We start from the raw sequence: 72089 nt of genomic DNA, 5'->3' as shown, positions 1-72089 counted from the left end.
CAACCAATAACAATGATCGTACCATCAGTATTATTGTCACCAATAACACTGATAGTACCATCAGTATTATTGCCACCAATAATACTGATGGTATCATCAGTATTATTCCGACCATTGAAACTGATGGTACAATCAGTATTATTGCCATCAATAACACTGATGGTACCATCAATATTATTTCCACCATTAACGCTGATGGTATTATTAACACCAATAACACTGATGGTACTATCAGTATTATTCCCACCATTAACACTAATGGTTCCATCATTATTATTCCCATCAATAACACTGATGGTACCATCAGTATTATTCCCACAAACACCACAGATGGTACCATCTGTATTATTCCCACCAATAACGCTGATGGTACCATCAGTATTATTCCCACAATTAACACTGATGGTTCCATTAGTATTATTCCCACCAATAACATTGATGGTCGCATAAGTATTATTGCCACCAATAACACTGATGGTACCATCAGTATTATTCCCTTAATTAACACTGATGGTTTCATCAGTATTATTCCCACGAATAACACTGATGGTACCATCAGTATTATTGCCACCAATAACACTGATGGTCCCATCAGTATTATTCCCACCAATAACACACATGGTACCATCAATATTATTCCCACAAATAACAATGATGGTACCATCAATATTATTCCCACCAATAACATTGATGGTACAATCAGTATTTTTCCCACCAAGAACACTGTTGGTAGCATCAATATTTTTCCCACAAATAACACTGATGGTACCACCAATATTATTCCAACAAATAACACTGATTCTACCATTAGTATTATTCCCACTAATAAAACTCATTGTACCATAAGTATTATTGCCACCAATAGCATTGATTGTACCATCAATTTTATTTCAACAATTAACCTTGATTGTACCATCAGTATTATTCCCACAAATAACAATAATGGTACCATGAGTATTATTCGCACCATTAACAGTGATGGGTCTATCAGTATTATTCCCACCAATAAAACTGATGGTACCATCAGAATTATTGCCACCAATAACACTGATGGTAACATTAGTATTATTCCCACCATTAACAATGATGGTTCCATCAGTATTATTCCCATAAACAACACTGATGGTATCATCAGTATTACTCCCACCATTAAAACTGATGGTACAATCAGTATTATTGCCATCAATAACACTGATGGTACCATCAATATTATTTCCACCATTAACGCTGATGGTATTATCGCCACCAATAACACTGATGGTACCATCAGTATTATTCCCACCACTAACACTAATAGTTCCATCATTATTATTCCCACCAATAACAGTCACGGTACCATCAGTATTATTTCCAACAATAACACTGATGGTACCATCAGTATTATTGCCACCAATAACACTGATGGTACCATCAGTATTATTCCCAACAATAACACTGATGGTACCATCAGTATTATTCCCAACAATAACACTGATGGTACCATCAGTATTATTCCCAACAATAATACTGATGGTACCATTAGTATTATTCCCAACATTAACACTGATTATACCATCAGTATTATTACCACCAATAACACTGATGGTAGCATCAGTATTATTGCCACCAAAACCACTGATGGTTCCATCAGTATTTTTAAAACCATTATCACTCATGGGACCATCAGTATTATTGCCACGAATAACACTGGTGCTACCTTCAGTATTATTATTCCCACCAATAACATTGATGGTACCATCAGTATTATTCCTACTAATAACACTAATAGTACCATCAATATTATTCCCACCATTAACACTGATGGTACAATGAGTATTATTGCGACCAATAACACTGATGGTTCCATTAGTATTATCGCCACCAATAACACTAATGGTACAATCAGTATTATTGCCACCAATAACACTGATGGTACCATCAGTATTATTGCCACCAATAATACTGATAGTACCATCAGTATTATTGCCACCAATAATACTGATGGTACCATCAGTATTATTCCCACAAATAACATTGATGGTATTATCAGTATTATTCCGACAATTAAAACTTATGGTACAATCAGTATTATTGCAATAAATAACACTGATGGTACCATCAATATTATTTCCACCATTAACGCTGATGGTATTATTGCCACCAATAACACTGATGGTACCATCAGTATTATTCCCACCATTAACACTAATAGTTCCATCATTATTATTCCCACCAATAACATTGATGGTACCATCAGTATTATTGCCACCAATAACATTGATGGTACCATCAGTATTATTCCTACTAATAACACTAATAGTACCATCAATATTATTCCCACCATTAACACTGATGGTACAATCAGTATTATTGCAACCAATAACACTGATGGTTCCATTAGTATTATTGCCACCAATAACACTAATGGTACAATCAATATTATTGCCACCAATAACGCTGATGGTACCATCAGAATTATTGCAACCAATAACAATGATCGTACCATAAGTATTATTGTCACCAATAACACTGATAGTACCATCAGTATTATTGCCACCAATAATGCTGATGGTACCATCAGTATTGTTCCCACAAATAACATTGATGGTACCATTAGTATTATTCCCACCACTAACACTGATGGTATTATCAGTATTATTCCGACAATTAAAACTTATGGTACAATCAGTATTATTGCCATAAATAACACTGATGGTACCATCAATATTATTTCCACCATTAACGCTGATGGTATTATTGCCACCAATAACACTGATGGTACCATCAGTATTATTCCCACCATTAACACTAATAGTTCCATCATTATTATTCCCACCAATAACACTGATGGTACCATCAGTATTATTGCCACCAATAACACTGATGGTTCCATCATTAGTATTCCCACCAATAACACTGATGGTACCATCAGTATTATTCCCACAAATACCACAGATGGTACCATTAGTATTATTGCCACGAATAACGCTGATGGTACCATCAGTATTATTCCACCATTAACACTGATGGTTCCATCAGTATTATTCCCACCAATAACATTGATGGTAGCATCAGTATTATTGCCACCAATAATACTGATGGTACCATCAGTATTATTTTCCCACAATTAACACTGATGGTTTCATCAGTATTATTCCCACGAATAACACAGATGGTACCATCAGTATTATTGCCACATATAACACTGATGGTTCCATCAGTATTATTCCCACAAATAACAATGATGGTACCATCAGTATTATTCCCACCAATAACATTGATGGTACAATTAGTATTTTTCCCTCCAAGAACACTGCTGGTAGCATCAATATTTTTCCCACAAATAACACTGATGGTACCATCAATATTATTCCAACAAATAACACTGATGGTATCATTAGTATTATTCCCAACAATAACACTGATGGTACCATTAGTATTATTCCCAACATTAACACTGATGATACCATCAGTATTATTACCACCAACAACACTGATGGTTCCATCAGTATTTTTCCATCCATTATCACTGATGGGACCATCAGTATTATTGCCACGAATAACACTGATGATACCGTCAGTATTATTCCCACCTATAACATTGATGGTACCATCAGTATTATTCCTACTAATAACACTAATAGTACCATCAATACTATTACCACTATTAACACTGATGGTACAATCAGTATTATTGCGACCAATAACACTGATGGTACCATGAGTATTATTGCCACCAATAACACTAATGGTACAGTCAGTATTATTGCCACCAATAACGCTGATGGTACCATCAGAATTATTGCAACCAATAACAATGATCGTACCATCAGTATTATTGTCACCAATAGCACTGATAGTACCATCAGTATTATTGCCACCAATTATACTGATGGCATCATCAGTATTATTCCCACAAATAACATTGATGGTACCATTAGTTTTATTCCCACCATTAACACTGATGGTATCATCAGTATTATTCCGATCATTAAAACTGATGGTAAAATCAGTATTATTGCCATCAATAACACTGATGGTACCATCAATATTATTTCCATCATTAACGCTGATGGTATTATTGGCACCAATAACACGGATGGTACCATCAGTATTATTCCCACCATTAACACTAATGGTTCCATCATTATTATTTCCACCAATAACACTAATGGTACCATCAGTATTATTCCCACATATACCACAGATGGTACCATCAATATTATTGCCACCAATAAAATTGATGGTACCATCAGTATTATTCCCACCATTAACACTGTTGGTTCCATCAGTATTATTCCCACCAATAACATTGATGGTAGCATCAATATTATTGCCACCAATAACACTGATGGTACCATCAGTATTATTCCCACAATTAACACTGATGGTTTCATCAGTATTATTCCCATGAATAACCTTGAATGTACCATCAGTATTATTGCCACATATAACACTGATTGTTCCATCAGTATTATTCCCACCAATAACACACATGGTACCATCAAAATTATTCCCACCAATAACAATGATGGTACCATCAGTATTATTCCCACCAATAACATTGATGGTACAATCAGTATTTTTCTCACCAAGAACACTGCTGGTAGCATCAATATTTTTCCCACAAATAACACTGATGGTACGATCAATATTATTCCAACAAATAACACTGATTCCTACCATTAGTATTATTCCCACCAATAACGCTGATTGTACAATCAGTATTATTGCCACCAATAGTGATGTGATTCCAATAGCCACATAGAACAAGATTCTTGACACTTTGAGGAATCACCTTGAGCTGGAAAATGTAGAGGCACTTTCTTAGAAGTTGGATCATGGTTCTAAGTCAAGAACTCACCAATACAAGTACCAATTCCCAAATTCATTTGGATGAACCAAATATTGTCAAATTGAATCAACAAAGGAATTGTAAAAGAGAAGACCGAACAGAATTAAACCACAAACAAATGTGCTGAACAGAATTTAGAAAACCAAAACATAGGTGCTGGAAAATTAAGGACAGCCGAACCAAAAAATTGCTCAAGAACACAAGACAACAAGAGTAATTGAAAGAGAAGAAAGGAAGGAGAAGAGAATGCTCATGAAGATGGAAGATAGGTTGGATGATCACGCCACTAGAAGTATGGATGCTCCTAGATGAGTGTGGAAGCCGCCACTTGAGGAAACCATGGTCCTTCAAGATAAGACTAGAGTAGAAGCTCAAAAGCTCTCCAAATGCTCACTCCAATTTTGAGTATAGTTTCTTTAGATGAATTCAAATCTGAATTTTACAAAGAGAGCACCTCTATTTATAGCCTAAGGTGCTGAAATGTAAGCTACACAAATTCAAAAAAACTCCCTCCCAAAAAGCTTCTAGAATTTGCGCCTAAAACAAGGCATGAGGAAGGTGTGATCCTTTCTCTCACTTTGGCGCCTCCTTATTTACTCCTACACCTATCTACTAATACACCCCCCTAAGACTCTTAACTAAAGACTAAAAGATGCTTTAACAATAGAGGTTTCTAATGTTTCCCTCTAAGCACCTTTCTAAACAATATTTATTTAAAACTTGGCCTTGCCCTTCATGGGATGGTCTTTGGGCTTTTGTGGGCTTTAACCTTCTTGGGCTTGGGCTTGGGCTTTATCTTTTGCAAAGATTAACAAGAAAAACTTTAAATGTGAAGGCGAATGATCTTGTTCTTCATTATAAAAAGCCACCTTTAGTTGATTCTCATCAAATAGCATTGATGGTACCATCAGTATTATTTCAACCAATAACATTGATTGTACCATCAGTATTATTCCTAAAAATAACAATAATGTTACCATCAGTATTATTCGCACCATTAACTGTGATGGGTCCATCAGTATTTTCCCCACCAATAAAACTGATGGTACCATCAGTATTATTGCCACCAATAATACTGATGGTACCATCAGTATTATTCCCACAAATAACATTGATGGTACCATCAGTATTATTCCCACCATTAACACTAATGGTTCCATCATTATTATTCCCACCAATAACATTGATGGTAGCATCAGTATTATTGCCACCAATAACACTGATGGTACCATCAGTATTATTCCCACAATTAACACTGATGGTTTCATCAGTATTATTCCCACGAATAACACTGATGGTACCATCAGTATTATTCCCACCAATAACATTGATGGTACAATCAGTATTTTTCCCACCAAGAACACTGCTGGTAGCATCAATATTTTTCCTACAAATAACACTGATGGTACCATCAATATTATTCCAACAAATAACACTGATTCCTACCATTAGTATTATTCCCACCAATAACACTGATTGTGCCATCAGTATTATTGCCACAAGTAGCATTGATGGTACCATCAGTATTATTTCAACCAATAACATTGATTGTACCATCAGTATTATTCCCACAAATAACAATAATGGTACCATCAGTATTATTCGCACCATTAACAGTGATGGGTCCATTAGTATTATTCACACCATTAACAGTGATGGGTTATCAGTATTATTCCCACAAATAACATTGATGGTACCATTAGTATTATTCCCACAATTAACATTGATGGTATCATCAGTATTATTCCCACCATTAAAACTGATGGTACGATCAGTATTATTGCCATCAATAACCTTGATGGTACCATCAATATTATTTCCACCATTAACGCTGATGGTATTATTGCCACCAATAACACTGATGGTACCATCAGTATTATTGTCACCAACAACACTGATGGTTCCATCAGTATTTTTCCAACCATTATCACTGATGGGACCATCAGTATTATTGCCACGAATAACACTGATGGTACCTTCAGTATTATTCCCACCAATAACATTGATGGTACCATCAGTATTATTCCTACTAATAACACTCATAGTACCATCAATATTATTCCCACCATTAACACTGCTGGTACAATCAGTATTATTGCGACCAATAACACTGATGGTACCATTAGTATTATTGCCACCAATAACACTAATAGTACAATCAGTATTATTGCCACCAATAACGCTGATGGTACCATCAGAATTATTGCAACCAATAACAATGATCGTACCATCAGTATTATTGTCACCAATAACACTGATAGTACCATGAGTATTATTGCCGCTAATAATACTGATGGTGCCATCAGTATTAATCCCACAAATAACATTGATGGTACCATTAGTATTATTCCCACCATTAACACTGATGGTATCATCAGTATTATTCCCACCATTAAAACTGATGGTACAATCAGTATTATTGCCATCAATAACACTGATGGTACCATCAATATTATTTCCACCATTAACGCTGATGGTATTATTGCCACCAATAACACTGATGGTACCATCAGTATTATTCCCACCATTAACACTCATGGTTCCATCATTATTATTCCCACCAATAACACTGATGGTACCATCAATATTATTGCCACCAATAACACTGATGGTACCATCAATATTATTCCCACAAATACGACAGATGGTACCATCAGTATTATTCCCACCAATAACGCTGATGGTACCATCAATATTATTCCCACCATTAACACTGATGGTTCCAGCAGTATTATTCCCACCAATAACATTGATGGTAGCATCAGTATTATTGCCACCAATAACACTGATGGTACCATCAGTATTATTCCCACAATTAACACTGATGGTTTCATCAGTATTATTCCCACGAATAACACTGATGGTACCATCAGTATTATTGCCACATATAACACTGATGGTTCCATCAGTATTATTCCCACCAATAACACACATGGTACCATCTATATTATTCCCACAAATAACAATGATGGTACCATCAGTATTATTCCCACCAATAACATTGATGGTACAATAAGTATTTTTCCCACCAAGAACACTACTGGTAGCATCATTATTTTTCCCAAAAATAACACTGAAGGTACCATCAATATTATTCCAACAAATAACTCTGATTCTACCATTAGTTTTATTCCCACCAATAACACTGATTGTACCATCAGTATTTGATCCTGCCTGTTGACCGGAGCGCTGGAGAATGCCTCGTCAAAGGATCGACGTGCGCACCGCTTATCACCTTCGTTCCTCCCCTGGATCTACTTCAAGAACCTGCAAAGAAACGACACGGCGCCGCTGCGGCCGATCGCACTCCGACGCTCGAGTTAGTGACGGTATCACCAAATACTAAGTACTAGAACCGTGCAAATCCTCTCACAAACAGCTCTGTCACTCGCAAGCGTAAAGTGTATGAACTGAACGTGCGTACCTCAGAAAGTCTGTTAAGAACTCTTATATACCTGGTGGCTTTCTCTCTCCTGGCAGTTACAGATTTGGACACGTGGCTTGCATCCAAGTGTACACGTGCCATCATCTGGAGGCTCCCTGACTTGGCGCTGCTTCTGCTCTCATTTTGGCTAAGTTACTTATCCATGGTACTGCCCAGTGCATAGCTAACTTAGGAGTGCGATCTCTACTGGAACTGGCGAGTTAGGGCCTTCATACACCTTCCCTGTGGTCTCGCCGGCCGCCTTCATAATCTGCTTCTCCTTCATCTTCGGCGATGTGCTTGTTCTGGCGATCTCCGACTGCTTGGTCGCCTGGGTCTGCATCTGGCGACTTCATCTTCAACCTGGCGATCGCCTATTCTGGTAAGCTGGAAATCGGAACACGCCAACTTAACAACTGGCGACTACACGTGCCTCCCAACTTCCTTCCCATCCGCCAACCTGGCGCCTTGTCAACACGCCCACACTGTAGCAGGATGCCACGTCATCACACCCGACCACCAGGGCGGTACACAAGCCCCCCAGTCTTAAGCGAAGACTTGTCTAGCGAAAAGACTGAAAGAGCCTTCGTTAACACCGATCTACGTGGCACTGACGCAGAATTCCAAGCGATTGTACTTTCTGCTGCTCTGACGCTCCACCAACCCCTTCACTCATCGTTCGACACGTGGCTTTCATCAACGACTACCTTCATCTGCCGTTAGCGCTTCTCAAAACTATTTCGAAAACCCTTAAACCCATTACGTTCCACTGTTTCATCACTTTCCTTCGCGCTTGCAAACGCTCCAACTTCCCTCTGCGAAAACTCTCAACGCTCTTCAACGCTCCAGATCACCATCTTCCTCCATCGTCTTCCTAATCATCGAAAGGTAATTACTTTCCTTCGTCTACTGGGTTTCCTTGCATTTTCACCGATTTGCATCATCCTGTAACTGCCTGGTGCATACGCTGTGGGTCGTTTTTTCCATTTCTCTTCTGCGTAACTTAGGGCTTTGTCGATCGTCGCAACGAACTCACATTCGTTCGTCGTTTCACCTTCCTTCTGTGACCGAGTCAGCCTTCGTAACCCTCCTGATTATTTTTCCTTTCTTCTTCCTTTGCAGCTGCCATCATGACTCGCACCAAGATTACCCGGAACCCCCCTCCATCAGCACGAAACCCTCCTTCGCAAGCACACGACTCAACGCAAGTTCGTGGCGCTTCCTCTTCGCAGGCTGAGAGGCCTGCATCCTCCCAATCTGCTCTGGCCCAGGCGACTCCACCTAATGCTGGAGGAGCTCCCGTCCCTCTGCCAGACTTCAAAACTCTATACCCCTGGGCTAACCCAACCCTTCTGAAGGAGACCTCGTCGGTGAACACTGCGGGAGCAGTTCTGCGGTTGACAAAGGGGGACGAGGCCTATCAATCGTTTCACAAGGAGCACGACGAGAGGATGATGGTGCTGCCTTGCCCCGCCGCTCTGCCAGTGTGTGCTGATGACAAAGTAAGCGCCGACGGGCCCTTCTGCTTTGTCTACACAACTTTCTTCAAGAAGGTCAAACTCAGGTTCCCTCTCACCCGATTCGAGAGGGAACTCTTGACCGAGCTCAACATCGCTGCCGCCCAGCTTCACCCCAACAGCTGGGCGTTTGTTCAAGCCTTTCAAATAACGTGCGACCACCTGGGGTTGCCCGCGTCGGTGGACGTGTTTTTGTTCCTTTTTGAGGCCAAGCACCCAGGAGACCGCCTGTGGGTTAGCCTGAATGCAATTGCTGGGAGATCCATTTTTACCATCTTCCAGCAATCGTACAAAGACTGGAAGGGGAAGTTCATCCAAGTACGCGCAAACGATAAAGACACTTCTCTTCTTGATGGCTTCCCCTTGTACTGGGTGGACAAGGGGAAAAAGGAGTCCAAGAGCTGCTTCAGGTGGCCCAGAAGTCCTGATAGCATGGGAGCTTTGGACCGAGACCTCTGTCTATTCTGGAAGAGGGTGGCAGATGCCAACATAACATTCCTGACCCCCACCCTGATCTCCTTCGAATTCTTTGAGGACCAGCTAGAATTTCAAATAGGTTAGGACGCTACACCTTTGCTTTGACATTACTTCTGATACTGCTTCTGATACTGTTTCTGGTACTGCTTCTGGGCGTCTCGTGCGACACGCACAAGACTTTTGGTTTTACCTTTTCTGCATATACCTGTCTTGCTGTTTCATTGCCTCATACACTTATCTTTTTCTTCTCTGAGCTAACTCATGCATTTTCGTTTCATGCAGACACCATGTTGGGAAAGAACATGCTCGCCGACTTAAAGGCGCTCGCCCGAAACCACGGGTTGGCGACCGGTTCCCAAACGGTGCCCAACTCGGCGGTCGAGAAGGCCATCGTTCATGGGCGATCACCGCCCAAGGAACCCACCCAACGCAAGAAACTGGTCCTTAAGAGGCCTAAGCGAAAAGCCCCCCAAGTCGTCCAAGAGGAGGAAGAAGAGGACGACAAGGTCACAGAGGATGGCCTTGTCACGAAAAGGAAGAGGGTGGCACCATCTTCTCCACCTGCTCCACCCCCTCTTCCAACCTCATCACCACCATCAACGCCTGCTCCTCCTCCCTCATCGCCAACACCACAAGCCCCTTCATCACCAGTCCAAGCAACTCCACTGGCCACTGCGCCACCAGCAGCTGAGGCTCAAGAGCCAAATTTTCTGGAGGACCCCCCAAGTGCCTCTACGCCACACATCTCAGCTGGAGGGGGCCCCCCTTCAAACACTTCAGCTGCAGAGAACGTTCCAATCGGGGATGAGGTTGCTCACACCTCTCCAATTCTAATTACCGAATCCCCGATTGCGTCGCCACGCCAGGAAGCAAACACTGAAAATCCTGCTAAGGAAGGTGGCGGCGAGAACCCTCAACAAGCCCCCCTGGCGCCTCTCCAAGCATCCAACCTTTCCCTTGAAGTCACAAGGATGTGGGAACCTCTGACTGCCAAACTCAAAACCATAGCAGAGGATATCCCATCGATCATAACGAGGGCTGTGGAGAGCTCCACTAGGAGGCTTCAAGACGATCTCTACAACCTCAAGACCGAAAATAGCACTATGAAGGTTGAGGTGGAGAAGGTGTCATTCAGCCTGACGCTCGCGGAAATGGAACACTCCCGAGTGGAGGATGCCCTGAGTACCGAGCTCAGGTTGGCGCGCAAGGAAGCTGCTGACCTTCGCCGCAAAATTCATGATCTTGCCCAAGAGAAAGTCGAGCTAGAAAGCAAGATCGTGCCTCTCCGCACCAAGGCGAGCGACCTGGAGGCTCACATTCAAGCTGACGCCGCCAAGTTGCAGAAACTGGAGCAGAGGTCGATCGACCGCGAGAAGCTACTTGAGCAAGTAGAGAAAGCGAGGGACGACGCCATGGCTGATCTCACCGAGGCAAACAAGGAAAAATGGAAGATGGCTGCCGAGTTGACCCAAGCTCAAACAGAATCCAGAAAGGTTGCTGACGACCTTCTTCATGCTCAAGAGACCAACGAACAACTCCGAAAACAGGTCGAAGAGCTGGAGCAGCAGAACAAGGAGCTCAAAAAACAGGTTGAAGAACTTCAAGGGCAAATTGAAGAACTTAAGCTAAGCTCTGCTCAGATTCTGGTTGCTGGATTCGAAGCCGCTCGGGAACAATTCGCATGCCTATTCCCCGATCTCGACCCCAGCATGGTGTCGTTAAACAACGAAGTAGTAGATGGAAAGGTCGTTCCCGCCGAAGGCTCAACCAACTCCACCCCGTCTGCTACTTTATAAATTCGCTTGTATATACCTTGTAATAAGAACTCGTGCATATGTGTTTTGAACAGATACTTATTTCAATCGCTGAACTTGGATATTCTCTCCCTTGACTTCTTTTAAGCGCTTTAGCCCTCTTTGCATGTTTAACTTTGTCGGATTTAACTTAGTGATTTTGCTAACGCGACTTTTGACGTAATTGCCTCGAGCCAATTCAAACTTAAGCAATAATCACTTTAAACAACTTGTATTCTTAAGGCAACTAACCTTATCGCAAGAATACCCTTCGAACAACGAATTGTAACTCAATGATTGGCTCAAACAACGTCCCACTCGTCCTGCTTTATCAAACAAGCCTTTCAACCTTCTTGTTGTCGTTTGAACTTTCCCCGATCGCCAAGACCTCTTGGTAACACCAGCTTTTCCTAGCCTCATGCTTTGGCAATCGTTTCTTTATCTGGGGTAGAAGCGCCCTTTGGAATCTTCCTTTGCCCTCTTGAACTTCAGAGCAAAAGACCGGCTGGCTAGGCGTTCTCTTCGAACCTACCTTAGCCACCTTTCAAGCTTCTTCCACCCTCTTCACCATACCTGAACTCGTTCGAGACGAGAAGGATTTTATCTTGCCTATGCTCGCACGTAAGCGAGAAGGTCTTTCAACTCGCCTGAACTCGCTCATCGGCGAGAAGGACTTTTTACTCGCCTGAACTCGCTCAACGACGAGAAGGACTTTATCTGGCGCCTCAACTTGCCCAGGGTGTACATCTCCTCCCCCCTGGATGCACTGAGGACCTTTTCTTTCTCTCGCCTGCACTCGCTCGGCGGCGAGGAGGTCTTTAACTGGCCTTAGCTCGCACAACGGCGATAAGGACTTTATCTGGTGCCTCAACTTGCCCAGGGTGTACATCTCCTCCCCCCTGGATGCACTGAGGACCTTTCTCTTCCTCGCCTGCACCCGCTCGACGGCGAGGAGGTCTTTAACTTGCCTCTACATTGCCCCAGGAGTTACATCTTCTCGCTCCCAGAAACACGGAGGACTTTTTCTCTTTCTCGCCTGCACTCGCTCGACGGCGAGGAGGTCTTTTAACTTGCCTCTACATTGTCCCAGGAGTTACATCTTCTCGCTCCCAGAAACACGGAGGACTTTTACTCTTTCTCGCCTGCACTCGCTCAACGGCGAGGAGGTCTTTTACTTGCCTCAGGACGCGCGAGGGCGTTGAGGTCTTTCATCTGGTGCCTCCGATCGCCGAAAGACGATGAGGACTTAAAACTTAACTGGTGCCTCCAATCGCCGAAAAACGATGAGGACTTAAAACTTAACTGGTGCCTCTAATCGCCGAAAAACGATGAGGACTTAAAACTTAACTGGTGCCTCTAATCGCCGAAAAACGATGAGGACTTAAAACTTAACTGGTGCCTCCAATCGCCGAAAAACGATGAGGACTTAAAACTTTTTAGAAAGCACGCGATATATCTTTTCTTGCCTTAAATCATGTACAAATGACAAGGTCTTTCTTCAAAACTTTTGAAAATAGCACACATGCAATCTGAAAACACCTTATTCTTCGAAAACTCTTCTTTTATTGGGTGGCCTCATTAAAAACCCTCCTTAGGGAAAAAAGAGTGTCCCCTTGAAACTGTTTTAACAGAGACATTGTAATATAACATTTGTGTTTGTCTTTACTTACAAGCTCTTAACTATAGTACAACTTCAGGTGTGTGGCGTTCCAGGTACGAGGGATCGCCCCTCCTTCCAGCGTTTCTAAGCGGTAGGCCCCGTTCCCGAGCGCCTCGGTTATTCTGAACGGTCCAGTCCACTTGGGTGATAGTTTATTCTCCATTTCGTACTGGTGGGCCTTCCTCATCACCAGATCGCCTTCTCTAAACTGCCTTGGCATCACCTTTGAGTTGTATCTTCGCTCGATCCTCCTTTTCACCGCCTCAGCCTTCAGCCTCGCCTCTTCCCTGACTTCATCCAGCAGATCCAGGTTCAGCCTTCTCTCTTCATTCGAGTCTTCCTCTACAAAGTTCTGGAATCTCGGCGAGCTCTCCTGGATCTCCACCGGAATCATGGCGTCACACCCATAGACCAAGCTAAACGGGGTCTCATGGGTTCCTGACTGCTCGGTGGTGTGGTACGCCCAGACTATACGGGGCACCTCCTCAGCCCAACTTCCCTTGGCTTTCTCAAGCCTTCTCTTCAAACCTCTCAACAACACCCGATTAGCTGATTCCACCTGGCCATTTGTTTGAGGGTGCTCGACGGATGCAAACACTTGTTGAATTCCCACCCCTTCGCAAAGCTTCTTCAACAGGTGGCTTGCAAACTGCGTCCCATTATCTGACACCAGGCGCTTAGGCACTCCAAACCGGCACACGATGTTCTTCCATACAAAACCTTCGATCTTGTGTGCGGTGATCTGGGCCACTGGTTCTGCTTCAATCCACTTGGTGAAGTACTCAATCGCCACCACCAAGTACTTCATTTGCCTGATCGCCAGCGGGAAAGGTCCCAGGATGTCGATTCCCCAAGTATGAAACGGCCAAGGGCTATAGATCGACTTCAACTCCTCGGGAGGTGCCTTATGCCAATCGGCGTGCTGCTGGCACTGTTTACAGCATTGGGCATACTTCTTGCAATCTTCTCTCATAGATGGCCAATAGTAGCCTGCACGGAGAGTCCTCGCGGCCAGAGCTCGACCCCCGACGTGGCTTCCACATATACCTTCGTGGAGCTCTGCCATAATTCTCGTGCACTTCTCGCTGTGTATACATTCCAGGAGCGGGTGAGTGAACCCAAACCTGTACAGATCGCCATCAATCAATGTATACTTGCTGGAATTTTTCTTTACCTTCCTAGCTTCTGTTGGATCTAGCGGGAGGAGGCCATCTGCCAAGCACCGCTTGTACTGTGTTATCCAAGTGTCTGGCTCATGGGCGGCGTAGACCTGCATCACGTCCACCTTCTCTCCTCGACATGCTCTAATTCTCGGCGATCTCAGAGTTTCTTGCGTCAAAGACTTATGGCTTCTCGCTGCTCTCTCCGTCGACCTGCTTATCTGAAGGACCAGGTGATCTGCTACAAATGCCCTCGGCGTCTTCAGAGTTTCTTGAATCACCGTCCTCTGCCTTCCCCCCTTGCCTGAGCTGGCGAGCTTAGCAAGCAAGTCAGCTCGGGCATTCTGCTCTCGGGGCACATGCACTACTTCAAAAGAGGCAAAGGAACTCTTCAATTCCTGCACATACGCCAAGTAAGCCGCCATTTGTGGATCTTTAGCCTGGAACTCGCCTGTTACTTGCCCTGTGACTAGCAGTGAGTCACTCTTAGCCATTAACACCCTGGCTCCCATCTCTTTGGCCAGCAAAATCCCGGCGATCAGCGCCTCATACTCTGCTTGATTGTTGCTGGCTTTGAAGGCAAATCTCAACGATTGTTCGATCAGCACGCCGTTGGGTCCTTCCAATATGACTCCAGCACCGCTACCCTGCTGGTTCGACGATCCATCCACCGAGAGTACCCAACGGAAAGCATCTCCTTCAACCCGCGTCGCCTCTGATGAGAGCTCGACCACAAAATCTGCAAAGATTTGCCCCTTGATCGGGCCTCGGGGCTCATATTTAATGTCAAATTCTGACAACTCCACCGCCCACTTCACCATTCTTCCCGCAACGTCAGGTTTCTTCAAGACCTTCTGGATGGGCAGGTCAGTCATCACCAGTATTGTGAAGCTGTGGAAGTAGTGGCGCAACCTCCTCGCCGGAAACACCACAGCTAGCGCAGCCTTCTCCAGGGCCTGATATTATTGCCACCAATAGCAATGATGGTACCATCAGTATTATTTCAACCAATAACATTGGTTGTACCATCAGTATTATTCCCACAAATAACAATAATGGTACCATCAGTATTATTCGCACCATTAACAGTGATGGGTCCATCAGTATTATTACCACCAATAAAACTAATGGTACCATCAGTATTATTGCCACCAATAACACTGATGGTAACATTAGTATTATTCCCACCATTAACAATGATGGTTCCATCAGTATTATTCCCATAAACAACACTGATGGTACCATCGGTATTATTCCCACCAATAACACTGATGGTACCATTAGTATTATTCCTAACATTAACACTGATGATACTATAAGTATTATTACCACCAATAACACTGATTGTACGATCAGTATTATTAACACCAATAACATTGATGGTTCCATCAGTATTTTTCCAACCATTATCACTGATGGGATCATCAGTATATTGCCACGAATAACACTGATGGTGATGGCAAATTCATGGATCTCTTCTCGGAATCATGTGAAAAATGGTGCGGAAGCCATGGATGTAAATGTGCAAGATCCTCCTAGGAGCTGTGGTGATCTTGAAGGTGCATGATGGGTATGGAATTAGGGAGGTTCGGCTAGCCCTATGGTAGGTGATGAAGGTGAAGATTAGATCCTAGAAACTATGGAAAAGCAAAGTATGACACAATGTTGGCAGCATTACTTTACTCTCATTAATCTTGGAAAATACAAGAGATGGTTTCTCCTTTTATAGCCATGGAGGCCGTAAATCCTAAGCTAATTACACATGAAATGTGAGCAAAATGAAATGAAAATGAGAAGGCACATGGCACATGGACCACATGGCCGGTCATGTGTGCTAAGGTTCTAGAATGTGCATAAAATCTAGGGTAAATCACATATAAGACAAGTTTGTGCTTTCTAACACTACACTAATTACTAAGCCACCCCTAATGGGCCTCCATGTAACATATACAAGGTCTTCTCTCTTCCATCCGTGGCTAGATCCATTTGGGCGTGAATGTGCTTAGCCATTGACCTTGTAATAGGGCCTAGACGGTCTAGGCCTCCTCCTAGACGCTCCATGTGTAGCCTCCCCTCATCATATCCTAGACGCTCCCTCCTTGAGTCTAGACGCTCATCACGGTCTAGTCTTGGGTCTTGGCTTCCATGGTGAGGTGTGTTTGGCCCTCCTCCATCATCCCCTCCCCCTTGGAAAGGATTTGTCCTCAAATCCAGCTCGTCCTCATCGTCATTGGTACCTACAAATGGAGAGAGATCAATTACATTAAAAGTGTCATGTACTCCATATTCAAGAGGTAGGTCCAATTTATATGCATTGTTATTGACTCACTTGAGGACTTGAAAGGGTCCATCACCTCGGGGACTTAGTTTGGACTTCCTTTGAGTTGGAAATCTATCTTTGCGAAGGTGAAGCCAAACTAAGTCTCCTTCCTCAAAAATTATTTCTTTCTTCCCTTTATTGTTGTATTTTGTGTACTTCTCATTTTGTTGTTGTATTTGGAGTTTAATCTTCTCATGAATTTTCTTCACAAAGTCGGCTTTGATTACTCCTTCCTTATGCACAAATTCTTGTGGATTAGGAAGAGGTAACAAATCCATGGGTGTGAGAGGATTAAAACCATATACTACTTCAAAAGGAGAAGCATTAGTAGTCTTGTGAACTACTCGATTGTAAGCAAATTCAATGTGGGGAAGATACTCATCCCAAGATTTATGGTTGCCCTTCATGATAGCCCTAAGCATAGTCCCAAGAGATCTATTGACTACTTCGGTTTGGCCATCCGTTTGAGGATGACAAGAAGTTGAAAATTGTAGTCTTGTTCCAAGTTTGCCCCAAAGAGTTTTCCAAAAGTGGCTTATAAACTTGGGATCTCTATCGGATACTATACTTCTAGGGAGACCATGAAGTCTCACCACTTCTCTAAAGAAGAGTCTAGAAATATTTTGAGCATCATCTACCTTGTGGGAAAGAATAAAATGGGACATTTTTCTAAAACGGTCCACTACCACAAAGATAGAGTCATGGCCTCTTGCAGTCCTAGGAACCCCTAAAATGAAATCCATGCTAATGTCTTCCCAAGGAGCATTTGCAATCGGCAAAGGGGTGTAGAGTCCATGAGGCATTGTTCTAGACTTTGCTTTTAAACATGAGATGCATCTAGAACAATGTCTTTGGACGTCTTTCCTCATATGTGGCCAACAAAATTTTGCTTTTAAAAGGTCTAGAGTCTTATCAACTCCAAAATGGCCCATGAGTCCCCCCTCATGTGATTCTTTGACAAGGAGTTTCCTATGTGTGCCTTGGGGAATGCAAAGTTTTCCTTCTTTAAAAAGATATCCCTCGGACACATAGTAACCTCCTTGCGCTCTATGTTGACATTGGGCATAGATGGATGCGAGTTCTTGATCTTCTTGATAAAGCTCTCTTATGTGATCAAATCCAAGAATTTGGGCACCCAATTTTGAAAAGAGTGTATGCCGCCTTGAAAGAGCATCGGCCACTATATTGGTGCTTCCTTTCTTGTATTTGATTACATAAGGAAATTGTTCAAGAAATTCCATCCATTTAGCATGTCTCTTGTTGAGCTTGTGTTGTCCCTTTAAATATTTTAAAGACTCGTGATCACTATGGATTACAAATTCTTTGGACACAAGGTAGTGTTCCCAAGTCTTTAGGGCTCGCACAAGAGCATAGAGCTCTTTGTCATAGGTGGGATAGTTGAGGGTGGCACCATGGAGTTTTTCACTAAAATATGCAATGGGGTGTCCACCTTGCAACAATACCGCACCTATGCCCACCCCCGATGCATCACATTCTATCTCAAAAGTTTTGGAAAAAATTTGGAAGAGATAGAATTGGTGCATTGGTGAGTTGAGCTTTTAGCCTTTGGAAGGCTTGCTCATGCTTTTCATTCCAACAAAATGCAACATCTTTTTTAACAAGTTCATTCAAAGGAGAAGCTAGACTAGAAAAATTAGGCACAAACCTTCTATAGAAGCTAGCTAACCCATGAAAACTCCTTACATCACTTACATTTTGTGGAGTGGGCCACTCTCGGATGGCTTTGATTTTCTCGGGGTCTACATGCACCCCCCTTTTGTTGACAATGAAACCTAAGAAAACTACACTATCTACACAAAAGGTACACTTATCCCTATTGGCAAAAAGACTATTTTTCCTAAGCACTAGAAGAACTTCCCTAAGGTGACTTAGATGGTCTTCTAGGGTTTTACTATACACTAGGATATCATCAAAATAAACTACTACATATTTACCTATGCAATCTCTCAAGGTGTGATTCATGAGCCTCATGAATGTACTTGGGGCATTAGTGAGCCCAAAGGGTATCACCAACCACTCATATAATCCAAATTTGGTCTTAAAAGCGGTTTTCCACTCATCACCCTCCTTGATTCGAATTTGGTGATATCCACTTTTAAGGTCAATCTTGGAGAATAGAGTTGACCCATGCAATTCATCAAGCATATCATCAAGCCTCGGGATTGGATGCCTATACTTGATGGTGATGTTGTTGATTGCTCGACAATCACAACACATGCGCCATTTTTCATCCTTTTTGGGCACCAACAAGACAGGTACAGCACAAGGGCTTAGGCTCTTTTGAACCCAACCCTTCTCCAACAAGTCTTGAACTTGTGATTCTATCTCCTTGGTTTCTGTTCCGTCCGGTTGACCGGGACGTCTTCGCGCGCGACCTCAACCGTCAGCTAGGGACTCCTTCCCACTGGTTGCCTGTGGATTCCTGCAAAAAAGAGGACAAAGGGGCGCCCTAGCGGCCGTGTGCACTCCAACGCTCAAGTCAGCCAGGAAGAAACACCAAAACTGTCCACCTACGTGTCTGAGCACCGCGTATGGAACTCTGAAGGTGGTAAAAGAACTGTGTATATGTGTGTGTGCTGTCTCCTTCAGGCAAAAATATTCTCCAGTCACTTGTGCGTAACCTTGAAGCACGAGCAAGCAACTAGAGAGTTCTCTGGTAAATTTGCCGAAAGTTCCAACCCTCTTTCCAACATTCTCCGCGCTATTTAAACTACCCAAGCATTTAAAGCGCCTTAAAGCGCTTTTAATCACAAACGTAACGCACTCATTAAAGCGTTTTAATTAGAAAACGTAGCGCATTTAAGTCATTGAAACGCTTGGGAGCCATTATAGTACCTGAATGCTCGAAAGGGAAACTGTATTGAATGACTCTTAATTACCTGGCACCTGACTAAAGGGTGTTTCCATTCTGACATGGCTGTTGTACACGTGGAGGGCCTCACGACGCCGTGACCCCATCTGGGGGCGTTTCTGCCCATCTGGGGACGTTTCTACGTGTGAGTCCTCCTGCTTGGGAGTGCTAATGCGCTAGGGGTGACTTTTTGGGTGCCAACTCATGCCCCCAAGTATCTAGCCACTTACTTTGAGAGCGTATCTGCCTTCTTTTCGTACCCTGCACCCGCTTACCCTGGGCATGACCTTCCTCTTGGGTCGTATCTGTCCCGAAGGCGTCTCTGAGGTGGCAGGGGTACTTCACGAGTCAGGCTGCCCTACCTTGATGTTATCACTATGGCCTTGAAGCCACCTTTTCTTTCTCTTTATCACTTTCCCGAGATATCGGGACCTGAGGCCTTCCCACGGTGCCGCTCCCTCCATGGTCTTTCCTACCCATGGGACTGTTGTTATTCTCGTTGTTACTGCATTTCTCCGCTTCTTCTTCCTCCTCTGATTTTTCTCGTGTGGGTGACGCTTCCTGGGATTCTTTCCCCTTCTTGCCATGGCTAAACTTGCTAAACCCTTTTTCCTCTCTTCTTTCTCTAGCTATCTATTTTTACCATGACGCGCGCGCACGCGGAGCCTGATTCTTCTCCCACGACCCCCAAGTCCAACTACAAAGCCTTCTACCCCTGGGCCCCCGACGAGCTCCTGAGTGAATGCACCAGCCTGACTTCCTTCCAGGACCTGGAAGCTCACCGGGGGGATCCCCATTTGTACAACTTTAACGCCTTCTGCCGCACCCACGACGCCCACATATCCGTCCGTCCCGGCAGGCCTGGGGAACCTGTTTGTTTGGACGACAGACCTAGAAAGGGGAAACCCTTCTTCTTCATGTACCAGACCGTGTTCAAACGTGTAGGAGTGCGTCTCCCGTTCACTTCCTTCAAACGGGAGCTTCTTACTGAAATCAACACTGCCCCCGCCCAGCTCCATCCTAACAGCTGGGCCTTCGTGAGGGGCTTTCAAATTCTTTGTGGATAACTGGGCATTCCTCCTTCTGTAGATGTCTTTCTGCATTTCTTTGAGGTGAAAAAGCAGGGGAAAAGCTTCTGGGTAAGCTTTTCCGGGATCGCAGGCAGGATCCTCTTCTCCCTCTTCCAGAATTCTTATAAGAACTGGAAAGGGAAGTTCTTCAGGGTGTGCAGCGCCAAGCACGTCCCACAGCTTTGGATGGCTTCCCCCTTTACTGGACGGAGCGTCCTAAATTGCTTAGGGCCAAAACCCTGGAAGAGCTATCTCCCGCCGATAGGGAGGTAAGCAAAGCCTTGGCAGGGTTGGGGATCGTCTTTGATACCTTGAAGCTGGTCGCTAGCGAGTACAATGCTCACGCCCTGACCACCTATTTTGGTAAGGGGCTCTCCCCTCATCTTTCTTGCTGTGAACAGCCTGCTATCGAGTGTTTGTTTCCCCATACTATTATGCTCATTTTACGCTGTACAATGTTACTTGCATTTCACGTCTCTTCATGTATTGTGAATTCGCATAGCTGCTTTAGTACTAACCCTTGCCGTTTGGCCTGTCTTGAGGTAGGATCGGTGATGGGCGCTTCCAAGAGAATGATGTTGGCGAAGGCAATGAAGGAGGCACGCGCCGCCAGGGCGGGCGCCTCCTCCACCCCTGCTGCCGATCCTGTTCCCCCACCGACCCTGTCACCGCCACCTCCCATCACTGCTGAAGCTCCCTCTAACCCGTCTCCGTCATCTCCACCTGGCCCTGAAGCGCTTCCAACTCCCAACTCTCCTCCGCCTATCGTCGCCGTTCCCCTAGCTGCAGCCTCGTCACCGGCTCCAACCCCTCTTGACAAGGGAAAAAGGGTTTTGGAGATTCTATCAGATGATGAGGACTCAGAAGGCGTGGCACCCTTCAGAAGAAGAAAATCCGCGCGGGTTCCTCTTCTGGTAGAGACGTCGCCGCAGGGAGGGAACCCCTTCATGGACAACCCTCCGAGTGCAACCTCACTCCCTCCCCTGACACTCCAAGAGGAAAGGGGCGAAGGCGCCGAGTCTGCCCCGCCTCCGCCGCCGCCAGAAACCACTGCTTCCCCGGCTCCCGACGCTGCCGCCCCCGATTTCATCGCCATCCCTCCTCCAATCATGCATCTGATGAGGGGTTTCAGTGGCGGGACTATGCTAGAGGGTACCGAAAGGAGGGAAGGCATGCCTTTCTACTTGGGGGCCTTCTTGGCGGTGGCTCTTGAATGGCGCTCCCAGGCCAGAAACGCGGTCTTGCAAGCTCAAACTCTCCAGGCCTTGGAAACAAAGGCAACTACCCTGGAAGAGGAAATGAGGACCCTGGGACGCCAGAACGAAGCCTATCAAACTTCTCTGAAACAAATACAAGAGTCCAAAGCAGAAACAGAGAGGCAACTGGCAGAGGCATTGGAGCTCCAGGCTGGCTTCTACACTCGGGAAGTTGCTCTCCAAGTACAGGTAACGGGTCTTCAGGAATTGGTCAAAGCGGATGCAGAAACTCAAAAGGACCTGAAGGACCGTTGCTGCGAACAGGCTGCCAAGATGGAGCGGATGGAGGGGGAAATGGCCACCCAGACCAAAGCTATGGACCTTCTCCGAGCTGACTACGACAAACTACAGGTCGAGGTTAGCCGGCTTCGCGTGGAGAAAGAGGCTCTGGAAAAGCAGGTGACCTCTGGAGATGCCGCCATTGAGGAGCTGGAGAAGGAGAAAAAGTCCCTTGTCCAGGAGATGGCGGGTACTTTCGAGGAGGGGTTCCAAGAGGCCCTGACCCATGCGTCCTGCGAGAATCCTGGCATCAACCTTTCGAACTGCGACCCCACACACCACGTCGTCGACGGGAAGGTCGTGCCCATGGACTTGGATGACTAAACCGCTGCCTCTCACCCGCCACCTTCCCCTTCGAGCTTAACTCCTTTATTCTTTACCTTCGTTTTTTGATTTTATCTGTTAAAACTTGTAATTCTTTGAACTATCCGTACTCTTGTTACTGATTTGGGATGTTCGTATGATTGCCTTTATGTTCTTGCCACATACGATTCTGCTTATGTGATCTCATTCTCATCTTTTCCCTTCACGCGCTTCAATTATTTTATCTTTGTTCTGCCCATTTCTTTCACTTCGTTGGGCGGTTTTGTATGATCGGGAAAGGTTGCACGTCAACCCTCACGCCCATGGAGAGGCTCACTTAGTGACGCCGCATCGTCCACGGGACGTCTCTGATACCGAAAGGTCCTTTCTTTGATCCTTAACGCTCGGCGCCCACGCCTAAGGAGAGGCCTGCTACAGCAGCACCGTATCGTCCCCGGGTGTCTAAAACGCTGAATGCTATGGGGGGGTCTGTTCCCTCCATGGTCTTTCCTTCCAATAGGTATCGGGGAACGCCCTGCCAATGATTCGCTGGCGTTTGGCGGTCTTATCTCCCTCCACAGTCTTTCCTACCTGTGGGTATCGGGGAGGCGACGCCAGTGACTAACTATGCTTTCTTTGATTTCGTCTCCCTCCGCAGTCTTTCCTACCTGTGGGTATCGGGGAGGCGACGCCTGTTGGTATTTGGGTTGGCGACGCCCGTGACGTCTCGCGCTGTCGTCGCCCTTTACGTCCTTCCGGGCGACGCCTCAGGCGTTACCTTTACTTCGACATTGACTTTAACTCTTGCCTTGGTCAACGCCTGATAACAGCGAAGAGCTCAAGGTTTTGTCTGTGCCATCCGCGTGGCACCTCCTGTATGGCTGATGGGACGTCCTGTCATTCGACTTGATCCACGTGGCGCTGCTTGTATGGTTGATGGGGCATCTAGTCATTCCATTTTCTGACTCCTGCTGTACCCCTGACTCGCTCTCAACGGCGCATCGTACCACTGGATATTCTGCTGATACGACGTTTTCTGATTTAATCCAGTGGTGCCAGCGTCATCCTTTCATCTTCTGCCACGTGTATCAATCGTGCGGTGCATCCATTCACGTCGTTTGGCGCTCTAACCGCTTTATTTAACTCTTCAAACTCTGGAACCATCCTCATCATTTCTCACTCTTCATAACCTACTTGCATTCTTTCTCTGGCGGAAACAAACCTCGAGAGCGCCGCCATCCGCCCTGTCAACTGTTGCACCTCCTTTACCGATGTCGGGCTCCGCATGGCGATAATAGCCGCACATTTGTCGGGGTTCGCCTCTATCCCCCTCTCGGTGAGCAAAAAACCCAAGAACTTACCGGCCTCTACCCCGAAAACACACTTCTCGGGGTTCAACTTGAGGCGGTACTTGGATATTGTGTGGAACAGCTCCTCCAGGTCTGCCATGTGTTGCACCCTATTTTGCGACGCCACCACCATGTCGTCTACATAAGCGTACACATTCCTCCCAAGCATTGGCGCCAGGACCTGTTCCATTAGCCTCTGGTACGTGGCGCCCGCATTTTTCAGCCCGAAGGGCATCACCTTATAGCAATAACTGCATGTCTCGGTCATGAATGCAGTCTTGCTCTCGTCTCTTGGGTGCATCTTGATTTGGTTGTACCCTGAAAAGGCGTCCAGGAAACTTAGTACCTTGCTGCCGGACGCACTGTCCACTAAGGCGTCGATGTTGGGCAGCGGATACGAGTCCTTTGGGCATGCCTTATTCAGGTCGGTGAAGTCAACACACATCCTCCACTTTCCGTTCGCCTTTTTCACCAAGACGACGTTGGCGAGCCACTCAGGGTACTGAATCTCCCTGATGTGGCCAGCGCTCAGCAGCTTCTGCGTTTCATCTTTCACCACCTGTTGTCGTTCCTCATTGAACTTTCTCCTTCTCTGACGCACGGGGCGGACCGTGGCGTCCATGCTGAGGTGGTGACACAGGAAATCGGGGTCAATGCCTGGCATATCCGAGGCGGACCATGCGAAGGCATCCAGGTGGCGTGAAATCACTCCTGCCACCCCTTCCTGTTCTTCGGGGCTTAGCGAACTTCCTAACTTGAAAGTTTTGCCGCCAATCTCCCTTTCTATGGCGTTAGCTGCAGGCTGCTCCCTGCTATCATCTTCGACGGGCGCCGCCTCTTCTACAGGCGCCGCGTCGTCAGGGCCTTTCTCCATCGGCACATCTGCTTCGGGCATCGCCCTCTCCGCCATGGCCTCTTCAGGCGTCGACCCAGCGGGCATCGCCTCAATCATCGTCGCGTCCGCACTCGGCGAACGTTCATACACCATGAATACGCCTCTCTTCGTTTTCAGGCTGTTTTCATAGCATTTCCTCGCCTCCTCCTGGTCTGACCTGATGACTATCACCCGGCCACTGAGGTCCGGCAGCTTCATCTTCATGTGACGGGTGGAGGACACCGCGCTCAGACGGTTTAACGCCGGTCTGCCCAGCAAAATATTGTAGGCAGAATTAGCGTTCACGACGAGGTACCGGATGCTCTCAGTGCGGGAGGCCTCTCCGTCTGTGAACGTAGTTCTCAACTCCAGGTACCCCCGGACTTCTACCTGGTTATCTCCGAACCCATACAGGCACCCAGTATAGGGACTCAACAGATCAGGGGACAGCCGTAACTTATTAAAGGTCGACAGAAACATGACGTCTGCCGAGCTCCCTTGATCAACGAGCACTCTGTGGACCTTCCTTCCAGCTGTGACGACTGAGATGAACACAATATCTGACTCCCAAGGCTCCCCCGAGAGCCTCTCTTCGACTGAATTCACCCCCCTCGCATATTTCTTCCGCTGGGAGGCGGTGGGTCCTCCGTCGGAAAAACCTCCAGCAATGGTGTGGACCTTGCCAAGCACAGACATCTCGTGTGCTGGCTCATCTGCCGGCGGCGGCAAGGTGGCGGTCGTTGTGGAATCTGCGACATAATCTTTCAAAAACCCAGTCCTCACCAGCTCGTCTAGCTGGTAGCCCAACGACAGGCAATTATCAATTTGGTGCCCGAAAGCCTCGTGGAATTCGCACCAAAAGTCTTTACGGGGCCCTAACACTTTGTCGGTCTTCGCCGGTCGCCTCAGCCTCTCAGCTATGTTGGGCACGGCGATCAAATCCTTCAACTCAACCACGAAGTTGTACCTCGCCGGTCTTGCTCTTTCTCTGGCGGGGCGTTCGCCTCCCGCTGGGCCCCGGGGCTGGGGCTTTCTGGCCTCGTAGGGGCGTCTCGCCTCTAGCTTCTTCCTCCCCGTCGTGGTCTCATTGACTCTGACGGGTTGAACTCGCGCCGGTCCCCTCGGGCGTGAGGGCACGGCGCTGGTGCGCTTCACACATACCTCCCCTTCCGAAGCAATATGCTCTACCACCCTGCGCCGTAATTCGGCGAAAGTCCTAGGGCGATTGCGGATAATGGATTCTCCGAAGGGGCCGGGGCACACGCCTTTCACAAATGCGTACATGATCATAGGCTCCTCTGTTGTGCCAACCTTCACGACCTGGGCCCCGAAGCGATTGATATACTCCTTCAGGGTCTCCCCCTGGTACTGCTTCACATCGAACAGGTCGTAGGAGACCGGCGGCGGGGCCTTGTTGGCTAACTACTGTTCTCGGAACAATCGCGACAATTGGCGAAAAGATGTGATATGACCTTCTGGGAGGCTAATGAACCAATCCATAGCCATCCCGGTCAGGGTGCTCATGAAGAGCTTGCACTTGGCAGCATCAGAACCGCCTATCAGGACCATCTGCGTGTGAAATGCAGCCAGGTGCGTCTCTGGGTCCTCCATCCCGGTGAAGATCACCTTGGGTCCCGCGAATGTGTTCGGGATCGCTGCGTCTAGGATCTCCTGTGAGAAAGGAGTGGAAAACTCCCTTGGTGGGGAATGATTCTCCATCTCGTCATGCCCAGGCCGCCTCCTATCGTTTCTCAGGCCCTGGCGCAACTCCTCATTCACCCGGTGGAGCTCTTCGTTTCGCTCATATTATTCCCACCAATAACACTGATTATACCATCAGTATTATAGCCACCAATAACACTAGTTGTACCATCAGTATTATTTCTACCAATAACAATGATAGTACCATCAATATTATTCCCAGCAATAATAGTGAATGTACCATCATTATTATTCCCACCAATAACACTGATGGTACCATAAGTATTATTCCCACCATTAACACTGATGGTTCCATCAGTATTAATCCTACCAATAACACTGATTGTACCATCAGTATTATTCCCACCAATAACACTGATCGTACAATCAGTATTATTGCCACCAATAACACTGATGGTACCATCAGAATTATTGCCACCAATAACACTGATGGTACCATCAGAATGATTGCCACCAATAACATTGATGCTACCATCAGTATTATTGTCACCAATAATATTGATGGTACAATCAGTATTATTGCCACCAATAACACTGATGGTACCATCAGTATTATTCCCACAAATAACATTGATGGTAACATCAGTAATATTCCCACCATTAACAGTGTTGGTATCATCAGTATTATTCCCAACATTAACAATGATGGTAGCATCAGTATTATTGCCACCAATAACACTGATGGTACCATCAGTATTATTCCCACAAATAACATTGATGGTAACATCAGTAATATTCCCACCATTAACAGTGTTGGTATCATCAGTATTATTCCCAACATTAACAATGATGGTAGCATCAGTATTATTGCCACCAATAACACTTTATCAATATTATTACCATCAATAACATAGATGGTACCATCAATATTATTCCCACCATTAACACTGATGGTATTATTACCACCAATAACTTTGATGGTACCATTTGTATTATTGCAACCAATAACACTGATTGTACCATCAGTATTATTCCCACCATTAACACTGATGGTTCCATCAGTATTATTCCCACCAATAACACTGATGGTACCATCAATATTATTGCCAGCAATAACACTGATGGTACCATCTGTATTATTCCCACAAATAAACTGATCGTACCATCAGTATTATTCCCACAAATAACACTGATGGTACCATCAGTATTTTTCCCACAAATAAAACTGATAGTACCATCAGTATTATTCCAACCAATAACGCTGATTGTACCATCAGTATTATTCCCACCGTTAACACTGATGGTTCCATAAGTATTATTCCAACCAGTAACACTGATGGTACCATCACTATTATTGCCACCAATAACGCTGATGGTACCATCATTATTATTTCCACCATTAACACTGATGGTTCCAGCAGTATTATTCCCACCAGTAACAATGATGGTACAAACAGTATTATTCCCACCAGTAACACTGATCGTAATATGAGTATTATTGCCACCAATAACGCTGATGGTACCATCATTATTATTGCCACCATTAACACTGATGGTTCCATCAGTTTTATTCCCACAAATAACACTGATGGTACATTCAGTATGATTCCCACCAATAACACTGATGGTACCATCAATATTATTCCCACCAATAACACTGATAGTACCATCAGTATTATTCTCAGCAATAATAGTGAATGTACCATCAGTATTATTCCCACCAATAACACTGATGGTACCATCAGTATTATTCCCACCATTAACATTGATGGTTCCATCAGTATTATGCCCACCAATAACACTGATGGTACCATCAGTATTATTGCCACCAATAACACTGATGGTACAATCAGTCTTATTGCCACCAATAACACTTATGGTACCATCAGTATTATTCCCACAAATAACATTGATGTTACCATCAGTATTATTCCCACCATTAACACTGATAGTACCATCAATATTATTCCTACCAATAACTCTGATGGTACCATCAGAATTATTGCCACCAATAACACTAATGCACTAGTGCATAAATGATAATCAGGAGGACAAGCTTTTATGAAGCAAGAAGCTACTATCCGAGATCAAGTCTGAAGATCTGAGGATGTGTCTTCTCAAGAAAGAGGAGATGATGGACACCATCCAGCCACAACCATTCCCTTAGGAAGCAAAAGCATTGGATTTGAGGACAAATCCTTTTCAAGAAGGAGGGGATGATGGAAGAGGGCCAAGCACACCCTTCTGATCCTGCCGGCAACTCGAACGTGGAGGAATCGCTTTGTAGCGCTCTCTGTCCCGTCTACGCGACTGCGTTCTCTGCAAAGTCACCCTCAGAACCTTCTCTTGATGCTCCAAACTTGACCTGCAAAACACACAGACGGCGCCTCTAGCGGCCGTTTGCACTCCGACGATCAAGTTAGACCACAGAACCACCAAATGAGAAAACTAGCAGTGTGTGTGAAAAACTCTTGCTCTCTAATTTTTCGTTCCTCCCTTAATCTCTCCCTGATTCTCTTTTTATGTCTCTCTCTCTGCTTCTGGGCATAATAAAATTCTGTTATGCTTTTCTGGCATGTGTCAGAACCCTGTTATGCTTTTCTGAGACAATGTACCTTCAGAATCAGTAGAGTGTGGGTGTCTGTGCGTGTCCGCGCGTCTCTGCGCTTGGTTGCGCTTGTCTGTACCTTTAGCGGTACGGAGTGCACCTTTATCTGGACCGCACCCCTCTCAGATGGAGACACGTGGAGGCATGCGACTCACATCTAACCACACACGTGTCACTTACTGGAAGGGCTCTAGCGCTTCTCTTGTGCGCCTAAGTTACGCCCTTGCGGAGTAACTTAGGATATTTCTTCCATCTGGGTAAATCGCATACTCTCAGGAGAACGCCAGGTGTGGCTGGTCTAGGCACACTCACCAGACGTTGCTCCCTGTGTAAACGGCTTACCCTACACGGTGTCACGCACGTAATGGGTTGAGGGAATCACCAATCACTGACTGGTTTACTAGTTCCCTCAGGCCACTCTCGTGCATGATTCCCTGGGATGTGCTCATGCGAGGTTCATGCGTAACGCTCTCGCTGGGAACCTCAATCCCAGTTTAACTGCGTGTAACACGAGACCCCGATGACCATGCACCCGATGACTGATCAGTGCTCCATTTACTTCTCGCGTTCTGCCCCCAGGCGTGAGTCTGGGAACTGGTCTGTTGGTGGCCACTTGGCTACTGACCACCGATCACCGTTCTGGGTGATCTGTCCCCTGACCTTTCTGCCTTCTGATCTGTCGATGGTCACTTGGTTACTGACCCCCGATCACCGCTCTTGGCGATCGTCTCCTTGATCTCTCTGTCACTTGGTCCACGTGTCACCCTGCGAGTGGTCCACGTGGTCCTCTGCTGCTGACGTCATCAACTACCGATGACCGATCGGATCACAAGCCCCCAAGTCTCTAGTTGTGAACTCGTTCTCGGTGAAGAGACTAAGTGGTCGTGCCCTCAGTCCACGTGGCAAGTGGGACCGTATCACGTGCCACCTCACGTGTTGCTTCTTTAACGTTTGGACTTCCTTCCTTAATCTCGCGACACGTGGCCCCATCGACGGCCAACGTGGTGTGTCGCTAGCGCTTCTCTTATTCAAATTGGCGCGCGCCTTCACTGTTCCTTCATCTTCTTCACTCGACTCTCAGACTTCTTGCGAACTCTTTCTCTGCGCACCCATCTTTCTTCAAGTCTTCTGCTTCCAAACCTCTTGCGATCATCCAAAGGTATGGTTTTTCTTCTTCCTGGGTCTATTTAGGTTATTTCTACCATTTGCATTTACCTTTCTCGTTATCATGCATTCATCTCCCCTGTTTTCCCTCTCTCGACCCGCGCTAGGGTTTTTCGCGCTCTTGCCCTAATTTTTGCTTCTCCTTCTTCCTTTTTTCACGTGGGCATCTCTTTCTCCTTTCCCTTCTCTGTTTTCACCGAACCATTCATCATTCCCTCTTCTTCCAGTCATTCTGACCTTTCCTTTTCCTCCATTTGCAGCTATCTCGCGATGGCTCGCTTGAAACAAACCGCGCGCATTATTGCCTCATCCTCTGGTGCACAGCCTTCCGCGAGTGCGCCAGCTCCACCACCGCATTATTGCCTCATCCTCTGGCGTTGCTGACCGAAACATCCACCCTACTACCGCAGGGTCACCTCACTTCCCTTCTGAGCCATGACCCTGATGAACCTTCGAGCGCCATAGACAGGGAAAACGACTTCAACATCCAAGTCCGCATCCCTCCTCAAGGATGCCCATCTGTGCGGACGATAGGGCCACCAATGGGGTGCCCTTCGTCTTCATCTACTCCGCCATCTTCAAAAGGTTGAAGCTGCGCCTCCCCTTCACCTTTTTCGAAAAGGAGCTGATGATGGAGTTGAACGTCGCGCCCTGCCAACTCCATCCCAATGCCTGGGCCTTCATCCGGGCATTTCAGATCCTCTGCAATTACTTCGGGCACAACGCCTCCGTGGATGTGTTCCTCTACTTCTTCGAGGCGAAGAATCCTGGGGACAGGTCCTGGGTTAGCCTGAACGGGGTTGCTGGACGGGTGCTCCTGGGCCTATACCAGCAATCCTTCAAAGACTGGAAGGGCAGGTTCTACATGATATCTGCCACCCCACAAAGTCCAAATCTGCTCGAGGGGTACCCCCTCTACTGGGTTCCTGGGGTTAAATTCAAGAAACCCAGGGACCTCGAAGTCATGGCCCCCTACGAGCGCGAGCTATGTGGGCTGTTCCTGGGGGCGAAGTACAACTCCGCTCGCCTCATCAAGGATGAGTTCGATGTGTTGGCCCTGAAAAAGTACATAGGTAGCTCTTCTTCCACCTCTTAGGATACTTGCACCTTCTCATGCATGCTTTTATATATTTTGACTTACTTGCGTAACTTGGCCAACTAACTCTTCCTTTTCCCACCTATGTAGATTCAATGTCGGGGAAAGACAGGAGGCAAGCCTTGCTGGAGCTTGCCAAGCTTCGGGGAACCAAGGGAACTGGCTCCTCTTCTTCTACCACTGAGCCCATCGCAGCCCCTCCTCTCTCGGTCGCGCCAGCTGAAGGCCCCGAGCAAGGAAAGAAAAGAAAAAGACTGGTGAAGGCTTCTACTTCACTTGCTGCTGCTGCTGCCTCAACCGAAGAGGAAAGCTCTGGCTCTCCTCTTATACACCACCAGAGGAAATTGCCAGCGGTTGAGGGGGCTTCGTCTCTCCAGCCTGGGGAGATCGAGGTGGTGGAGGTAGAGGAAGGTTCACCCCCTCCTCCCTCTACTCAACCTGCCCCAGAGCCCACATGCCTTCCTTCTCCCTGCCAACAGTTGCCTCCAACTTCTCAACCGCCATCTCCCCCCCAGCAGGCCAATCACCTGGTCCATCTGCTCCTCCTGCTGGGGGTGCTTCTGGTCGACCTGGGGGTCCCCCACCACCACTGCCAATCTCCACTGCAACTGCTGAATGTGGTGGATCCAAATCGCGCCCAAGCGCCTCTGGAGCCAGCCACGAGAACTTTAGCAGGGTCATCACCTTGGTTCGACAGCTCATTAGCAACCGGGAGCTCGTCGAATGGAACGGTGATGAGGTGGACATGCACCTGGCCAGGCAGATGGTGCTCTCTTTGGAGTTTTCCACCCAGCACCGCAAGCAACTAGCCCTGGAGAAGAGGGTGAAGGAGCTTGAGCACGACAAGGAGTCACTGCGAAGTGACTTCGAAGCTGCTCAAGGGTCTGTAGAGCTGATGCGGGGCATGGTGGAAAAAGCTAGGAGGGAGTACCTTGCGCAGGTCCAAGAGACCATCAAGATGGAGATCTTGATGGGGTAGACTGTTAGCTCTCTGGACTGCGCGGTGGTGGAGCTACGGGCCGAGACCTCCTCCCTACGCCAACTGAACTCTCAACTAGTGGGGGAGCTCGAGTCCACCAAAGAAGCGGCTGCTGCTGGAGAGAAAAAACTTGAGGAGGTGGTGGGCAAACTGTCTGAAGCCAAGGGCCAACTGGAAGAAGCTGCCTCCTCCCTTGCTGCCCTTACCACTAAGAGAAATGCTGCGGAGGCCTCAAAGCAAAAACTGGAGGCGGAGAAAGCTGATTTGATGAACGTGGGTGCTGATGCCCTGACTGACGGATTCGAGCTGGCTCTCGAGCAAATCCGCTGCGTTCTCCCAGACCTGGACCTCCCGCAGTTCAGCATTTATCACGAAGTGGTAGATGGAAAACTCACCCCTCCTGCCCCTTGATCTCTTCTCTTTCTTGTAAATTTTACTTCTGCACAACTTTCCTTAGTACTCAGAATTTGTATAAGACTTGGTTGTGAATACATACTCTCAATTTGTATAAGCTTCTTCTCTTGTATTTTTCTTGAGCTTCACCTTTCTTTATGCACACGACTAACTATTAGCTAGATTAGGTTTAGTGCGATCTTAAGCTTTGTCTTTCCCTTTGCGCACGACTAAGTGTTAACCAGCTTAGGCCTAGCGCGATCTGCCTCCTTTGATCTTGGCCTCTACTTGATCACGACTAGCTACTCCATTAGCTTTGTGTTTAACAGTTCTTGTGCGCTGCTATGCACCACTAACCAATCACTGACGACTCATCAGTGATCGTTCTTCACTCTTCACTTAGCTTCTCAGTCGCTCTAGCGCTAAGTGCATAGAGGACTTTGACATCGATCGCTCGAGGTGATGCCTCGTTTTGGGGAAAGAAAAGTGTTTCTCGCTAACCCCTCTTACTTTCCCCAAGGTCATCACCCTTCGGCGGATTGAGTCGTTCATTTCCTGCCTCACTCCTGGGGTGAAGAGGGTTTCAGACTAAGAGCCTTACTGGCCAATATTGGTGTACGCCAAGTGGGTAAGGACATTTGTCAAAATCTTTCCTTTCCCTCCCTTGGTCTTACTAGCACCCCTGGCTTTTCAAACCCTTAGCTGCTTGCGCTCACACCTGGGGTGAGGAAGACTTAGATTGGTGCCAGTACTTGCGCCTAGGGCATGTAAGGCCTAACCGATCACCTGCACTTGCACCTGGGGCAAGAAGGATTTTAACTTTAATACTTGCGCACACTTGATATGCTGGAAATTTTTCTTTAATTGGGTGGCCTCGTTAAAAACCCTCCTTAGGGAAAAGAGTGCCCCCTTGTCTGTTCAAATGTTTCCTCCACATACAAAGCATGTATCTTTTAGCGCGAGAACGCAACTACTGTACAACTTAATTGAAATAAAATTTTAAATGGGTGGTGTTCCACGTTCTGGGGATTGCTCCTCCCTCCAAAGTCTCTAGGCGATAGGCTCCGTTCTCCAACGTCTCGACCACTCTGTACGGGCCTGTCCACTTTGGGGACAACTTGTTCTCTATCTCATTCTGATGCGCCTTTCTCATCACCAGATCACCTTCCTGGAAACGCCTGGGCCTCACCTTAGAGTTGTGCCTCCGCTTTACTCTTCTCTTTACGGCTTCAGCACTGACTCTGGCTTCCTCCCGCACTTCGTCCAGCAGGTCGAGATTCACCTTTCGTTCTTCATTGGACTCTTCAGCAATGAAATTCAAGAATCTGGGGGAGCTCTCCTGTATTTCCACGGGAATCATGGCGTCTGTCCCATAGACAAGGCTGAAGGGTGTCTCATGGGTGCTGGACTGTGGGGTGGTATGATAAGACCATACGATTTTGGGGACCTCCTCTGCCCAGCTTCCTTTGGCCTTGTCTAGTCTTCGCTTCAGCCCCCTGAGCAGTACTTGATTGGCCGACTCCACCTGCCCATTGGTTTGTGGGTGTTCCACTGAAGCGAAAATCTGCTGTATCTTTAACTCCTCACACATCTTCATCAGCTGATGACTCGTGAACTGGGTGCCATTGTCGGAGACCAACCTCTTGGGTATTCCGAAGCGGCAGACGATGTTCTTCCAGACGAAGTGCTCGACTTTCTGTGCGGTGATGTGTGCGACTGGTTCTGCCTCCACCCACTTGGTGAAGTACTCGATGGCCACAATGAGAAACTTCATCTGCCTTATCGCCAGGGGAAAAGGTCCTAGGATGTCGATCCCCCATGTGTGGAATGGCCACGGGCTATGGATGGACCTCAACTCCTCAGGAAGTCCCATGTGCCAGTCTGCGTGCAGTTGACACTGCTTGCAACGCTGAGCAAACCTTACGCAGTCTTCCTTCAGCTTTGGCCAGTAGTACCCCGCACGGAGTATCCTACTTGCTAAAGCACGACCACCTACGTGGCTTCCGCACACCCCCTCGTGCAGCTCAGACATGAGTCTGGTGCATTGCTCGCCGTGCACACAGATCTGCACAGGGTGAGAAAATCCAAATCTAAAGAGGTTTCCATCTATTAGAGTAAACTTACTTGAACTCCTCTTTATCCTTTTTGCCTCTGCCACGTCGAGTGGGAGTACACCATCTTCTAAGTATAACTGGTATGGCGTTATCCAGGTGTCGGGTTCCTTCTCCACGCGGACCTCCATCGACTCATCGGTCTTCGACGGTCGCGATCTCACCCTCGGTGCTCTCAGCGTTTCTTGGGTCAACGACCGATGACCGATCGTCAGGCGCTCCATTGATTTGTATACATGAAGTACCTGGTTGTCTGACACGAACGCACGCGGTACCTTCAAGGTCTCCTGAATGACGGTCCTCTGCTTCTCCCCTTTGCCTGAGCTGGCCAGCTTGGCGAGCAGGTCTGCTCTGGCATTTTGCTCTCTTGGCACGTGTACCAATTCAAACTCGGTGAAGGACGTCTTCAGGAGCAGTACATACTCCAGGTAGGCTGCCATCTGGGGATCCTTTGCCTGGAACTCCCCTGTAACCTGCCCCGTGACCAGCAAAGAGTCGCTTTTGGCCAGCAGGTTTCTTGCTCCCATTTCTCTTGCCAGTAACATTCCTGCGATCAGGGCTTCGTACTCCGCCTGATTGTTGTTGGCCTTGAAGGCAAAGCGGAGGGACTGCTCGATCAGTACCCCGTTTGGGCCTTCCAAAATGACTCCAGCGCCACTCCCCTGCTGATTAGAGGAACCGTCCACCGATAACACCCATCGGAAACCTAAACCTTCTGCAAGTGTCGCGATCGACGACAGCTCGACCACAAAGTCCGCGAACACCTGCCCCTTGATCGGTCCTCGGGGCTCGTACTGGATGTCAAACTCTGACAATTCCACCGCCCACTTGACCATCCTGCCTGCTACATCAGGTTTCTTCAGCACGTTTTGGATAGGCAGATCAGTCATCACCACCACTGTGAAGCTGTGGAAGTAATGCCTGAGTCTTCTGGCTGAAAACACCACCGCCAGGGCAGCCTTCTCGAGGGCCTGGTACCTTGTTTCAGGGCCTTGCAACACCTTACTCACGAAGTAAACAGGCCTCTGGGTCTGGTCTTGCTCTTGCACCAGGACTGAGCTGACTGCTCTCTCCGTCACAGCGAAATATAGACGAAGAGGGATGCCTACCTGAGGTTTTCGCAAGACTGGTGGGCTCGCCAGATACTCCTTCAGTTTGATGAAGGCCTCCTCGCACTCCTGTGTCCAAAGGAATCTGCTGTTGCGTTTGAGACACTGGAAGTATGGATGACCTTTCTCCCCTCCAGCGGACATAAACCGGGACAAGGCTGCCAAGCGACCGGTGAGCTGCTGCACTTCCTTCACCGTCGTTGGGCTCCTCATTGCCACGATTGCTGCACACTTCTCTGGGTTAGCTTCGATTCCCCGCTCTGTTAAGAGGAAACCCAAGAACTTCCCAGCCTCCACACCAAAAATACACTTCTCTGGGTTGAGCTTCAGCCTGTACTTGGCAATGGTGGTGAATAGTTCCTCCAGATCAGCTGCATGATGCTTCTTCTCTCGGGACGTAACCACCATGTCATCTACATATGCATGTACGTTCCTTCCCAGCATGGGCGAGAGTACCCTATCCATGAGCCGCTGGTAGGTGGCCCCCGCGTTCTTAAGCCCGAATGGCATGACCTTGTAGCAATAGAAAGACCGTTCCGTCATAAACGCGGTCTTGCACTCATCCATGGGGTGCATCCTGATCTGGTTATACCCTGAAAAAGCATCCAAAAAGCTGAGTAGCTTTCCCCCCGATGCGCTATCAACTAGGGCATCTATACTGGGTAAAGGGTAAGAATCCTTGGGGCACACCTTGTTGAGGTCAGTGAAGTCCACGCACATCCTCCACTTGCCGCTTGCCTTCTGAACCAGTACCACATTCGCTAGCCACTCGGGGTACTGGATCTCTCTGATATGCCCTGCAGCAAAGAGCTTCTGCGCTTCGTCGTGGATCACCTTTCTCTTTTCCTCGTTGAATTTCCTTCGTCTTTGTCGCACAGGTCGAACCTTCGGATCCATCGACAGACGATGGCAAAGGAAATCAGGATCGATTCCTGGCATGTCGGACGCTGACCATGCAAAGGCACCCATGTGCTTTTCGATCACACCAACGATCAGCTTTTGCTCTTCTTCAACGAGGGATCCCCCCAATTTGAACTTTTTCCCCCCGATGTCCACTTCGACCCATCCTTCAGCTGGGTGGGGCCTTCTCTCGCTGGCGATGACCGCCCTCGCGATCCCTGACTGATGAGAATCAAAAAGATGTTATAAATAGAAGAAATGGACAAGGGCCAAAGCATTTAAAGTTCTTCTTATTAGTCTTTGCAAAAGATGAGGCCCAAGCCCAAAGCCCAAGCCCAAGAAGGCCCAAGCCCAAGAAGCCCAAGTCCAAACCATGAGGGGCAAGGCCAAGCATTAAATAAAAGAGCATCATTTGAATGACTCTTGTAGGAGGTGCGGATATTAAATAAATAGGTGTGAATGTATTAGAGAGAGTCACTTTGTCCATGTGACTTAGTAGGGGGGGTGTAGGTGTAGTTTTTAGGAGGTGTCATAGTAGAAAAAGGTCACACCTCCCATGTGACTTGTTTTTGGTGGGAATTTCAAATGAGTTTTATTTGAAAATTCCCACCTATTTTTCAGCACCTCTAGGCTATAAATAAAGGTGCTTAGCTTGTACAATTCAGATTGGAATTTTATAGTAGAGAGACTATACTCAATTTTGGAGAGAATTTGTGAGTTTTGAGTCTTCCTCTTCTTTGCCTTATCTTGTGAGCTATGGTGAGCTTCAAGTGGTGGCACTCCATCACTTATCTTGGTTCAAGGTTCCAAGTGGCGTGAATGGCTTCTTCCAATTCTCAAAATCCAGCAAGCATCTTATTCTATAAGTGTTCTTCTTCCCTTTTCTTCAATTTTCCATTCGGTAGTTTTGATTCCTAGTGCTTTCCTTCATTTTCTACCGTTTACATTTACTTTTCCAGCTTTGTTCTTTGTTTCTTTTCGGTTCAGTAGCTAGCTTTTCAATTCTGTCCAGTTTTGAATTCTTGTTCTTCATTCCTTGTGTTTTGATTCAATTTGACAATACATGGACTTCCATATGAGTCTTGGTTGGTGCTAAGTTTTGGTGAGTTCTTGAATTAGAACATTGATCCAATTCTAAAGTAAAGTGCCTTTCAAATCCAGCTCAAGTTGATCCTAAGAATGTCAAGAATCATGTGTTCTTGTAGTTACATTCACATCACTGACTCGCAAGGAGCGATCGCGCCTTCCTCTTCTTCTTCAACTTGGGCTACCTGGAAGCCCCCCACCGCAGCGTTCTCCATCCTCTGAGCGCCCTGTGTCTCCCTAACCACCGATCGCTCTTCGCGCACACCTGGTGGTGGTTTCGTGGTGACGTGACATACACTTCTCTTCTGCTTTAGGCTGTTCTCATAACAGCGTCTTGCCTCAGCCTGATCCGACTTGATGGTTATCACGGTTCCCTCCATCGACGGCAGTTTCAACTTCATGTGCCTCGTTGATGGTATTGCGCCCAACCTATTGAGTGTTGGCCTCCCAAACAAAATGTTGTACGCAGAAGGGGCGTTCACCACCAGGTACTTTATCCTTTCAGTGCGGGCTGTCGTTCCGTCAGTGAACGTTGTCCTCAGCTCAATGTATCCCCGCACCTCTACCTGATCTCCTGCAAAACCGTAGAGGCACCCGGTATACGGCCTCAGCTGATCAGGGGACAACTGCAACTTGTTGAATGTTGGCTAGAACATGACGTCTGCCGAGCTTCCTTGATCTACGAGTACTCTGTGCACTCGTCTTCCTGCTGTGATGAGGGAAATGACCACCGGGTCGTTGTCGTGTGGGACAACGTCCCGTAGATCAGCTTTCCTGAAGATAATATCTACTTCAGGGTAATGGCTCTCGTTTACCGCGTCTACCGCCATAACCGACCGGGCGTACCTCCTTCTCTGTGACGCTGTGCATCCCCCACCAGAGAAGCCTCCCGCGATTGTTTGCACCTCCCCGTGCACAGGGACTTCATGCTGCTGTTCTCCAGCCTGAGATCCTGACGTGCGATCACCCTGCGGCTCACGCAGGTAATCTGCTAGGAACCCAGACTTCACCAGTTCTGCCAGTTGGTGTCCCAACGCCAAACAGGAGTGAAGTGTGTGGCCAAAGGCCTGGTGAAACTCACACCACTCATTCTTCTTTCTACCAAGTACCTTATCAGTTTTCTCCGGTACGCGTAGTCTTGCTGCTACAGCAGGAAGGGCGATGAGATCCGCCAATCCCACCATGAAATTGTATCTTGGGGGCGCATTGTTCTCCCTTGCACGCCCCCTGCTCTGATATTTGCCTGGTGCATAGGGACGAGGTTTTTCCTGCACCTTTTTCCCCTCCTTGGCCTCATGCACCCTTGCTTGCTGCGGTTTCCCTTGCCCTCCACGCGGTCTTAGTGGTGCAGCACTTCCTCTCTTCTCAGAAACCTCTGTTTCTGCCACTATGTGCGCCACCGCGCGTCGTCGGATTTCTGCGAAGGTGCTGGGATGGCTCCTCATGAGAGACTCGCTGAAGGGGCCAGGCAGCACTCCCTTCTTAAACGCGTGCACCAGCATATCTTCATCTTTGCTGGGCAGTCTAACCACTTGTGCTCCAAAGCGGTTGAGGTAGTCTTTCAGCGACTCACCTTGGTACTGACGCACGTCGAACAAATCGTATGACACCACTGCAGGTGCTTTGTTGACGATGTATTGCTCAGTGAAGATGATGGCATTTTCATGTGTTCTTCTTGAATCAAAGTAGAAAATAAGGTGCGGAAGCAATGGGTGAGATGATCAAGACCCTCCTAGGAGTTGTGTTGGCCTTGTAGGTGCATGATGAGTATGGTGTTTGAGTGGTTCGGCCAGCTCAAGGGAGAAGGTGAAAGGATTGAAGTTTAGAGCCTAGATTTCTAGGAGAAGTAAAGCTTGTGCACAAAAATGGCAGCATAACCTTACTCAATTAAACTTGAAAAATACAATGAGATAGCCTTCCTATTTATAAGCTATCTTGGACGTAAATGTTAAGCTAAATTCTAAGGAAAAGAAAACCAAAATTAAATCTAAATTCTAAGCCATGTGCCATGTGCAATGACCGGCCACACAACCCTAGATTCTAGAATGTTTCCATGAAAAGTGCTTTCTACACCATCCTATCTACTAAGTACCCCTAATGGGCCTTTATGCAAACATATACAAAGCCTTCTCTCTTCCATCCGTGGCTTCATTGACTTGTGTTTGAGCATGTTTGGCCATTGATCTTGTAAGGGGGCCTAGACGGTCTAGCTCCATGGATAGCCTCCCTCCTTCACGTCCTAGACGCTCACCTTCACGTCCTAGACGCTCACCTTGGTCTTGGTCTAGACGCTCTCCTTGGCTTGGGCCTTGGCTTCCTTGGGTAGGTGTGCTTGGCCCTCCTCCATCATCCCCTCCCCCTTGGAAAGGATTTGTCCTCAAATCCAGCTCGTCATCGTCATTGGTACCTACAAATGGAGAAAGATCAATTACATTAAAAGTGTCATGTACTCCATATTCAAGAGGTAGGTCCAACTTATATGCATTGTTGTTGACTCGCTTGAGAACTTGGAAAGGTCCATCACCTCGGGGACTTAGTTTGGACTTCCTTTGATTTGGAAATCTATCTTTGCGAAGGTGAAGCCAAACTAAGTCTCCTTCCTCAAAAATTATTTCTCTCTTCCCTTTGTTGTTGTATTTTGTGTACTTCTCATTTTGTTGTTGTATTTGAATTTTAATCTTCTCATGCATTTTCTTGACAAAATCAGCTTTGAGTACTCCTTCCTTATTCACAAAATCTTGTGGATTAGGAAGGGGTATCAAAATCCATGGGCGTGAGAGGATTAAAACCATATACTACCTCAAAAGGAGAAGCATTAGTAGTCTTGTGAACTACTCTATTGTAAGCAAATTCAATGTGGGGAAGGTACTCATCCCAAGATTTGTGGCTGCCCTTCATGATAGCCCTAAGCATAGTTCCAAGAGATCTATTGACTACTTCGGTTTGCCCATCCGTTTGAGGATGACAAGAAGTTGAAAATTGTAGTCTTGTTCCCAGTTTACCCCAAAGAGTTTTCCAAAAGTGGCTTATAAACTTGGGATCTCTATCGGACACTATACTTCTAGGGAGACCATGGAGTCTCACCACTTCTCTAAAGAAGAGTTTAGAAATATTTTGAGCATCGTCTACTTTGTGGCATGGAATAAAGTGGGACATTTTGCTAAAACGGTCCACTACCACAAAGATAGAGTCATGGCCTCTTGCAGTCCTAGGAAGTCCTAAAATGAAGTCCATGCTAATGTCTTCCCAAGGAGCATTTGCAATCGGCAAAGGGGTGTAGAGTCCATGCGGCATTGTTCTAGACTTTGCTTTTAAACATGACATACATCTAGAACAATGTCGTTGGACATCTTTCCTCATGTGTGGCCAACAAAATTTTGCTTTTAAAAGATCTAGAGTCTTATCAACTCCAAAATGGCCCATGAGTCCCCCTTCAGGTGATTCTTTGACAAGGAGTTTTCTATGTGTTCCTTGGGGAATGCAAAGTTTTCCTTCTTTAAAAAGATATCCCTCGGACACATAGTAACCTCCTTGTGCTCTATGTAGACATTGGGCATAGATGGATGAGAGTTCTTGATCTTCTTGGTAAAGCTCTCTTATGTGGTCAAATCCAAGAATTTGGGCACCTAGTTTTGAAAAGAGTGTGTGTCGTCTTGAAAGAGCATCGGCCACTATATTGGTGCTCCCTTTCTTGTATTTGATTACATAAGGAAATTGTTCAAGAAATTCCATCCATTTAGCATGTCTCTTGTTGAGCTTGTGTTGGCCCTTTAAATATTTTAAAGACTCGTGATCACTATGGATAACAAATTCTTTGGACACAAGGTAGTGTTCCCAAGTCTTTAGGACTCGCACAAGAGCATAGAGCTCTTTGTCATAGGTGGGGTAGTTGAGGGTGGCACCATGGAGTTTTTCACTAAAATAAGCAATGGGGTGTCCACCTTGCAACAAAACCGCACCTATGCCTACCCCCGATGCATCACACTCTATCTCAAAAGTTTTGGAAAAATTTGGGAGAGATAGGATGGGTGCATCGGTGAGTTGAGCTTTTAGCCTTTGAAAGGCTTGCTCATGCTTTTCATTCCAACAAAATGCAACATCTTTTTTTACAAGTTCATTCAAAGGAGAAGCTAGGCTAGAAAAATTAGGCACAAACCTTCTATAGAAGCTAGCTAACCCATGAAAACTTCTTACTTCACTTACATTTTGTGGAGTTGGCCACTCGCGGATGGCTTTGATTTTCTCGGGATCTACATGCACCCCCTTTTTGTTTACTATAAAGCCTAAGAAGACTACACTATCTACACAAAAGGTACACTTATCCCTATTGGCAAAAAGACTATTTTTCCTAAGGACTAGAAGAACTTCCCTAAGGTGGCTTAGATGGTCTTCTAGGGTTTTACTATATACTAAGATATCATCAAAGTAAACTACTACATATTTACCTATACAATCCCTCAAGGTGTGATTCATAAGCCTCATGAATGTGCTTGGAGCGTTAGTAAGCCCAAAGGGCATCACCAACCACTCATATAATCCAAATTTGGTCTTAAAAGCGGTTTTCCACTCATCACCCTCCTTGATTCGAATTTGGTGATATCCACTTTTAAGGTCAATCTTGGAGAATAGAGTTGACCCATGCAATTCATCAAGCATATCATCAAGCCTCGGGATTGGATGCCTATACTTGATGGTGATGTTGTTGATTGCTCTACAATCACAACACATACGCCATTTTCCATCCTTTTTGGGCACCAACAAGACAGGTACAGCACAAGGGCTTAGGCTCTTTTGAACCCAACCCTTCTCCAACAAGTCTTGAACTTGTGATTCTATCTCCTTTGTTTCCTCGGGGTTGGTTCTATAAGCAGGCCTATTTGGTAGGCTTGCCCCCAATATAAAGTCAATTTGATGTTCTATCCCCCTAAGAGGAGGAAGCCCAATGGGTCCTTCTTGGGAGAATAGATCTTCAAATTCACTCAAAAGGTTTTCTACTTGAGGAGGTAAAACCATGAGTTCACTACTTGTGGCAGTGCATGTAAGTGCTCCTTTACAAAAGATAAGGCTTGGTTGTTCAACAAGAAGCAAGTTTTCAAAAACATTTTCAAGAGGTTTTTCTTGTTGACCAACCTTGTGGGAAGGAACACTCTTCTCCCACGCCTTTCTATCCCTAAGGATTTTCTTTTTTTCTAGCTCTCTTTTTTTTTTGTTTTCCTCATCCCTCTTTTGTTTCATTTGTATTTGGTCTTTCACCACTTGAGAATGTGGTAAAGGACTAAGTACAAACTTTTTATACTTATGGGTGAAGGAAATCTCGTTAGTGAGACCATCATGCAAGGTTTTCTTATCAAATTGCCATGGTCTCCCTAATAAGATATGGCAAGCTTCCATAGGCACTACATCACATAAAACTTTGTCTTTGTAGTTCCCTATGGAAAACTTGATTTCCACTTGCTTGTCTACGTGTAGTTCCCCATTTTCATTAAGCCATTGAAGTTTGTAAGGTTTTGGGTGGGGAACCACTTGTAGCTTAAGCTTTTCAACCATCCTAGCACTACAACAATTACAACTAGAACCACTATCCACAATGAGAGAGCATATGTTTTCTAAAACATTGCATCTTGTATGAAATATGTTCTCTCTTTGTGTTTCAATGGATGTGCTAGGGTGATTGTTGAGGGTTCTCCTAATCATAAGCAATTCTCCCTCTAGTGGAGCTACCCTCTCATCCTCTCCCCCTTCCTCTCTCTCACTAGGATCATCCTCGCCACTAGTGTACTCATCTACACCTTTAAGAAACAAAGTCCTTTGGTTTGGACATTGTGCTTGCACATGCCCCCTACCATAGCACTTAAAACATTTAACATCTCTAGCTCGGATGGGTGGGGTTGAGGTTTCTTTGGTGAAGGGCTTGGTAGGCTCTTTTGGTTTTTCCTAGGATGTACTACCCTCCCTTCTAAACTCTTTCTTGGGATAAAAGCTAGAATAGGGGCTCACCTTTTGACTTGAGGTTTTGCGCAAGTTTTGTTGCTCAACTTTAATGCAAAGTTGAACCAAATCATTCAAGTCTTGATAAGGTAAGAGCTCTACTCTATCTCTTATCTCAAGTGATAGGCCACTAAGGAACCTAGCTATGGTGGTTTCCTCCTCTTCTCTAATGGATGCTCTCATCATGTAGAGCTCCATTTTTTTCCTATACTCTTCCACACTCATGTTCTTTTGTTGGAGTCTTTGGAGCTTGTCCATCAACTCCCTATGGTAGTAGGAAGGTATATGTCGATGTCTTAGGGCTCCCCTAAGGTCATTCCAATATGTAATGGAAGGTTCCCTATGAAGACGTCTATCTCTTTCGAGAGAGGTCCACCAATACATGGCATTCCCTTGGAAACTAAGGGTACTTTTCGTTCCTCACTTACCCTATGGCAAGCAAAGAGTTGCTCTACCTTCATCTCCCAATCTAGATATACTTCTACATTTTCCTTTCCATGAAAATGAGGTAGGTCTACTCTTGTTTCCCTTGGCACCTCTTGTTCCCTTTGCCTAGTTCTTCTAGGGGGTGGTTGGTAATAATCATTGATTCTACGGCTTCCCTCCCCTAGAGACTCAATACTTTGAGAATGGGATGCATGAGTTTTTTTTTATTTTTGTGATTTTTGTGATTTCTCTTCTTGAGCTTTAGCCAACTCATTGATTTTGTTCTCATTCTCCAATTGTCTAAAAGATATCAATTGTACCGCTTGGGATACTTCTTTTAAAAGAGATTTCAAAGATTTTACTTCACTTTCTATAGACTTTGGAGAGTGAGAAGAAGAAGACATGGCTAAAACTTTGTGTATATAGGTGTTTTACTTTGAGAAAGTTTAGGAAAGTTAGAGAAGGTAGTTTTCCAGGTAAGGGAGGTGAGTCACAAAGGACTACTTAAGTACCAAGCCTTTTCCTTGCCAAAAACTATCCCCCAATATCTTCACACAAGACTTTCTCTTAGTGAAACACTTAGAACACAAATAAGTTGAGAAATAAATGCAAGAAAACAATGTAAGCTAACTATGCAACAAAGCTAGTCGATTTAGCACACAAATTAAACAAAATCAAACATGCAAAGCGTAGCTATGAAAGCAAAAGAGAAGCAATTACAAACAAGTAACAATTACTAATCAAGAATGCTATACTATTCGGCCCTAGGTGAGGCTTCTTGGACACTTTGAGCCCTTGAAGACACACTCACCGTCTAAAACGTAATTAAAAGAGGTAATTAACAATAAACCAAGTTGCAAAGGAAATAAGAAAACTCCCTTTATTGTTCCTCCTTTTGGTTAGTGCACTTCTTTGTTGTCTTGATTGTTGATCTCCTAAGTGTTTGTAGTGTTTGTTTCAAGAGAGCTTGTTTCGGCTTTGGCTTTGTCTCCTCCTTAGAATGTTGGCTTTAATTCTCCAATTTCCAGCACCTATTCACAAGGGCTAAACCTTAAACCAAGTCAAATTCCATGCACATAAGCACCAAGGGAGAAATTAAATTCCAGCACCCAAAAAGAGAGGTCAAGGAACAAAAGCAAGAAACAAATTTAATTGAAAGAAAACAGTACCACCAAAAGGATTTATAATATGACAACATAGAAAGAGATTCAAGAAATTAAAGCAAACAATTAAAGGTACTCAAAAAAAAGTTGGCACACAAAAAGAATTCCTAAAGAAAAGCACTAGATTTAGATGACCAAATAAAAAAAAACAGCACCACTGGAAAATGTTGTGGGCCAGAAAACGTGTTTGTTCCCCGATTTATGCTGATCTGTATTTTTGGAATTTGGCTCTGAAATTTGTTATGCAAGATATTCAGGATCTTATCTAAAATCTGGCTTTGGATTCACTCAAAACGGATGCACCATTTTGTTTTAATAAATTTTGCAAAATTGGTGTTCGGTTAGGCCAGCTGGAGCGCTCAAGATTTGCACTCTGATTTTGTAAGATTTATCATTTTTTTTCTGTTGCTTCTTTTGACCTAATTCTTTTTTTGTCTTTTCTATAACACTTTAAACTTGCATTTTCCAGAAAATCAGAATTTTCCTATGGGTGGAAATATTTTTCTGGGTTAAAACAGCCAAAACAGAGAAGGTGTAAACAGGGGAATCTGAAAACTGGAAACAAAAACAGCAAGATACCAAAGTTTAGACACAATGGAAATTTGTGAAATAGAATTGTGTATGATCTAAACACAATATGAACTCAAACTAAAAATAAAAAAGGCACCAAAGGACCAAAGAACAGCAGATTCAAACAAATTGAAGAGACCCAAAAGCAAGAAACAATCAAGCCAATAATAGGACTACTAAGAATTGTTGACAAATATGGATTCACATGACTTGACACAACATTTATAGATTCAGAAAATAAAGACTCAAAGCATAAAATGAAGCAAAATTAAGAAAGCAATAAGGACTCAAATTCCTAAAAGAAAACAGCCACTCAATGGTGTAAGGAATCCTATCACAAGCTGCACAAAATTTGTTCAAGATCAATTGAACAATTGTGCTTTGGTTGGATCTTCCATAAGCACACCCAGAACAAATTAAAATGTAAAAAACAGCAAGACAAGTAAGGAAAGTAAATGACAATATGAAATAAAGAAGAGCTGAAAATTTAAAAGACCAAGCTACTCATCTTGAAGAACCAAAAGCTCATGATACCAAATGATGGCATTTTCATGTGTTCTTCTTGAATCAAAGTAGAAAATAAGGTGCGGAAGCAATGGGTGAGATGATCAAGACCCTCCTAGGAGTTGTGTTGGCCTTGTAGGTGCATGATGAGTATGGTGTTTGAGTGGTTCGGCCAGCTCAAGGGAGAAGGTGAAAGGATTGAAGTTTAGAGCCTAGATTTCTAGGAGAAGTAAAGCTTGTGCACAAAAATGGCAGCATAACCTTACTCAATTAAACTTGAAAAATACAATGAGATAGCCTTCCTATTTATAAGCTATCTTGGACGTAAATGTTAAGCTAAATTCTAAGGAAAAGAAAACCAAAATTAAATCTAAATTCTAAGCCATGTGCCATGTGCAATGACCGGCCACACAACCCTAGATTCTAGAATGTTTCCATGAAAAGTGCTTACTACACCATCCTAGACGCTCACCTTCACGTCCTAGACGCTCACCTTGGTCTTGGTCTAGACGCTCTCCTTGGCTTGGAACTTGGCTTCCTTGGGTAGGTGTACTTGGCCCTCCTCCATCAGAAGAGCTTTGAAAACTGAGAGAAAGACGTGATATGCCCTTCTGGTAAGCTCACGAACCACTCCATGGCGATTCCGCTTAGCGTGCTCATGAACATTTTGCAGTACACAGCGTCTGAGCCCCCGGACAACATCATCTGGGTGTGGAACGCCGTCAGATGTGCCTCCGGGTCTTCTACCCCCTTGAACGACGCCTTCACCCCCACCAGGTTGGGAGGCACCATGGTTCCCATGATTTCAGGGGAGAATGGCATGGGGAACGCTCTTGGAGGTGAAGGCTGCCTAGACATCCTTTCGTCAACCACGTGTTCCCTCTGCGCCTGCAACGTCCTCCTCAACTCTTCATTGACGCGATTCAGCTCGTCGTTCCTGCTTTGCGACGCGGCCAACTCTGTCTGCATCCTTTCTTGTTCAGCTTTTGACGCTGCGGCATTATCCTGCAGCGTGCGCACCATCTCCAGGACCTGCGCCATTGTCACAGCTCATTCGTCAGCAGATGGCGCAGGTGATGGTTGTCTATTTCTTGGCATCTTTTCCTATCAAAGAAGTTGGTAAAACTCTGGTAAGCTTCAATACTGTGGTGTATATGGGACCACGATTCACTCGAGCCCCACGGTAGGCGCCAAATGATCCTGCCGGCAACTCGAACGTGGAGGAATCGCTTTGTAGCGCTCTCTGTCCCGTCTACGCGACTGCGTTCTCTGCAAAGTCACCCTCATAACCTTCTCTTGATGCTCCAAACGTGACCTGCAAAACACACAGACGGCGCCTCTAGCGGCCGTTTGCACTCCGACAATCAAGTTAGACCACAGAACCACCAAATGAGAAAACTAGCAGTGTGTGTGAAAAACTCTTGCTCTCTAATTTTTCGTTCCTCCCTTAATCTCTCCCTGATTCTCTTTTTATGTCTCTCTCTCTGCTTCTGGGCATAACAGAATTCTGTTATGCTTTTCTGGCATGTGTCACAACCCTGTTATGCTTTTCTGAGACAATGTACCTTCAGAATCAGTAGAGTGTGGGTGTCTGTGCGTGTCCGCGCGTCTCTGCGCTTGGTTGCGCTTGTCTGTACCTTTAGCGGTACGGAGTGCACCTTTATCTGGACCGCACCCCTCTCAGATGGAGACACGTGGAGGCATGCGACTCACATCTAACCACACACGTGTCACTTACTGGAAGGGCTCTAGCGCTTCTCTTGTGCGCCTAAGTTACGCCCTTGCGGAGTAACTTAGGATATTTCTTCCATCTGGGTAAATCGCATACTCTCAGGAGAACGCCAGGTGTGGCTGGTCTAGGCACACTCACCAGACATTGCTCCCTGTGTAAACGGCTTACCCTACACGGTGTCACGCACGTAATGGGTTGAGGGAATCACCAATCACTGACTGGTTTACTAGTTCCCTCAGGCCACTCTCGTGCATGATTCCCTGGGATGTGCTCATGCGAGGTTCATGCGTAACACTCTCGCTGGGAACCTCAATCCCAGTTTAACTGCGTGTAACACGAGACCCCGATGACCATGCACCCGATGACTGATCAGTGCTCCATTTACTTCTCGCGTTCTGCCCCCAGGCGTGAGTCTGGGAACTGGTCTGTTGGTGGCCACTTGGCTACTGACCACCGATCACCGTTCTGGGTGATCTGTCCCCTGACCTCTCTGCCGCCTGATCTGTCGATGGTCACTTGGTTACTGACCCCCGATCACCGCTCTTGGCGATCGTCTCCTTGATCTCTCTATCACTTGGTCCACGTGTCACCCTGCGAGTGGTCCACGTGGTCCTCTGCTGCTGACGTCATCGACTACCGATGACCGATCGGATCACCTTCCATGAAAGGCAAGAGCCAAGTCAAGAACGTCTAGACCCCAAGGCAAGAGCATCTAGACCATCCAAGACCAAGCTAGGAGCGTCCAAGACCAAGCTAGGAGCGTCTAAAGATCAAGCTAGGAGCGTCTAAGACCAAGCTAGGAGCGTCTAAGACCAAGCTAGGAGCATCTAAGACGAAGCTAGGAGCATCTAAAGATCAAGCTAGGAGCGTCTAAGACCAAGCCAAGAGCGTCAAGAACAAGGAGACTTGGATCAAGCTATGAATGGAAAAAGGCCTAATAGCACATATTCCGTGAAGGCCCATCAAGTGTAGTTTAGCTTTAAATGAGGTGTAAATAGCATAACAATGTGGACAATTGTTTAATTTTCTGCACATTAGAATTAAGGAAGCATTAACCTTGATTAGCTAAAGGTTTCTAGAAGCCTTTACTAATAAAGGACCATGTGCACCCATGTGCACCCATGTGCCATGTGCACCCATGTGCTTCACATTTACATTTCATTTGGCTTACATTTGTGTAGCATTTAGGTCATCAAATCTGGTCCTCCTTAGCCTATAAAAGGAGGAGCCAACCTCATGTATTGCAAGATTAATTGAATAGTAAAGTTATGTTGCCAACTTTGTGCCAAGCTTTGCTTCTACCTAGTTTTTAGGCTCTAATCTTCATCTTCCTCACTTACCATAGGGCTAGCCGAACCTCCCTACTTCCATACATATCATGCACCTTCAAGATCACCATAGCTCTTAGGAGAATCTTGCTCATACACATCCATAGCTTCCGCACCATTCTTCACATGATTCAAAGAAGAACTTCATGAATTTGCCATCAATAACACTGATGGTACCATCAATATTATTGCCACCAATAACACTGATGGTACAATCAGTATTATTGCCACCAAAAACACTGATAGTACCATCAGAATTATTGCCACCAATAACACTGATGGTTCCATCAGTATTATTCCCACCAATAACATTGATGGTAGCATCAGTATTATTGCCACCAATAACACTGATGGTACCATCAGTATTATTCCCACAATTAACACTGATGGTTTCATCAGTATTATTGCCACCAAAAACACTGATGGTACCATCAGTATTATTGCCACATATAACACATATGATTCCATCAGTATTATTCCCACTAATAACACACATGGTACCATCAATATTATTCCCACAAATAACAGTGATGGTACCATCAGTATTATTCCCACCAATAACATTGATGGTACCATCAGTCTTATTCCCACCATTAACACTGATGGTACCATCAATATTATTCCCACCATTAACATTGATGGTACAATCAGTATTATTGTCATCAATAACACTGATGGTGCCATCAATATTATTCCCACCATTAACCCTAATGGTATTATTGCCACCAATAACGCTAATGGTACCATCAGTTTTATTGCCACTAATAACACTGATGGTACCATCACTATTATTCCCACCATTAACACTAATGGTTCCATTAGTATTATTTCCACCAATAACACTGATGGTACAATCAGTATTATTACCACCAATAACCCTGATGGAACCATCAGTATTATTTCCACAAATAACAATGATGGTACCATCAATATTATTCCCACCAATAACGCTGATGGTACCATCAACATTATTCCCACCATTAACACTTATGGTTCCATTAGTATTATTCCCACCAATAACACTGATGGTAACATCGGTATTATTGCCACCAATAACACTGATGGTTCCATCCGTATTATTCCCACAAATAACACTGATGGTACCATCAATATTATTCCCACCAATAACATTGATGGTACAATCAGTATTTTTCCCACAAATAACACTGCTGGTACCATCAATATTATTCCCACAAATAACACTGATGGTAGCATCACTATTATTTCCACAAATAACGCTGATGGTACCATTAGTATTATTCCCACCAATAACGCTGATGGTACCATCAGTATTATTCCCACAAATAACATTGATGGTACAATCAACATGATTCCCACCAATAACACTGATGGTACCCTCAATATTATTCCCACCAATAACACAGATCGTACCATCAGTATCATTGCCACCAATAACTCTGATGGTACCATCAGTATTATTGCCACCAATAACACTGATGGTTCCATCCGTATTATTCCCACAAATAACACTGATGGTACCATCAGTATTATTCCCACCAATAACATTGATGGTACAATCAGTATTTTTCCCACAAATAACACTGCTGGTACCATCAATGTTATTCCCACAAATAACACTGATGGTAGCATCAATATTATTTCCACAAATAACACTGATGTTACCATTAGTATTATTCCCACCAATAACGCTGATGGTACCATCAGTATTATTCTCACAAATAACACTGATGGTCCAATCAGCATGATTCCCACAATAACACTGATGGTACCATTAGAATTATTGCCACCAATAACACTGATGGTACCATCAGTCTCATTGCCACCAATAACACTGATGGTACCAACAGTATTATTCCCACAAATAACATTGATGGTACCACCAGTCTTATTCCCACCATTAACACTGATGGTACCATCAGTATTATTCCCACCATTAACATTGATGGTACAATCATTATTATTGGCAACAATAACACTTATGGTGCCATCAATATTATTCCCACCATTAACCCTGATGGTATTATTGCCACCAATAACACTGATGGTACCATCAGTATTATTGCCATCAATAACACTGATGGTACCATCAATATTATTGCCACCAATAACACCGATGGTACCATCAATATTATTCCCACCATTAACACTCATGGTTCCATCAGTATTATTCCTACCAATAACACTGATGCTACCATCCGTATTATTGCCACCAATAACACTGACGGAACTATCAGTATTATTCCCACAAATAACAATGATGGTACCATCAGTATTATTCCCACCAATAACACTGATGGTACCATGAGTATTATTCCCACCATTAACACTTATGGTTCCATCATTATTATTCCCACAATTAACACTGATCGTTTCATCAGTATTATTCCCACAAATAACACTGCTGGTACCATCAATATTATTCCCACAAATAACACTGATGGTAGCATCAATATTATTTCCACAAATAACTCTGATGGTACCATTAGTATTATTCCCACCAATAACGTTGATGGTACCATCAGTATTATTCCCACAAATAACATTGATGGTACTATCAGCATGATTCCCACCAATAACACTGATGGTACCATCAATATTATTCCCACCAATAACACTGATGGTACCATGAGTATCATTGCCACCAATAACTCTGATGGTACGATCAGTATTATTGCCACCAATAACACTGATGTTTCCATCCGTATTATTCCTACAAATAACACTGATGGTACCATCAGTATTATTCCCACCAATAACATTGATGGTAGAATCAGTATTTTTCCCACAAATAACACTGCCGGTACCATCAATGTTATTCCCACAAATAACACTGATGGTAGCATCACTACTATTTCCACAAATAACACTGATGTTACCATTAGTATTATTCCTACCAATAACGCTGATGGTACCATCAGTATTATTCCCACAAATAACACTGATGGTACAATCAGCATGATTCCCACAATAACACTGATGGTACTATCAGAATTTTTGCCACCGATAACACTGATGGTACCATCAGTATTAATGTCACCAATAACACTGATGGTACCATCAGTATCATTGCCACCAATAACACTGATGGTACCAACAGTATTATTCCCACAAATAACATTGATTGTACCAGCAGTCTTATTCCCACCATTAACAGTGATGGTATCATCAGTATTATTCCCAACATTAACAATGATGGTAGCATCAGTATTATTGCCCCCAATAACACTGATGGTACAATCATTATTATTACCATGAAAAACACAGATGGTACCATCAATATTATTCCCACCAATAACACCGATGGTACCATCTATATTATTCCCACCATTAACACTCATGGTTCCATCAGTATTATTCCCACCAATAACACTGATGCTACCATCAGTATTATTGCCACCAATAACACTGATGGAACCATCAGTATTATTCCCACAAATAACAATGATGGTACCATCAGTATTATTCCCACCAATAACGCTGATAGGACCATCAGTATTATTCCCACCATTAACACTTATGGTTCCATCAGTATTATTCCCACCAATAACACTGATGGTAACATCAGTTTTATTCCCACAATTAACACTTATCGTTTCATCAATATTATTCACAAAAATAACACTGATGGTAGCATCAATATTATTTCCACAAATCACATTGATGGTACCATGAGTATTATTCCCACCAATAACGCTGATGGTACCATCAGTATTATTCCCACAAATAACACTGATGGTACAATCAGCATGATTCCCACCAATAACACTGATGGTACCATCAATATTATTCCTACCAATAACACTGATTGTACCATCAGTATCATTGCCACCAATAACTCTGATGGTACCATCAGTATTATTGCCAGCCACCAATAACACCGATGGTTCCATCCGTATTATTCCCACAAATAACACTGATGGTACCATCAGTATTATTTCAACAAATAACGCTGGTGTTACCATTAGTATTATTCCCACCAATAACGCTGATGGTACCATCAGTATTATTCCCACAAATAACACTGATGGTACAATCAGCATGATTCCCACAATAACACTGATGGTACCATCAGAATTATTGCCACCAATAACACTGATGGTACCATCAGTATTAATGTCACCAATAACACTGATGGTACCATCAGTATCATTGCCACCAATAACACTGATGGTAACAACAATATTATTCCCACAAATAACATTGATGGTACCATCAGTCTTATTCCTACCATTAACACTGATGGTACCATCAGTATTATTCCCACCATTAACATTGATGGTACAATCAGTATTATTGCCATCAATAACACTGATGGTGCCATCAATATTATTACCACCATTAACCCTGATGGTATTATTGCCACCAACAACACTGATGGTACCATCAGTATTATTGCCACCAATAACACCTATGGTACCATTAATATTATTCCCACCAATAACACTCATGGTTCCATCAGTATTATTCCCACCAATAACACTGATGCTACCATTAGTATTATTGCCACCAATAACACTGATGGAACCATCAGTATTATTCCCACAAATAACAATGATGGTACCATCAGTATTATTCCCACCAATAACGCTGATGGTACCATCAGTATTATTCCCACCATTAACACTTATGGTTCCATCAGTATTATTCCCACCAATATCACTGATGGTAACATCAGTATTATTCCCACAATTAACACAGATCGTTTCATCAGTATTATTCCCACAAATAACACTCCTGGTACCATCAATATTATTCCCACGAATAACATTGTTTGTAGCATCAATATTATTTCCACAAATAATACTGATGGTACCAGTAGTATTATTCCCACCAATAACGCTGATGGTACCATCAGTATTATTCCCACAAATAACACTGATGGTACAATCAGCATGATTCCCACCAATAACACTGATGGTACCATCAATATTATTCCCACCAATAACACTGATGGTACCATCAGTATCATTGCCACCAATAACTCTGATGGTACCATCAGTATTATTGCCACCAATAACACTGATGGTTCCATCTGTGTTATTCCCACAAATAACACTGATGGTGATGGAGGAGGGCCCAAGCTCACCACACGATGAAAGCCAAGCCTCCAAGACTAGACGGTCTAGCCTATGATGAGGAGCGTCTAGACTCAAAAAGGAGCGTCTAGCCCATGAAGAGGAGCGTCTAGGCCATGATGAGGAGCGGCTACATAAGGAGCGTCTAGGCCATGATGAGGATTCCTTCTAGACCGTCTAGCTTCACATACACATGGGTCAAAGCTACGGTTTTGGGAAGAGAAGACCTTTGTAATTGTTACATAAAGGCCCATTAGGGGTGCTTAGTAATTAGAGTAGTGTAGAAAGCATATTTGTGTGAACATTCTAGAAAGACCATGGAGGGGGGGGTGAGCATAAAAACTAGACACACCCCTCCCCATGTGCTCATTTGTGCACCCATGTGCCATGTGCACCCATGTGCTTCACATTTACATTTCATTTGGCTAGCATTAGGGTTGCATTATGGTCCTCCTTAGCCTATAAAAGGAGGAGCCTACACCTTGTATTTTCAAGTTTAATTGAGTATTGTTATGCTGCCATTTTTGTGCACTAACTTTACTTCTCCTAGAAATCTAGGCTATAAACTTCAATCCTTTCACCTTTCTCCCTTGAGCTGGCCGAACCACTCAAACACCACACTCCTCATGCACCTTCAAAGCCAACACAACTCCTAGGAGGGCTTTGTTTCACTCACCCATTGCTTCCGCATCACTTTTACTACTTTGATTCAAGAAGAACACATGAAATGCCATCAGATGGTACCATCAGTATTATTCCCACCAATAACATTGATGGTACAATCAGTATTTTTCCCACAAATAACACTGCTGGTACCATCAATATTATTCCCACCAATAACACTGATGGTACCATCAGTATCATTGCCACCAATAACTCTGATGGTACCATCAGTATTATTGCCACCAATAACACTGATGGTTCGATCCGTATTATTTCGACAAATAACACTGATGGTACCATCAGTATTATTCCCACCAATAACATTGATGGTACAATCAGTATTTTTCCCACAAATAACGCTGCCGGTACCATCAATGTTATTCCCACAAATAACACTGATGGTAGCATCAATATTATTTCCACAAATAACACTGATGTTACCATTAGTATTAGTCCCACCAATAACGCTGATGGTACCATTAGTATTATTCCCACAAATAACACTGATGGTACAATCAGCATGATTCCCACAATAACACTGATGGTACCATCAGAATTATGGCCACCAATAACACTGATGGTACCATCAGTATTAATGTCACCAATAACACTGATGGTACCATCAGTATCATTGCCACCAATAACACCGATGGTACCATCTATATTATTCCCACCATTAACACTCATGGTTCCATCAGTATTATTCCCACCAATAACACTGATGCTACCATCGGTTTTATTGCCACCAATAACACTGATGGAACCATCAGTATTATTCCCACAAATAACAATGATGGTACCATCAGTATTATTCCCACCAATAACGATGATGGTACCATCAGTATTATTCCCACCATTAACACTTATGGTTCCATCATTATTATTCCCACCAATAACACTGATGGTAACATCAGTATTATTCCCACAATTAACACTGATCGTTTCATCAGTATTATTCCCACCAATAACACTGATGGTACCATCAGTATTATTGCCACCAATAACATTGATGGTCCATCTGTATTTTTCCCACAAATAACACTGATGGTACCATCAGTATTATTCCCACCAATAACATTGATGGTACAATCAGTATTTTTCTCACAAATAACACTGCTGGTACCATCAATATTTTCCCACAAATAACACTGATGGTAGCATCAATATTATTTCCACAAATAACACTGATGGTACCATTAGTATTATTCCCACCAATAACGCTGATGGTACCATCAGTATTATTCCTACAAATAACACTGATGGTACAATCAGCATGATTCCCACCAATAACACTTATGGTACCATCAGTATTATTGCCACCAATAACTCTGGTGGTACCATCAGTATTATTTCTACCAATAACACTGATAGTACCATCAGTATTATTCCCAGCAATAATAGTGAATGTACCATCAGTTTTATTCCCACCAATAACACTGATGGTACCATCAGTATTATTCTCACCATTAACACTGGATATGATTCCACTAGCAAAGTAGAGATGATTCTTTGACATTCTATGGAATCAAACTGAGTTGGAGATAGCATAGGCTCTTTTAATAGAATTGGATCAATGTTCTATGTTTCAAGAACTCACCAAAGCTTGCACCAAACACCAAACTCATATGGAGGATCCATCTATTGCCAATTGAACCGATTAAAATGTGTAAAAAGGCAAATGAACCGAATAGAAAGCTTTTAAAACAGAAATGAACCGCACAAATCCAGCTAGAACAGAAAAGAACCGAACAAAGCTAGAAACTAAGCTGAATTACCGAACATAAAGAAGCTAAACATGTTTAGGAATTTCGTATGAAATGAAAAGATGAAGAATAGAAGAACTTATGGAGATGAAGGACTTGGTTTGATGATCACGCCACTTGGATGGTGAAAGATCCAAGATAAGTGAGCTAGTGCCGCCACTTGAGAGAACCAAATGCACTCAAGATAAGACAAGGTGAAGTAGAAGACAAAGTTCTCACAATTCTCTCTCAAATTGAGTAAAGTTTCTCTATTACCAATTTCCAATCTGAATTGTGAAGGACCTAAGCCCTCCTTTTATAGGAGCAAGGGCTAGTCATTTACATAGCTTATTCCCTAAGCTACCCAAAATGCTCCTAAACTCATGCCCTCCTTACTAAGCTCACTCCCCAAGCTTCTAGAATTTTCTAAACTAAAGCCTATAGATGCTTTTACAAAAGAGGTGTCTAATGTTTCCCTCTAAGCACCTTTCTAAACAATATTCTCTATTATTTACAATTTAAAAGAAACTATAAAGAGAGATATTTAATTGAAGCCCATTCTTGAAAGCTTGTAGACTTCTTTGGCGTTAGGCTTGATCCTCTTTTTATTTTATGTCTTCTTTTAATTTTGAGAAGACTAGAAGGAAGAACTTCAAATGTGAGGGTGAATGCCCTCTTCCTTCATTAATAAAAGCCTCCTTTATTTGATTCTCATCATACTCCTCGAGTTGGTGAGAATTCGTCCACGAATTCTGAGTCCCTGCATATAACAAAGTCAGTTTATTTTTACACTTAAAAGTGGAAGAAAAAGGTAAACATGACTTAGCATTTGTAAACATAGGGATTTCAGAAAAGGAGGTTCTAGAAATCGACCAAGTTGGAAAAATTTGTTTGGGAATGACGATATGCTTTGGAAAAAGACCTCTTAAATGGTGAAAACCATTAGGAGGTATGAAATTATCCCTAACAATTTTTAACCAAGATGGTGTGGAAATAGGAACCTTGGGTAATGAAAAAGATAAGGAAGGAAAACACCTTAGAGGTGAAAGGATAAGACCCATGTCAACTTGGCCTTCTTTGTCTTTTGCATATTTACTTGTGGTAGGTGAGTGGGTTAGGTCTTGTTTTACCTTGTTTATCATTAAGGTTTGCTTTTATGGACAATGAAGAGCTATGTGCCCAAAACCTAAACATTTAAAACATTTGATATTTGAAGTTTTGGTAGGTGACTTAGGAGTAGAAGGATTTGTAGTAGAAACTTTGTTTGGAGAAGTGGTTTTCAAAAGATATAATTCCACCTTGATGGCTATGCGAAGCACTTGCTTTAAAGAAGAGTAGTCATTTAATTCTACAAATTCTCTAATATCTCTTCTTAAACCACGTACAAACCATTTTATCTTTGACTTTTCATTAGCATGCATATTCATTTTAGTCAAAGTTGTTTCAAAATCTTTAAAGTATTCATCTACCATCCTATGTCCTTGAGGAAGCCTTTGGAACTTCAACAAGTGTTCCTTCCTAGAAGGAGGAACAAACCTCGCGCGCATACACTCTTTCAAAGCATTCCAAGAAACCACGGGAGGTTTCTTGCGATATATAATGTCCATTACAATTTTATGCCACCATTCTTTGGCATAGCCCAAAAAGGATAAAGAAACTAACCTAAGTTTATCGTCATCTTGGACCTTATACACATGAAAATAATGGTCAACCTTAGCTTCCCAATCTAAATACACATTAGGATCACTATCACCATTAAAACTAGGGACTTTTTCACAACAAATGTTGAACACTTGGTGTTATCTTTGGTCACGGTTATAGCTCTCTTCATGAGAATGATGGTAATGCCTCCTTCTTCTATGTTCCTCTTCACGACCATGATCATTGGAAGAACCTCTAGAAGAAGGTGTATGAGAATGACGTTCTCCATTGAGTGATTTAGAGGACCTAGATTGCTTCATTTCAACTCTTTGTATTCTTTCCTCCAACTTTCTTATAGCTTCATCTTGAAGATTAATGGTTCGTTTGGCCTTTTTTAATTCATCAAGAGCAGAAGCTTTGCTAGAATAATGCTGTTTGGAAGAAACACTGCTGGAATATGAAGCCATTGGTAAAAGAAAACAGCAAACAACAAAACAGCAAACAAAGTTAAGAAAACAAACTTAACAAAAATAAATTGGAACCAAACTGCCGAAGTGAAGTGTCACTTAAATCACTCCAAAGAAAGAATGCTCCCTTTACCAAGCTGATCTTAAGGCCTTGAGTAATCTCAAATGAAATATGTCAAAGCAAGAGCACACAATCTTCAAAGCACTTCACCACAAAACCAATGAATAATGAAAGACAAGCAAGAAAAGGTATAAGACCTAAAAGGCTATAACAAAAGGAATACTAGATGTATGAAAAACTCAAAGATTAATGAACAAAAGACAAGCAAGAAAATAAGGTACTCAATGAAAAAGAAGGCACACAAAAGATACCTAAAGAAAAGCACTAGAGTAGATGAAGAAAACAAAAACAGAGGTACTGGAAAATATTTTTATGCAAACTGTGCTTGATGTTCACTGATTTAACTGGAACGATATAAAGCGAACTGGATTATGAAATTTTAACCAAAGAAAGTTCAAGATCTTAGCTCAACAATGGCACTGGAATTACTCAAAAACAGTAAGCCAATTAATTGAGATAAATTTTTCCAAATCACTGCCAGATTACCGTATTTTTTTCGGCAGAAGTGCACACTTTTTGTTTTTTATTTATCATTTTTTTTGTACTTTGAATTTTGAAGTACTTCTTTTTTCTACTATTTTATAACACCTTAAAGAACACAAATCCAGAATTTCAGAAATTTCCAGTGAGTAAATCAATTGCAATAAATCGAAACAGTGAGCACGTTTTCAGAAAAACAGAGGAATCCTAACTGGAATGAAAAACAGAAGTAAGAACTAGCAAAGACATAATTTAAATGATATATAGGAACTTGTATAGATCTAAAATACAAGTATGAACTCAATACTAAAACAGAAAATGCACAAAGGATCAAGACACAAGTTCAGAAAAACTGTATTACACCAAAGCAAGAAACAAAAATACAATAAAAGTACTACAACACCATTAACACTGATGGTTCCATCAGTATTATTCCCACCAATAACACTGATAGTACCATCAGTATTATTGCCACAAATAACACTGATGGTACAATCAGTATTATTGCCACCAATAACACTTACGGTACCATCAGTATTAATCCCACAAATAACATTGATGTTACCATCAGTATTATTCTCACCATTAACACTGATGGTTCCATCAATATTATTCCCACCAATAACACTGATGGTACCATCAGTATTATTCCCACCAATAACACTGATGGTACCATCAGTCTTATTCCCACGAATAACACTGATGGTACCATCAGTATTATTCACACCAATAACGCTGATGGTACCACCAGTATTATTCCCACCATTAACACTGATGGTTCCATCAGTATTATTCCCACCAATAACACTGCTGGTACCATCAGTATTATTCCCACAATTAACACTGATGGTTTCATCAGTATTATTCCCACCAATAACACTGATGGTGCCATCAGTATTATTGCCACCAATAACACTGATGGTTCCATCAATATTATACCCACCAATAACACTCACGGTACCATCACTACTATTCCTACAAATAACACTGATGGTTCCATCAGTATTATTCCCACCAATAACACTCATGGTACCATCACTAGTATTCCTACAAATAACACTGATGGTACCATGAATATTATTCCCACCAATAACATTGATGGTACAATCAATATTTTTCCCCCCAATAACACTACTGGTACCATCAATATTATTCCCACAAATAACACTGATGGTACCATCAATATTATTCCCACAAATAACACTGGTGGTACCATCAATATTATTTCTACCAATAACACTGATAGTACCATTAGTATTATTCCTAGCAATAATAGTGAATGTACCATCAGTATTATTCCGACCAATAACAGTGATGGTACCATCAGTATTATTGCCACCATTAACATTGATGGTTCCATCAGTATTATTCCCACCAATAACACTGATTGTACCATCAGTATTTTTGCCACCAATAACACTGATGGTACCATCAGTATTATTCTCACCAATAACACTTATGGTTCCATCAGTATTATTGCCGCCAATAACACTGATGGTACGAAAAGTATTATTCCTACCAATAACACTGATGGTACCATCAAAATTATTGCCACCAATAACACTCAGGGTACCATCAGTATTATTCCCACCAATAACACTGATGGTACCATCAGTATTATTCCTACAAATAACACTAATGCTACCATCAATATTATCCCCACCAATAACACTGATAGTACCATCAGTATTATTGCCACCAATAACATTGATGGTACCATCAGTGTTATTTCAACCAATAACATTGATGGTACCATTAATATTATTCCCAGCAATAACACTGATGGTACCATCAATATTATTCCCACCATTAACAGTGATGGTTCCATCAGTATTATTCCCACCAATAACATTGATGTTACCATCAGTATTATTGCCACCAATAACACTGATGGTACAATCAGTATTATTGCCACCAATAACACTTACGGTACCATCAGTATTAATCCCACAAATAACATTGATGTTACCATCAGTATTATTCTCACCATTAACACTGATGGTTCCATCAATATTATTCCCACCAATAACACTGATGGTACCATCAGTCTTATTCCCACCAATAACACTGATGGTACCATCAGTCTTATTCCCACGAATAACACTGATGGTACCATCAGTATTATTCACACCAATAACGCTGATGGTACCACCAGTATTATTCCCACCATTAACACTGATGGTTCCATCAGTATTATTCCCACCAATAACACTGATGGTACCATCAGTATTATTCCCACAATTAACACTGATGGTTTCATCAGTATTATTCCCACCAATAACACTGATGGTGCCATCAGTATTATTGCCACCAATAACACTGATGGTTCCATCAATATTATACCCACCAATAACACTCATGGTACCATCACTACTATTCCTACAAATAACACTGATGGTTCCATCAGTATTATTCCCACCAATAACACTCATGGTACCATCACTAGTATTCCTACAAATAACACTGATGGTACCATGAATATTATTCCCACCAATAACATTGATGGTACAATCAATATTTTTCCCCCCAATAACACTACTAGTACCATCAATATTATTCCCACAAATAACACTGATGGTACCATCAATATTATTCCCACAAATAACACTGGTGGTACCATCAATATTATTTCTACCAATAACACTGATAGTACCATTAGTATTATTCCTAGCAATAATAGTGAATGTACCATCAGTATTATTCCGACCAATAACAGTGATGGTACCATCAGTATTATTGCCACCATTAACATTGATGGTTCCATCAGTATTATTCCCACCAATAACATTGATTGTACCATCAGTATTTTTGCCACCAATAACACTGATGGTACCATCAGTATTATTCTCACCAATAACACTTATGGTTCCATCAGTATTATTGCCGCCAATAACACTGATGGTACGAAAAGTATTATTCCTACCAATAACACTGATGGTACCATCAGAATTATTGCCACCAATAACACTCAGGGTACCATCAGTATTATTCCCACCAATAACACTGATGGTACCATCAGTATTATTCCTACAAATAACACTAATGCTACCATCAATATTATCCCCACCAATAACACTGATAGTACCATCAGTATTATTGCCACCAATAACATTGATGGTACCATCAGTGTTATTTCAACCAATAACATTGATGGTACCATCAATATTATTCCCAGCAATAACACTGATGGTACCATCAATATTATTCCCACCATTAACAGTGATGGTTCCATCAGTATTATTCCCACCAATAACATTGATGGTACCATCAGTGTTATTGCCACCAATAACACTGATGGTACCATTAGTATTATTCCCATCAATAACACTGATTGTACCATCAATATTATTGCCACGAATAACATTGATGGTACCATCAGTATTATTGCCACGAATAACACAGATGGTACCATCAGTATTATTGCCATAAATAACACGGATCGTACCATCAGTATTATTCCCACCAATAACACAGATGGTACCATCAGTATTATTCTCACATATAACACTGATGGTACGATCAATATTATTCCCAGCAATAACACTGATGGTATCATCAGTATTATTCCCACAAATAACACTGATGGTACCATCATTATTATTCCCACCAATAACAGTGATGGTACAATTAGTATTATTCCCACCAATAACACCGATGGTATCATCAGTATTTGTTCCCGCCTGTTGACCAGGTGCGCCTTCGTGCGTGGCTTAAACTCGCGAGCTAGGGCACTTTCGTCGTCAACCTAGATTCCCGTCTTTGTGAATTCCCGAAAAGAAGTGAACAAAGGGGCGCCCTCGCGGCCGTTTGCACTCCAAAGATGAAGTCTGCTAGCGAGAAACATCAAAGGTGACACACCTCGGTATCGGAACACCGCGGATGGATGCTCTGAAGGTGGTCAAATAACTGAGTGACTAGTTTTCTCCCTAATTTCCTGTGCGTACAGTGAGTACGGAGCAAAATAACTAGGTTGTGTGTGTAAACTGAAACTTCCATCTTGTCTCAAATGTCTAAAGCCCTTTTTAAATGTCCAAAGCATTTAAAGTGTCTTAAAGCGCATTTAAAACGTATAAAAACGTTCAACGCGTTTAAAACATTTAAAGCATTTAAAGCGTTTAAAGTGCTTTACCGCGTTCGAAAGGTAAACTGAATAAACGCGTACCTTGGCAAACTTTCAGGGAAACTGATATACCTTGATATACCTTGATGTTTCAATGCTTACTGCCACGTGTTCTTCTAACTTGATCGCTACTCTATGTGGAGGGCCTTACAGCGTCGTAACCCAACTCAGGGATAATCCATCGTGTAAGTCCTCCTTCCTCGAAGTCCATCTGGCGCAAGGGGTGACTTTCTGGGTGCCAACTCATGCGCCCCAACCTTTAGTCACTCGCCCTGGGAGTGTATCTACCTTCCTCTCGTACCATGCACAGGGTTCGCCCCTGGGCGTGGCCCTTTCATGGGTTCTATCTGTCCCAGGGGTCTCTCAGAGGTGGCGTGGGTACTTCACAAGTCAGGTTACTCCTCACTAGTACTAGAACTATGGCCTTGAAGCCACCTGTCTCTTCTCTTTATTACTGTTTTGAGGTACTAAGGCTTCTCGTGGTGCTGCCCCCTCCACGGTCTTTCCTACCCATGGGTATCGGGGGGTGACACCATCGATGCCTTATCCTGGCGACGCCTTATCTTGGTGATGCCTTATGCTGGCGACGCCTACGCCTTAATCGGTCAACCTGTTGACTTTCTTCCCTTAGGCCCCCTTGATGGGTCCCACTATGTGTTTTACTTTGACTTTGACTTTTGTCAACGCCCGGGGACGGGACGGTACACAAGCCCCCCAGTCTTCAGCTGACACTTGTTTCAGCAAAAAGACTAAGGCCTCGCCCTATCATCCACGTGGCATTCCTGCTGACGTGACATTCCCTTGAGCAGTTGACGTGACATTCCCTGAGTGTCTGACGCGACATTCTCTGCGCTGAAGATATGACGCTTTAAGTTGCGCGCTAATCTCTCGACACGTGGCACGATCCTACGGCTGGGGATGAGTGTCGTTAGCGCTTCTTGAGTTAGCGTTATAACCTTTCAAAAACGCGCGCTCGAGGCATTGTTTCATCATTTTTCGTATTCTCTATGCATTGTTCACCTTCTTCTTCGAAACCTTACGACTCTTGCGTTCTTCCTCCTCTTCACAAAAGCTCACACTCTTGCAACTTCTAACCGTAAAAGGTATGGTTTTTCTACTCCGATCACCTTTTCGCTTTACTGTATTGCTATTACGACTGCCTGGGGCTGTTTATATTCATGCATTTCTTATGCTCTTCTCTCTTCCTTCGCATTTCTTCGTTCTTCCCTCTTTTCTGGATTTCTCGCGTGGGTAAGGGTCTTCTTAGGGTTTCTTTCCCCTTTTTCGCAGTAACCCTATTCACTGAACCTTTCCTCTTCTCCATTCTTCAGCTTCTTCATCAATCTATGGCATGCACAAAAACAACCGCCAATCCTCCTCCCCCCGGGATCAACTATAGGGTTCAGTACCCCTGGGCCCCTGATGAACTCTTAGCTGAGTGCACGACCCTAACCACCGTCGAAGATGTGGAGGACCATCAGGGTGACCCACGAACCTACAACTTCAATGCCTTCTGCAGTAGCCACGACTCCCACATTTCCGTTCGTCACGGAACCCACGGGGAGCTGGTCTGCGTGGACAATAGGTCCAATGGTGGGAAGCCCTTTTTCTTCCTTTACCAGATGGTGTTCAAACGCACCGGTCTGCGCCTGCCCTTCACAAGCTTCGAGAGGGAGCTGCTCACCGAGATTAACGTAGCCCCTGCCCAGCTACACCCCAACAGTTGGGCATTCATCAGGGCCTTCGAGATTCTGTGTGGGTACTTGAGCATTCTACCCTCAGTGGACGTCTTCCTCCACTTCTTTGAGGTGAAGCAACAGGGGAAGAGCCTCTGGGTAAGCTTTTCTAGGGTTGCTGGAAGGATATTCCTAACCCTCTTCCAGAACTCCTACAAGGGATGGAAAGGCAAGTTCTTCAGGGTGTGTTGCGCCAAACGCGACCCCACAGTCCTGGATGGCTTCCCCTTGTATTGGGTGTAAAAGCCAAAGCTGCTTAAGCCCAAATCTTTGGACGAACTAACCTCTGTTGATAGAGAGGTATGTGTGGCTTTGGCCGGCCTGGGATTCGTCTTCAACACCGCAAAACTCATAGCTTGCGAGTTTAATGCGGACGCCCTTTCTCGGTATTTTGGTAGGAAAATCTATGCCTTTACTTGTCTTCGTCATATACACCTCTTAATGTGCTTTCTCTTATTGGTGTTTGTGCTGTTTGTTTGCTCCAAATTTTTGTATGCGTTGTATGTGCTTTTGATTGGTATTAGCTCTAACCTTTTGCTCTTTCATCTGTTTGGTGCAGCATCAGTGATGGACTCATCGAGGCGTATCACACTGGCCAAAACCTTGAGGGCTCGCCCCAAGGCAACATCTGGGAAGGCTGGCGCCTCCAACACCCCCATTACTGAGTCCAACCTTCCCCCTTCACCAACACCACACACCGCCCAAACTCCCAACTCTCCCCATTCCCTCCAAACACCTAACTCACCCCCACCAATTGCTGCAGTCCCACTGGCTGTGGCCACCAACCTCACCCCAGCCCCCCTTGACAAGGGCAAGGGCGTCCTTGTGGTCCCTCCGATGACGAAGACTTTGGCGAGGGGCAGGTCTTTAAGAGGAGGAGGACCAATAGAGTCGTCTCCTCTCGCCCTGCATCCCCCCAACATGGAGAATCTCTAAGGGACAACCCTCCCATCGCCACATCTCCCCCACCACAAATAGGCCAAGAGGAGGGGGCATAATCCACACCCCCACCAACACAAACTACTCCGCAAGCTCCCGCCCAGAGTTCTTGACAATTCCCCCTGCAATCATGCAACTAATGAGGGGGTTCAACGAGAGGTCTCCGGGGAGCTCTTCTGGTGAGGCTAAGAAGGAAGGTATGCCCTACTACATGGGGGCCTTCTTGGCTATTGCACTCGATTGGCGCGCACAAGCAAAAACCAAGGCCATCGAGATGCAAACCCTTCAGGCTCTCAAGCGAGAGGTTGCCACCCTGAAGGAAGAAAAGCTGAAGCTGGAAGATGCTTACCAACCCTCCCTAGCGGAGACCCGGAAGGTGGAGGAAGCGACCACCCTGAGGCTGCGCGAGGCTGACCAGAAGCACGCTGACCTTTTGGGCTCCATGGCCCCTCTACAGGCGGAGGTGTCTGAACTGAGGGAGGTGGCTGAGACCTCCAAGGCCCTTGAGGTAAAGCTGAATGGAGTTGAAGGGGAGCTAGCTGCAAAGACTGAAGCCTTCAACCTTCTCCAAGCTGAATATGACAAATCCCAAGCTGAAGTGAACAAGCTTCAAGTGGAGAAGGAGTTCCTGGAAAAGCAGCTAGCAACCAAGGACTCCAAGATCGAGGAGTTGGAGAAAGCCAACCAAGACCTCCTCGACGATATGGCCGACACCTTTGATGAGGGGTTCAAAGAGGCTCTGGCCCAAGCCACATGTGAAAACCTAGGGATTAATACTTCCAACTGCGACCCTGGCAATCATATCGTCGACGGGAAGGTGGCGCCCCTCGACCTTCGGGAATGAACTGCTCTTAGTTGATCTTCATCTTTTTGTTGTAAATTTGTACTTACAATATTCGAACTTGTCTGTAATTCTGACACCTAATCTTATTTATTTAAATGTCGTTTGGATGCTACCTTTAAATTCTTGTGTAATCTCAACCTTTCTTGTACCTTTATCTGCTTCTACTTCCTTTACTATGTAAAAGCTGTTACCTCCGATGCATTTCTTCATCGCGTTTGACTTCAACTCATTAGGTAGCACGTGAACTTCTCTCTCACTCTTCCCTTCTGAGCCACGATGCATACCCTTCTTTTGATCTTTCACTTAGAACTATACTTGGCCTTCGTATCTGCGAGGAATCTTCCTCATGAAGGCGTCGCCTGCCTCGTCATTGCCCAAAGGCAAAGGAGGATTTAACTTCGCGTATTTTGCTTGTCTCTGATAAGTCGTGTTTTTATGCTTCTCCTTCTTGCTCTTCGAATTTCTCTTGCCTTCTGACCTTGGAAAAGTTTTCAACTTGATCTTTACTTACTTGTCTTGAGTCCCCAGGCACTTACTGCGAAAGGCATTGCTAGCTTTATCATCGCTTATGATGAAAAGGGGGTCTCATCTTCTTTTCTAGCCTCGACATCGCTCAAGGGCGAGGGAGAACTTGATCTCTTCTATGGCCTCAACATTGATCGAGGGCGAGGAGGACTTGATCTTTTCTGTGGCCTCAACATCGCTCGAGGGTGAGGGAGGGCTTTATCTGATCTGTACTGTGTGTCCACGCTCGAGGAGAGACCTACTGAACGCAAGGTCGTATCATCCTCAGCGTGTTTAAACACTTGGGACAAAGTCACGCTTCTGGTGCCCACGCCCGTGGAGAGGCCTATACCACAACGTCGTATCGTCCACGGGGTGTCTAAACACCAAGGCAACCTAGCCCTTATCTCTGCGTGCCTGGTGCCCACGCCTGAGGAGGGGCCCACCCGGGGGTGTCTGAAAACACCAAGGCGATCAGTGTTCTTAGTGCCCACACCCAGGGAGAGGCGTGCTGGAAGCATCGCCGTATCGTCCCTGGTGTGTCTAAACTAGGCTAAAAGGCGTCTCCATGATGGACGATTGAGACGTGGTGTGGTAAGCCCATACTATTCTTGGTACTTCTTCTGCCCACGCCCCTTTAGCCTTCTCAAGCCTTGACTTCAATCCCCTCAGGAAAACTGTATTCGCTGACTCTACCTGCCCATTCGTCTGGGGGTGTTCGACTGATGCGAACACCTGCTTGATTCCCACTTCTGCACACAGCTTCCCCAACTGTTGGCTCGCAAACTGAGTGCCATTATTTGAGATGAGACGCCTTGGCACCCCGAAACGACACACAATGTTCTTCCAAAAAAAGTGTTGTACCTTGTGCGCAATGATTTGTGCTACTGGTTCTGATGGAAGAGGGCCAAGCACAACCTTTCATTGAAGGCAAGAGCCAAGTCAAGAACGTCCAAGACCAAGCTAGGAGCGTCTAAGACAAGCTAGGAGCATCTAAGACAAGCTAGGAGCGTCTAAGACAAGAAGACCAAGCTAGGAGCGTCTAGGACAAGAAGACCAAGCTAGGAGCGTCTAGGACAAGCTAGGAGCGTCTAGGACAAGAAGACTTGGATCAAGCTATGAATGGGAGAGTGGCATACTAGCACATATTCTGTGAAGGCCCAACAAGTGTAGTTTAGCTTTAATTGGGGTGTAAATAGCATAGCCATGTGGACAAATGTTTATTTTTCTGCACATTAGAATTAAGGAGGAGTTAACCTTGATTAGCTAAAGGTTTCTAGAAGCCTTTACTAACCAAGGGACGGTTTTATGAAGCCATGTGCACCCATGTGCTCCATGTGCTCCATGTGCCCATGTGCCTCCACATTTCCATTTCATTTTGCTTACATTTCATGTGGAATTAGCTTAACATTCACCTCCTCCTTAGCCTATAAAAGGAGAGTGGCATACTAGCACATATTCCGTGAAGGCCCAACAAGTGTAGTTTAGCTTTAATTGGGGTGTAAATAGCATAGCCATGTGGACAAATGTTTATTTTTCTGCACATTAGAATTAAGGAGGAGTTAACCTTGATTAGCTAAAGGTTTCTAGAAGCCTTTACTAACCAAGGGACGGTTTTATGAAGCCATGTGCACCCATGTGCTCCATGTGCCCATGTGCCTCCACATTTTCATTTCATTTGGCTTACATTTCATCTTCGCTTAGCTTAACATTTACGGCCTCCTTAGCCTATAAAAGGAGATGTCTAGCTCTTGTATTTTCAAGATTAATGAGAGTAATGTTATGCTGCCAACATTGTGCCAAACATTGCTTTTGCCTAGTTTCTACGACCTAATCTTCATCTTCATCACCTACCATAGGGCTGGCCGAACCTCCCTTCTTCCATACACATCATGCACCTTCAAGATCACCATAGCTCCTAGGAGGATCTTGCACATCTCAATCCATAGCTTCCGCACCCGTTGATCACATATCCGAGAAGAGCTCCATGACTTTGCCATCATTTGGTATCATGAGCATAGGTTCTTCAAAGATGAGTAGTTCTTGGTCATTTTCATTTTGAGTTCTTCTTTATTTCATGTTGTTCATCTTGTTTTCATACTTGTCTTGCTGTTTTTAATTTTTACTTTGATTTGGTGTGCTATTTGGAATTTCCAATCGGTGCACCTTGCTCAATTGATCTTGAGCAATCCTTGTGCAATTTTTGGTAGGATTCCATACACCTTGAGTTGCTGTTTTTTATTTTAGGTATTTGAGTCCTTATTGCAATTTTATTTGGTTCATTTTATGCTTTTTGAGTCTTTTAATTTCTGAATCTATATGTGTTTTGTCTAGTCATGTTTTTCCAAAATGTCATCAAATCATAAGTAGTACTACTTTGTTTGGCTTATTTGTTTCTTGATTTTGGTCTAAATATTTGTTTTGAATCTGCTGTGTTTTTGATCTTTTGGTGCCTTTTATTTTTAGCTTGAGTTCATATTTGTGTTTAGATCTACACAAATTCCTTTTCATCAATTCCATTGTGTTTGTCTTTTGGTATCTTGCAGAATCCCCTATTTTACATAACTCTGGGCTGGCTGTTTTGTTTAAGAAAATTATTTTCCTACATAGGAAATTTCTGATTCTCTGCATTATGCAAGATTGAGGTGTTACAGAAAAGACAAAAAAAGAATCAGCTCAAAAGAGTCAATAGAAAAAAAATGATAAATATTATAAAAACAGTGTGCAAATGTGGGCGCTACAGTTGGCGTAACTGAACACTGATTTTGACAAAATTTATTAAAGAAAAATGGTTCATGCGTTTGGAGTGAAACCAACGCCAGATTTTATTTAAGATCTTGAATTATTTGCATATAAATTTTCAGAAGCAAATCTTAAAAGGACAGCTCAGCATAAATCGGGGAAAATCACGTTCTCTGGCCCACAACAATTTTTTAGTGGTGCTGTTTTTTATTTTGAAATCTAATCTAGTGTTATTCTTAGGATCCATTTTGTGTGCCTACCTTTATTTGAGTACCTTTATTTGCTTGTCTAATATTTCTTGGAACTCTTTCTAGTTGTCACAATTTAACTCCATTTGTGTGGTACTGTTTTTTTCAATTAAATAGTTTCTTGCTTTAATTCTTTGGCCTCTAAATTTGGTGCTGGAATTGATTCTCAATTGGTGCTTATTTGAGTGGAAATTTGACTTGAGTGAGGTCTAGTTTTCTTGATAGGTGCTGGAATTGGAGAATTAAGTCCCTAATTCTAAAAGGAACAAAGGCAAGGGCAGAAACCATTACTTACCAAAACAAATACCACAAACACTTGGAGGGCCCAACAAAGAAAAGACAACCAAGGAAGTGCCAATAGCAAAAAAAGATCAACAAAGGGAGTTTTCTTGATTTTCTTTGCAACTTAACTTTTGTTAATTACTTCTTAATTACGTGATTAGACGGTCAGTGTGTCTTCAAGGGCTCCAAGTGTCCAAGAAGCCTCACCTAGGGCCGACTAGTGTAGAATCAATGATTACTACCAACCACCCCCTAGGAGAAATAGAAGAAGAGAGGAAGAGAGCCCAAGGGAAGTAAGGGTAGACCTACCCCATTTCTATGGTAAGGAAGATGTAGAGGTATACCTAGATTGGGAGATGAAAGTATATCAACTCTTTGCTTGCCATAGGGTGAGTGAAGAAAGGAAGGTACCCTTAGCACCCCTTAGTTTCCAAAGCAATGCCATGTATTGGTGGACCTCTCTAGAGAGAGACTGACGTCTTCATAGGGAACCTAC

This window comes from Phaseolus vulgaris, chromosome 2 (assembly GCF_051622355.1).
Source record: "Phaseolus vulgaris cultivar YP4 chromosome 2, ASM5162235v1, whole genome shotgun sequence".
In the NCBI taxonomy this organism is placed as follows: domain Eukaryota; kingdom Viridiplantae; phylum Streptophyta; class Magnoliopsida; order Fabales; family Fabaceae; genus Phaseolus; species Phaseolus vulgaris.
This window is presented reverse-complemented; position numbering follows the sequence as displayed.